Source organism: Silurus aristotelis, assembly GCF_946808225.1.
Source record: "Silurus aristotelis genome assembly, chromosome: 23".
In the NCBI taxonomy this organism is placed as follows: Eukaryota; Metazoa; Chordata; class Actinopteri; order Siluriformes; family Siluridae; genus Silurus; species Silurus aristotelis.
This window is the reverse complement of record NC_139596.1, coordinates 9,595,796-9,652,153: the sequence shown is the minus strand read 5'-3', so window position 1 is coordinate 9,652,153 and position 56,358 is coordinate 9,595,796. Positions and strand designations below refer to the sequence as shown.

The 56,358-nt window shown below is 36.7% G+C and overlaps 1 protein-coding gene and 1 long non-coding RNA gene across 2 annotated transcripts; both read right to left on the bottom strand.

Moving 5' to 3' along the window:
• Positions 1 to 10,105: 10,105 nt before the first annotated feature.
• On the bottom strand, positions 10,106 to 47,721 carry LOC310718324. The gene is made up of 3 exons (XR_014531101.1): positions 47,668 to 47,721; positions 40,161 to 40,400; positions 10,106 to 12,172 (listed from the first exon to the last, which is right to left on the bottom strand). It is a non-coding gene; the product is annotated as an uncharacterized lncRNA (long non-coding RNA).
• Positions 47,722 to 52,117: 4,396 nt separating this feature from the next.
• Positions 52,118 to 54,599, bottom strand: gas1a (growth arrest-specific 1a). Its single transcript, XM_083527053.1, has one exon. It carries the CDS (start codon positions 53,996 to 53,998, stop codon positions 53,201 to 53,203), a length of 798 nt encoding a protein of 265 aa, XP_083383179.1. The 5' UTR covers positions 53,999 to 54,599; the 3' UTR covers positions 52,118 to 53,200.
• Positions 54,600 to 56,358: the final 1,759 nt, after the last annotated feature.

The following is a 56,358-nucleotide window of genomic DNA, read 5'->3' as shown; positions in this document are numbered from 1 at the left end:
CAATTACACTGACATGAACAGTTTGTGAAAAATTCACAGAATTTACTAGCTGAATGGTCTCAAGCTCCATATTGTTAAAACTACGGAAACGAGTCCAGTGTTTCTGCGCCTGAGGCCCTGGCATTGCCGAAGCTTTGTCCCCAGTTTGTGCCTTATAAGAGCAAGTGTTCTGCTAAAGACATGACACAAATAAATCATCTGTCAGGGCCTGTTTAATCAGAAAGCACCCCAGGATTTTGCTAAAGACCTCTGATCCCTCTACAAAAAAATGCCACATAATGACCATCTGGTGACCAATTACCATTCCAATGCTAACACCTTCACTATAATGAGTTGAGAAAAAGAGCCTTATGGTACTCATAATGTTGCTAATGGTTTACACTATTGGTTTACCACAATGGTTAGAGTTTTGTGTTTGCTTCAACAGTTTGCTATAAAATATTACAAGTTATTAGTTAATTGCAGCATTAGTTAGTTAGCAACGAAGTCCTATCTATCTATCTATCTATCTATCTATCTATCTATCTATCTATCTATCTATCTATCTATCTATCTATCTATCTATCTATCTATCTATCTATCTATCTATCTATCTATCTATGAATCAGAACGATTTTCTCAGAAGTTATATTGCAGTCTTTTTAAATAAACCATACGGTATGAGTGTATGAAAGACTAATATACTTATTACAGAACAGTTCCCAAAAAAAAGCCACTGTGTGACATATATCCTAGCGAGCTAACATTCAAATCAGTTTTATACATTTGTGTCAAAGAAAAAGAAACAATGCGCATGCATTACTATTTGCCATTTAATTATAATTATATATAAAATAATCTCTTGGCAAGTACTTTTGACTATTTTTATAGAGTGAGTGAGTGAGTGAGTGAGTGAGTGAGTGAGTGAGAGAGAGAGAGAGAGAGAGAGAGAGAGAGAGAGAGAAAGAAAGAAAGAAAGAAAGAAAGAAAGAAGAAAGACACAACCAGGTCCGTATAAACCTGTGCAAGCTACACTATATGGATAAAAGGCTGCATTTTCCAGCCTTATGCAATTCTTCCACAAACTCATACCACAAAGTTGGAGAGACACAATTGGACAGGATGTCTATGGATGCTAAGAATGAAATTTTTCACCTTCACTTTAACTAGGAGACCCAAACTGCAACCAGGGCCTCCTCACCTCACCTACATAGTACTTGGTATTACTAACACCCTTGTGTCTGAATGAGCACAGCTGTTAAGCAAAACTCTCCACATTTTCCAAGCTGAACATTTACTCCCCTCTCCTACTTTTACATTTGTGTGCCTTAGACTTTTTCAAGGAGGACATATTTCACCAGAAGAGAAGACAAGAGGTATGCATGGGGTGTTCTTTTCTCTTTTTGTGTTGTTTTTTTTTTTTTGCTTTCTCTCTTCCAGTGTCACCCCTTTCTCTCCCTCCCTCAGTCAGTGGTTTACTTTAGCTCCTGAAGTAATAGGCTTGGAGGTCCGGGCCCCTGCCTATATGCCCACAACTCACCAGGACCGAAGGGACTGATGAAGTCCAAGCTGACAGCTGCATTAATCATGGCCCAATGGCGCTAATAGATGGTGGTATTAAAATCTAACAATCCTACGCAAACCCAAATCGGACCACCCAGGCAGCCCTTTACAGGAATAGGAACATCCAGTCCTCCAGTAACATTGCTAAAACTGTACAGCCATGTGAGGCACCTACACCCCTCCTTTCTTCCTATCGCGTTTGTAGCTGCTCATTTTGGAGGCTCCCTTAGCAACACAGGAAAGGCTTATTTGGCATCTACACAAAAGTGATTCATATTTGGCATTCTCATAAAAGGGTGTTTTTGGGACCCTGTCTCTGTTCTTTGAGGGGAGTGGAAAGTTTAATTGTGAGGATTAACATCTCACACCTTTTCTCTTCTGATTTGAAAAAAAAAAATTCTATAAACATTTCAAGGCTAAGTTGCTTGCTCACCTTGTGACTGTAAGCTCCTGTTAGCTAGACTAAAGCGAAGTCTGATTTGTGGTAGGATAGTTAAATATTTAAAAAGTTCTTTACTGCCGTGTTAAGTTAGGCTTCATTTTCTTTCTCTTCATTTTAGGGGAAAGTGAGGCAGGCATTTCGGCATCCTGCACCAATCAATATTTCATTCCAATTCTGCTTTTATAATGGAAATTTGACTTGTTTCTAGATGTGAAAGTACATATCAACTATACATCACATGCCTGTTATGTGTTGGTTTCGTTAAAGATTAAGCATCATGGGCAACTCTGGAGTAGTGATTGGGTTACTACTGGGAATTGCAGCACATCCTGGAGTGTTGGGCTATTTGTTCAAATTAATAACTAATTACTAACAAAGTTCATATTAATTACTTGATTTGTAATAGTGAATTGTCTACCATTAAAAAACCCTTGATACTAGTGTATTGCAGAGCACCACATACACTCTCGCATCAACACCAAGCTGGCATTAAGTGGGTCTATCTTGGAGAAAACCAATCCCAGAGGAAACCGAGGTGGCTGGGAAGCAATTTATGTCAGGAAACGTTTTCCTGTTTGGTTCATCCATAGTCCATCATCTGTCTAGTTTATTTCACATCCCAGGATCTGACTACATAATCCTGTCTGTGCACACACACACACACACACACACACACACACACACACACACACACACACACACACACACACACACACACACACACACAGAGCCTTCACATTAACTTAACCACACACTGATATCTGCCTTGCAGGCAATTTGGTCTATGTTTTCATTTTCACAGGATGCAACATCATTGTAAAATGGCTTTCATTTAGACTTTTTACAGCATGTGGGATCTGTATGGAGTACAAATGATTAACAAAACCTTAAATTACGAATCCCTCCGACACAACGGAACTTGTTCTGGATAACTCATGGATGCTATCCAGAGCAAAACCGTAAATGAAACGTTAGACTGAAAGAAATGCACTCACCATAGACCATAGACTTGGCAAATGGCGTGACTAATTGGTATGTTACACCTCCTGAGAGATGTTATTTACTTCTTTTGTGCTTTTGATTTCACGTCCAGAATGATGCTAGTTACGTAGTGTTTCTGCCGGCTGGAATGCAAACGCATGTCAAAGCTTGTTGCGTCTCAGAGGTTGTGCTCCTTTCAGACGGTAACCTGCTTGCGTGCGGAGTTTCTTCGAGACGACTCACCGCTTCAGCCTCAATTACGGTGACATGTTTTCACCCCTGGACTTCATCAATGCAGCTCTTGTGTGCACATTTCAGGGGGAAAAAATGACTACCAAATTAGAGGTAATGACCAGACCCCTGTCTTTGCTGTAGCAACCTTGGTCTCTTGAAATACTGAAAGCATAGGCTGTGTGTGTGATTCAGACTTTATAAAGCTCCTGAGGTCATATGCCATTAATTTCTGCATCTGCCATATACTGCATCCTGATACTGTCCAGATGAGTGTTTATGGCGGCCCTTTTTCATTCATCCACGACAAAGACCACTAAGAAGTTTTGTTTGTAGTCTAGTGAACATTTACATTACTATAATGAAAATAAATGCTGTAGTTCAGCATTTAATAAGGGCCTTGAAACAGTACATACAACAGAATCAATGACAAGACAGAATTGTATTGTTTATAGATTTATGTTCTGTATTCCTTTTATTTATTATTAAATCAATAGCATGTAAGTGTTATATTGATTTTCTTCTTCTTCTTCTTCTTCTTCTTCTTCTTCTTATTGTTGTTGTTGCTGTTGGTGTGAGGTGCTGTTGCTCTCTTTATAGAGATTCATGCGTTTTTTCTCTCAGTTCTCCACTTTTGTCCAATTATACACTTGCCAGTAGGTGGATTGGCACCTCAATCACCACCAGGTGTAAATGAGTGTGTGCACTGTGTCCTGCAATGGACTTGTATTTCATCCAGGGTATATTCCTGCCCCATATCTACTGTGACCAGGATATCAGTCTCTCAGTGCTTGAGTGGTTTGCCATTAATCCTGGGGAAGGTTTGTGCTTTGCATGGTATAATACTCATATAAATTCATGGTAATCCTCCATTAACCATTAGACAAAGGTCTGATAACAAACATGAGGTTGAAATACCAATGACTATAACATCTTTATTGTCTTTTTCAAATATTAAATAACTTTGCTATCAAGTAAAATAATTTGTAAATAATTGCTAAGAACTTTGTTACTATACTATGGGTTATAAGGGAATTAAACTCACTAAAACATAACTGTAAATAAATGTATGTACTTCAGGTTGAATGGGGAATGTTTACTCTAGTTTATTATTTCCTCTGCATATTGTAGTCCTTTACCTGTTACATATATATATATATATATATATATATATATATATATATATATATATATATATATATATATATATATATATATATATATATATTCTCAACTTATCATTGTGGGAAGATTTTTAATAAGCCCTCATTATATTTAGCTAACAGTTCTGTAACATTACATATAATATTTATATATTCAGTAAACGTACTGCTTATATTAATTATATAAGCAAAAAAAAATGCACATATGTGGTCTGGTCCACATTCCACTGCATTCATATGAGTGCTGTTTAAGACTGATGTTGTGCTTGCAGGGACTTTGTGCCAGGGTTTCTGTGGTGTTATTCTAGTGTGGTTGTGGAGCAGGCTTTGACAGAAAGTAAAACACGGCTCTGCTGCAAGTGGTCAGAAAAGGCAAGAACCTAAACAGAGCCCAAGTGTGGGCCTGACCAGACTGACCACAGCTAAAATTTTAGGTGGAGTGCAGCACTCAGAATTTTGAAGGTTTTGTGGTTTAATTTGATCTCTCTCTCTCTCTCTCTCTCTCTCTCTCTCTCTCTCTCTCTCTCTCTCTCTCTCTCTCTCTCTCTCTCTCTCTCTTTTTTTTTTGGATGGAGCTCATCCACCTGCTGTCTCTATTTAATACTGTAAGTGTCTGCTTCAGTGTACAGCTTTACTATGGAATGTCTTTTAGGTGCTTCCAAATCTGTCTGCTCCAAAGCTCAGAGATGACTAGAGACCCCATGAGCAATGTGTTTCCAGTCCAATTATGTGTCTGTCTTTAATCTCGGATTAATTAGACTTTGTCATTTTGGGTGAGAGGCCAAATTAATTTAGCGATCTTTTTTTCAAGGTCTATCCAGGCTTGCTGCATTTTCTCAATTCTTGCTTGATCTAAGCCATACAGTTCTTGTGAATCTTTCATACTGAGCCATGTTAAGAATTAGAAGCATAGCAAGTACTGTTCTCTATAGGGGGATTTATCCTGCCCTAAGGTCTCAAAAATATTGCCCTCAATTGTTTTTCTCTCATGCTTTTATATAAACTCTTTTGTTTTCATCAACTGCTTATGACCCTGTGACCAAATGTTAAATTTAATGCCCAATTTAACACAGGCTTTTCGTGGGAGGCTCGCTTTTGTTTGCTTGGCCTCCTTAATCTGCCAGCGGGAGATTTGGGTGTTGTTGAGGGCCGTTGTGCATCAGGTGAAATCCTTTGTGTACTGGTGACAACGTGTTTCTCAGCCTGGCCCCTGAGCTGTCAGGTCTTACTGTCACACCTCTCAGCAGGCATGGCCATGGCCAGCCAGAAGAATGCCAAGAGTGCCAGTGTGAGAGCGCTACAGGTCCTTGGCTTAGGATGCCAGGCATGGTCAAGTAGCAACGGTGCTGTAGGGGGCCGTGCTTCACAATGAAGAGTACAGCCTTCAAGATGACACTTGCCCAGCAGGCAAAGAGTGAAAGAGAGAGGACACATGAAGTGGTGGGACATGAGATTTGTTTACAGCAAAAATATACACATTTAACCCTTTTGTTCTGGTCAGAACCTTTCACCAAAACTGAGGACATTCTTCAGCATGTGCTCAGCTCAGTTTCTCTAATGGGCATGACAGTTCTCTAACAGAGGCATGGACAACTATTTACAAAGCTGTGGTCAGGGCAGACTCAGTGATCTTATCAGGGAGGCAGTCACATATACTTACACACATCCATAAAACATGATAAAATGTGGTTAATTTTATTTGTGTATAATCAGAGTAGAATCCATAACATTAGTTATTTTGTCTATCAGGCTACAAAAAGTTGCATATACCATTAATACATTTAAATTTACTTTAGAGGCTTACTTGCATCTCAAGACAGTACATTCAGTATTACACCTGACCTCACTTCTTGTCTCACAAACGAACAACTCAACTTGTTTCCTGTTCCTTTCATCCCCCAATCTAATCCTTTGTTTGCGCAGCTCTCAGTCTTGTCAGCACAGTTTATTTAGGTCCCATGCCAGTCTTAATCGACCCTTCTCCCGGCATTTACTGCAGCAGCCCTGTGAAAGGAGACCGCTGAGAGATTTGCAGGAACCACAAGCTACAGTTCTTTTGCTTTCTTAAAATGATTAAGGTTAAGTTGGCTTTTTTGACTTGCACATGCTGGTATTAGGATGTGTACACTTACAAGTGTGCTTCCTTTTTAAAGGCTCATAATGAAAGTTTATAACAGACATGGATAAACACACTTATTGAAACTACTCTGTTTTTAAACAAGTCACAACATTTTCCATGTTTAGTGTGAACTTGTCAGCAACTATATTAATGACGATGTTGCAAGTAAAAATCGCTGATACAAAATAATTTTTTACCGAACACTTCCTAATTTGCAGCCACAAGTGGCAAAATCAGAATGATTAAAGCTACAAGCAGAATTTTCACATCCCACTGCTCGATTCAACACACACCTGAACACAGCAAAAGAGACTCACACCTAACCCACCAAGGCCTTTAAATATTTGGCATTTGGGAGTTCTGAAGATGCAAAGCATGCACTTTGTATTTACGCTCAACAAAAAGAATACAAAATGACAAAATTGTCTTTTGTTTCTGAAATCGTGGGGACAAGACTCAAAATGTTATCAACACACACTTCATACACACACACTAACCTATCCAAGTTTAACATATGTACAAAAAATTTGGAAACACACCAGTGTATATAAAATAAAATAAAATAAAAGTCTGAAAGCGATGCATTCAGACCCAATGAGCAGCAGATTTACAGAGAAACATTTGCCTAAGCAGTCACTTGTGCCACAATGTGTGTGTGTGTGTGTGTGTGTGTGTGTGTGTGTGTGTGTGTGTGTGTGTGTGGCAGCTTTGCTGTCATATTCTTTGGTCCACTGTGGTCAAGCCATTTGGAGTGTTGTCAAGAAAGTTTACTTCCATGATCAGATAGGGCAGAAAATAGCTGTGTGTGCCAGTACAATCTTATAAAAATATCAACAGAGGAGTTGTATTACAATATTTTACTTGCTCCTGTTAATGAACCTCTGGTGTAAACATCCTCTGTCTAGTTGTATGCTTAAATTGAACTGTAAATTCATGTGACCAATTAAACCACCCACAAAAGCTCTTTTACCCAGCCACAAACTGGGAACATTTAATGTTGCTGATTAGGTCATTTTGAACACAATAGGCCTGATGGTGTCATGCTTATTAACATGCTATGTTCTCAACCCTCATTTCAAGTTGTCAGGCTTTCTTAGTGACCAAAGTTTCTTAATTTTTGGTGGTGGATATATTGAACTTCCAACTGAAAGCAAACTGCAGCACAAGCAAGGTATGTAAAATAAATGTATTCAAGTGTCCATGCTTCCAGTCAGAGCAAAACCACTTTTCAAGAAAAGCACACTGGACACTAATAGCTCGATGGTTGCATGAACTGAAGTGTATTTCTACATCACAAGTGTGCAATGACGTGATGACAAACTTTGCTCAGAATTGATGACTTCATCCACTTTCCATTAGCCAGAAGTGAGGCGAGGAACATTTTTTTTTCTCCCCAGCTGCAAGCGCAATGACTCACACTGGAGCTTGTCACTGACAGTTGAGTTTTGACAGTCTGATATTTACGCTGTCAATTACGAAGACTAACCCTGTGCAATTACAGCAGTGAGTTTGGACAGATGTGCACACGAAAGAGAAAGGGTGCTATTGTGTTTTTGTCGGGTGGAACTCTGGTGCTTGCTCCAAAAACACCTCACCTCAAGTTTTCCTGCTCATAGCTGGCCAACATTTTCCTACATCACTGTTTATGTTTCAAGGCCCATACTAAAATATATTTGTATTAGTAACATAAAAAAGTTGTTTCTTCCAGAGCCAATTATCTCTTTGTTGGAAAAATAAATAAATATATGATGTTAAAAGATGTGTTGTCCTGACTTTTTTAGTGATTAATACATTTTGGGTGTGCTCATATTTTTGTTGAATGACATTGAAATGTTTCATTTATGATTCTATGGAAAAAAATCCTTTTGGACATGCCTAAGCCAAGCACTATTTTTTTTTGCACAAAAATTCTCATCCTGCATGTCATTTGTCCTGCAAACTTGTTAGGAAGAGAATTAAATTAGTTTTGACCCCAAAGAAATGTGGGTTTAAATTACAAGCGACATAGAATTGATGACAAAACAGATGTCTGCCAGGGACGAAAGCCAATTACATTTGTCAGTATACTTTATGTAGTGGTGCATTTATTCACTCAGAACAGAGTACTTAGTCTTTTCAGGGCCTTTTTTGGATCACGACATCCTAATTAGCATCCAATTAACCACACACTAATGGTGTTTAATTGTATGTTCTTCTCTTGTACAGTGTATGCACCAGCCAAGAGATTGCCTGAGGCATAGACATGCACCGGTGGAGGATTGCATCAGCCCTGTTTTGAACAGAGCCACCAGTGTCTTGGCATCTACTTTAACGACATGATTACATGCACAGAAAAATTAAATATTTTGGTGTCAAGGAGGTGAGGTTTCCAAGGACCAAGACAGAGGCGTTCCTCTTCCAACCTGAAGCCCCAAAATGCTGGAGGTGTGACCGGATAATTACAGGGAGACGATGGTTCTGCCAGAACAGTGTTGGCAAAAAAAGCAGCCCTTCCACCTGAGCTGTGTCATTTCAACTCTGATTTATTCACCAGTGAAAGGATTTCTTGTAAGCCCTAAATAAATTTTAATTGCGTTAAGCTGGTTAACACAGCAGCTTTCTCTTTCTGTCCCACCCCTTTCTCTTGCTCTGTAATTCTTTTTTTTTTTGTCTTCTTTTTTTGCCGGCATTGGACTTTGAGGGGATTAGGAATTGGACATTGAGGAGGAGGGAGGTGCAGGGGTTGTTGGGAAATGTTTGGAACATGGCCTTGGCTCTGACAACTTTGGCCAAAAACTCTGAGTCCATTGTTCCTGTTGAGTGGCTTTTTAGGCGCAGCTGTCCCGAACCTGGCCATTAACGTGAGTTTCCTGTGAGAGCAAGCACAGGGGTCTGTGGTATATGTGTTTATAGTTTAAGTTATTAGTAGAGCTCAGACAAAATTGTTCACAGAGTCAGATTTAAAAAATAAAAAAAAAATACATGCAAGATGATGTAGCACTGGCTTTATTTTTTTATTTCTAAAAAATAAAAAATAACCTGGAACAAAGATGATGGTATAAAGTATAAACGTACATACAGTAATAAAGTTAAGCAAAATGGCAAACTGAACAAATCACCAATAATAATATTTAGCAGGATAAACACCATATTTTCTTAGTTTTGCCCTTTAGCAAAAATACATTCTTTGGGTTCTTGTCAAATCATGTTGTGGCATTTATGTTTCTTCTTCCTTTGCGGTTTCAAGACATCAAAATTTTATGTTGTGGGATTTTGTGGTGTAATAGGGCTCATTGCAACCACAGGAAACCACTTTTGGAATAACCAATACTCTAATACAGTGACCTCGGTTGACTGATTTATTTGTTTAAATCAAGAGAGTATAATCGAAATGACATGACTTGGGGCAAAATGAACTTGTCTATATTTTTAGTATTCCTTATCTAACATTATCAGAATGGAAAACTAAATAAAAATGCTGCTTAAGTCCCTTAGGAAGAGGTTACAGATAGTTCAACAGACATTCTTATCATAACAATTAGCTACAGGATAGTTAAATTTTTTTATTTATTAGACCGATGGATTAGCAGGATTATTTTTTGGATGTCTCTATAGCTGAATTTTAAGAATATCTGGTTGAGAGAGAGAGAGAGAGAGAGAGAGAGAGAGAGAGAGAGAGAGAGAGAGAGAGAGAGAGAGAGAAAATGTGTTTGGCTGGCCTGAAGGGAGGATGCTTTTCAAGTCTAAACCTGCTGCAAGAGAGGAGAGATGGAGGAGGGGAGAAAAGACCCAATTACTGACCTCAGGAGGGAGTCTGCATTCTTTAGATTAGTGTCACTGGGAGTTTGCTTAACGAATGTACTTCACATAATTTAGTATTGTACCAAGGCACATAAATAAAGGTCCGCTGGTTCACCGACTGGTCTGGGCTTCGCTTATTGGAACGCTTATTGGAAACAGCAACATTCCGGGAGTGATGCATTAGCACATGGTAATATACAAGACTTTTGAGTTATAGCAGCTGGCATATGTTCCATGCTCCAACAGTTATGTTATGTTCTCCTGAAGCCTTTTTTTGATGCATTTAAAAGCTCATTACTTTAATACTGTGTTTTAGTTACATTGAATTATTTCCCTTAAAATGCACAAACAAGTTTATTAACATCTGCTTTCTGTTTAAATCAAAGCGCTTCAACTTGCATCCAAACTGTACAGAATGTTCTGCGTTCACGCCCTATAACTGGAACCTTTTAGAGCACTGCATAGTAAGCAAAAAAAACGGTGATGCTTGGCATGAACATGGAATGAACATAAAGGAAAAGCAATACAATTAAACCCACACTAATCAGTGTATGAGTGTACTCAAGTACTCATTACACATGGCATGTAGAAGTATGGGAACTAATATGATGATAAACACACTGAACCCACTCTATATTCAGCCCACAACCTTTTCATCATGTAAGACCACTGTAAACTTATACAAACACCATATGCAATAAATATGTGTAAGCGCCCCCATGATCAATTCATTCAGGATCACATCAGCAATGTGTACAATTCTTACCCTGTGCTAGACTTAACCGAAGGTTAATCTGGTACCCTTGTTGAATCATTGTTGAATCTCTTCTCGATCACTTCATATTTAGGTGGCAGTCTGGAAAAACCTTTTTTTGAGAGTGCTTTGTCCAAAGCAATAATCACAGACTCCATAACCTGCCAGATGAACCATAAAAGTTTTGTGTTTTTTTTCCTTGAAATGCAATGGAAATGTTTTTATTTAGTATTTTAAAGCATCTAGGATTTACTTGTATTTCGCCTCAGTGTTGTTGGCATTAAACATTAAGACATAATTAGTTTGTATAAAGCAGTGTTTACTTTACAGTTACACAATGCAATGAGAAATCCTAACTGAAACAATTAGATTAAACACATGTAATGACAACAGGATTAACAAAGCAGAACATGATGACAGAACTGTTTAAACAAGTGTCATGTTATGTTCGCTGGCTAGTTTATTAAATTGTCTGGTTACCAGAAAATGCAACCTGATTTTTCACAATGTTTGTTTGGGGTTATTACTCAGGCAAATGACTCTGATCTGTTTAAATATTTTTAGAAAATGCAAAAAAAAAAAAAAGTGATCACAGTTCTGGGGAAGCCTATTGCTTAGAACTTTTTCTGTTTTGGTATTTTATTTTTTCTTTAGTAATAGCTAGCAGGATATAATTTAGTATTCTTAAAATTCATATTTGAGAGATGCAATACAAAGCACTGAATTTGCAATTTGGTTTATGTCAATGTATAAGATCATGTAAAACGTTATTCTGTATCACTCAGTATGTAAAACTAGAACCTTTGGTCAGTAATTAACATGACAGCCTGTCTCTTCTTGGCATATGGCCCCACATTAACCTTTGCTCATGCGAAGGTAAAATTTGTCGGTGTCGCACAGGCTTGTACATGTGGCTTTCTGCCATTCAGCGATAAAGCCATCGATCCAGCCTCTTTTTTTCCCTCAAAGACCTCATTCTGAGCCAAGCCCTGAGGCAACAGCTTGCAACAGACAGACTATTCTTTGCATGCATTCCCAGGATGGTCATATAGTCATGAGATTGGTCGTGAAAGCTTTGAGGTGACTGGTTGTACCCTGTAATCACATCGCTTGTTGGCTTGCTTCTCCGATTTACCATGATGAAAGGGGCAACCCGAAAACTGGAGAAAACAATAGAGGAAGGTATTTAGCAATCAAACAATTGCCTGATAGCTATAAGGACATCTGCGTGATGAAAGGAAAACAGGTTTGAATATAAAGTGTTTCTATTCATCCAAAATTCCTATAAAAGGTTAATGAACATTTTCGAGAAGTTGCAATTATTGTTTAGTATGTGTGTGCTTGTGTGGTACAAAAATAGATTGGTAGCAGAAGATATAAAACTGCGACGTTCTTCAACACAGTGCGAGTTTGACTGAGGTAACTCTTATTAAAAGTCCAGAGAGGTTAAGGCCTGGGCAGAGTTTGTTTCTGGCCATGAACTGTTGCTTGCTTAAGGCCCCCAGACCACCAGGGGTCTCTATAATTTTTGAAATGCAGTTATAATAAAAAAAACCAAAAAAAAAACACACTATTATTTGGCAAAAAAAAGATTAACTCCTGCAGTGGTGTGAATATCAGTGAATTGTAATCACTAATGTGATGCTAAAACATTTATAACTATCCAAACACAAAAAGTAAAATTAAAAGCGGCATAAAAAACACTGTTAACGTAATTGAAAAATAGTTTGTACTAGTTATCTCATAACCTAACTACTTAGTTAATTATACAGATGTAATGCAACTAGTATGTATGTATTTATTATTATTATTATTATTATTATTATTATTATTATTATTATTATTATTAACATTTAAAATAATATTTTAAATCATTTATTAGCATGTAAAGCCTAAGCAAGTGTGATGTTTTAAGCTATATCACATTTTTATGATTAGTAATTTATAGACATTTTTACAAATGATTGATTTTGCTATTCTTGCTGCAAAATTCTCCTCATTTATGTGTTACTTTGTTGTTTATTGTTTTTTTTATTAATTTTTTTATTTATTTTGTAAGATAGTTTGCTAATTCAGTAATTATTTTGCAAGGTAAAAAAAGTGAATGTGTTTGATTATAGTTGTATTTACATAAAATCCAGCACAAAGACTCATTATTTCAGTTTTAAATTTATTTTCATCTGTACCACAAAACACTAAGATTCATTGTTTTATATTATTATACGTACTATGCTGAAAATAAGCCAGCGACTCCATGATAACAGTATTAGAGTGTAACATTAGGAGTTAGGAGTCTGATCTACAGTGAGCCAGCTGGCACAGGCTTGAGCACAATACCATGCTGATCTGTGGTGCGTAATTTTATATTCATCCTGCTGCTGGACGCTATTACTGACTCCATTCCTGCCAGATACACACCCGCTTCCCAGAACTGTAACCTCCTCCATTACAGTGCAGTATGGCAGACGCTCAGAACCAACATCCCAGCCCTTAAAATCCCTCAACCTCAACCCCCCCCACCTTCATATGACTCTTCCTCTTTCCTTTCCCAGTCACTGAGTGAACATTGTTTTACAAATCCTGTGGCAGCTTTTGCGTTTGTAGCCACGGTGACACATTAAGGTTGGGTTACTTTGTATGTAGGGTGAGAAGGTGATGAGGCTGTTTGAGAAGGGGAAACCACAGCACATACGATATTAGGCATCCTAACACGAGACGTGATCCCAGCAAACAATACAATGCTTTGACAGGAAAATCCTTTTGCTTGTAATAGATGCCTTCGCTCTTTTCTAAGGATTTTGTTTCTCAGCAGTGAGGTTAGAAAGCATGTTTTTGCAGGGAGTCTGTGTATCTTGTTTTACACCTTGACTAGAGAATTTGTGATTAAGATATTTTAAAAGCAGTTATTAAGGGTTACACATTTGTAATGAAAAAGTTTAGTTAAAAAAAAAGTGGGCCTATCTTTTAGACTCTAAAGTGTGAAAGCATTGGAAAATATGATCAATGTTTGTCAGCTATAAATCCAACGAATGCTGTTTTTTTGTTAACAATATGAACTGGGCTTAATGCTGTATTTATTTTTTTTTAATAAGAAAATCAGAGATTTCATAAATGTAATTGTTTGTTGATCGGTTTGCTTCTGCAAAAATTGTCAGGAATCAACTTACCAATACAATATTGATTATAGTTTACATTTGCAAATCATTTACCAGCATGACCATAAGCCTTAGATTTCAAGACCAATACACTCAGAGTAAGACTTACATAATGATTTTTTGGATTGAAAAAAACAATTATGTTCTTTAGAAAATAAATCGCTGGAAAGTATTTTACTCTACTTTCATTACTTTTAACTTTTTTTGTTTGAAATCATTTAATGATTTAATTAGCTTTTTTTGTTGTGAAAAATTATTGTGCACTTTGTGCAGGATTCCAGATGATTGTCTTTCTATCCCACATGTCATATATATACGATATTAGTGAAGTGGGAGCTCAGTGGTTAATATGTTGGACTTCTGATCAGCAGGTTGTGAGTTCAAATCCCAGCAGCAGGTGCTTGGTGGTAGGATTGTAAGCAAAGCGTATAACATTTAAGTGCTCAGCTGTATAAATGAAATACTTGTAAATTGCACTGGATTATGTTTTCTACCAAATGATAAAAAAACAAACAAACAAACAAACATTAATGCATTTGTTAAGCAATAATATTTATGTAGATATATCTAATACTCCAGCTTGGGCAAAACTGGAAGAACAAATATATTCATACCTCAAAGAGTTATGCTACTAATTACCAAAATATAGTTGCTTAATAATATTTGTAATAACCCAACTATAACCCTAAGCTTTTTTTAGACATTTGGTGTTAAATGTCACATTATCAGCATTTACAATCTGCATATGTTTCATTTCTCAGCAGTACATTGATTAAGTATACATCGATTCTGCCAGCATAGTACAGACTCTTTCCTAATGGATGTGAGTAACATGTTACATCTCCTCCCTTCCCTAAAGTAACCTTCTTCTCCTGACACACATATATACACACACAATGTAATGGAAACGCTGGCGTTTCTCAGACTCAGCATTGCATGACTACTGTCTTTCATTATCCAAAACAGCTGGGAGGCTATTAACCAAGCAGAGACACTACTTTATTACTTCAAGCTGTCACAGGGCCAGTTTAAGTGTAGATCTTAATCAGGAAGCCCTAGCTGAGGTGAGACGTAGGTCAAACATGGGCTCCGTGTTAAAATATCGTTTTTTCTATCTGTCTATTCGTGCATTATTCTTGTGGCTGTATAGTGCTCCTTGCAGCTAGATGAGTATCAAATGCGAGCTAAAAGATTTCTCTCTTTCACTCTTGGTCTCTCTCTTTTCCTCACTTTCTCCCTCAGTGAATTCGATTTTAATAGATTTATTTGCCTGAAAAATAATTAAAATAATTATGTAAAATATATTACGCTATGTAAAGATGTCTATTTATTTATTTATTTATTTATTTTTTTTTATTTGACACCATATGTTTTTGTTTGGAGTTCAGGATTGTGTCTTCACCTGCATCATGACGTGGCTTGATTACCCTAATGTGTTCGCCTTTTCCGTGTCTCGGCTCTATTACTTTGGTTACTTCTCCCATGTTGTTTCGGATCTCTTCCTTGTAAAGTACCTCTTGTCTAGTTAAATTCAAAATGTAGGTTCCAATGTCTTCAGTTCTTTTATTTCATGTTGCATTTCCAGATTTTTGACCTTCACATGTTTGATTATTATGATTTTGTGCTGATTTTGTTTTCTGACTTTGACTACTAAATTTTAAAACGATTTTTTGATTCACGCTGTTAAAGAACAGGCTATGTATATTCACTTGCCTTCTGTCAGCAAAATAACAACTTTAAAGAAGGAAACAGAAAAGCAATAACTGTGTTTTGTGTATTAATAATATGTCATCAAAAAGTGTTACTCTTATAGCCAAATCATGTGAAGATCATGTAAAAATCACATTTAAACTCATATCTAAATGTAGTTCTTTTCTGTATAAAAATATATGTAGGAAAGTAACTATAACTTAATAAAAACTAATTGCATTAATATAGTATATTGAATATTTGCATGTCTTTACCGCCTGATATACATGAAATTTGAGCTCTTTTGTTGCATCAGACCAATTATTACTTACTGGCAGGAAAGCCTTTGCTCTTTCCTTTATAGACACCTTTAAAAGACTCATGCTTCCACGATCCTATGTGTTTCTTACTGTTTTTCTTTCTAATCAGTTGGGATTTTGGCATAGGGACCTGAAAAAGATTACAAACATGATAGAAAAAGAAGCTGACACTCAGCTCACCAAAAAGGGAGACTGTCCTGCCATTTGTCAGAATAAATAACGACACACACGCACTAAATGTGAGCCATGTCAAGCTGAATAGATTAGTTTTAATGAATCAGGTCATAACTTTTACACATGACGTCTTAGCACTTTCGAAAGCCTGGCTGACTTCAAAGGCTGAATATGGAATTTATTGATGGGTCCATAACTCTGGATCTTTTAAAAATGCTCAGGTTTCATTTGACAACTCGAAGCAAAAATAGAAACCAGATGAAGGAAAGGCTGAGCAATGGACCTACTTTCATATTTAGTGGACAGAGACGGGTCTGAGCCAAGACCCAATATGACATTAAACAAAATGAGCTGAAGGTTTAGGTGTTTTCTCAGATTATGCAACTTTGAATATTTAGAAATTAAACTAAGAGTTTTTCTGTGTATATTCATATAGTGTATGTTGCAACATAGTGGGGGAATTGAAATTTTAAATTTTAGCTCCAGAAAACTGTTTTTTGTGCTTTTTTTTTTTAGAAAATAACTTGTAACATCTTTGTGTGGGAAGCTTATTAATTTTCTTTGTAATAGTTTACTTAATAAAACCTAATAAAAGAAGTAAATTTCCCAACAAAAAAATCATATACCAAAAAAAAAGGACTATGATTTAGTAGACACTTTCTAATTTCAAAAAGTTGTAAAAACAAATGCTTAAAGAATATTTAGAAAAAATAAGAAAATATATTTTTTACCCTCAAATAATAATAATGATAATAATAAATATAATAAACAGAAGAAGAAGAATGTATGTATATGTTTATTTTAATGATTTAATGATTACATTTTTTTATTTAAATATGAAAGGCTGTTGAATGAAAGGCAGTGGAATTGAGATAAAGTAAACAGATATTTAAGATAAAACTTTGTTAAAGAATGGCTAGATTGAAAAAAACATTTTGATTTATTTTGTAATTATTTTTATTTGTTGTCTTTGTATGCTTAATAAAATGCTACTTGTCTGAAACTCTAATAGCATCTCTGATTTAAAAGTTCTGCTGCTAACCTATGCATACACTTACACACACTTATACACTCTTACACACACACACACACACACACACACACACACACACACACACACACACACACACACACACACACACACACACACACAAACACACTGCTCACAGGCACGAGGCTGATGGCCTCTTTCTCGGTCTGCACACTCCAAGAGGATTTTCACTAAACAAACATCACTGGGAACTGTGGCTGCTGGCTCAGCACTTGTTATGCACACACACTTTCTGTGTACTTAGTTTACTGTATGTGTGTGTGCTAAGGAAGGCAGACATGCAATGCATCATTTACATTAGTATGCACAAATTTAAGTGGTGAATTAACACATACTGTGTTTATAGATGTCCGGATGGACTAAAAAGGACACTGTTCAAGTTAATTCAACACTGTTTATTGAACACAGGGGATTTCATTGCAAATGTTCTGTATGCATTTACTTTATATCTCCTGCATATGTTTCCTCTTTAACATTATACCTCGGTCAGATTTTCACATTCTGGCAGAAACCCCCAGAAATACCTCGGGGAAGATAATACGATATGCTCCTAATGGCAGCATTGACTTCTCATAGTTTTGACTCTTCTGAAGCAAGCAAAACATTTACACAGTGTTTACTATTCCCTTTTTAGCAAATAAAATGTGGTAATTTAATAGTTATCCACTTTGCCCAAAAATTCTAGGAATTTTAATGTAGAAGAGTGATTTTGTTGCTCCTTGCTTTTAATCACACATGATTTAATGGGTACCCTTCATATATGTCATATATGTAATGTACGGTAAAACCATTCCAAACACAAGATAAAAACACTCCTACGAAATATTTGGAATGTTCCATGGGTTGCATGTTTGACAAGACATTGCATGGTCTGAATTTCTGAAAGTAAAAAAATATATATAAAATTAAGAAAATTTGCTCACAAATTTCTTATAATTTTGTTCACATACGTTTGTCGATTTTCCTTTTTGATAAAAATTAAATAAATAATAAAATAAATAAATAAATAAATAAATAAATATAGTGATTCAAGGCTGTTGGTTTCTCATTCATTAACAAAAACATTCATTAATACAGGGCCATAACAGTAATATTATATCTTTACAATGTGAAGAGCTTAAAGTAAAAAACAAGGCAAGTATTACTATTGACATTTACCTCATTAACTTGATGACTGGAGATTTCCACTGGTCATAAAAAATCCAGGTTTCAGTGATATGTAAAAAAAATGCTCCCTTTAAGTAAAAAATTTAATCCCTTGAGATAAAGAAAAAGGGTGTTGATGAATTAATCATTAATATAATTTGAAACTGTATGTAACCAGGTGGTTGAGATGCCTGTTATTAATGTTGCTGCAAGTATATTTTATATGAATCTTCAAGAATACACATCTCAACCTCATTATTCTTTAAAAAAGTAAGCTGAAATAACACCATGTGTACCAAATGTGTATGATAAAAAGAAAATAAAAGTAAAGAAATGTATATATAACTCAGTAATGTAAAATGAAGGGAAAGAGATTAATGAGCTGTGCTTCAATCAATTAATTAACATCAATTATAATCACAATATCATATTTGCATTGGCGATTTATTTCAGGAATGGATAGATTGGACTGCTTGGAAAGTTTTGGAATCCAGCGAGTTTATGATTTTTAACTCACATCTGTTTTGCCAGATTTATTCTCTAAGTAAATGGAATTTCATAAATGGAAAATACCTGCAAGCAAAAACACCACTTGGGCTTTGTTCAGTCAAACGTCAGTTCTAACTTTCTAGTTAGATGCACATTGGGGCGCATTTCCCCCACCCCCCCTTTGGTTGCCGTGGGTGAGAAATTAAGGGCAGGTGGCATGTGCCAAAACCCTTCAGAAGTTCAGATTCCAGCCATACGGATACAGTTATGAAAACACTGCAGGGCAAAACATGACCGGTGGGTTACAGATGGCTAGACAGGACTGCTTCACAAGCGTAGCTTTAGGCTAAAATATCCACACAATGTGTTTCAAGCATCTATGTGGAATTTAAAATAAAACCCCTCCTGCAGCTTGGGGGCAAATAGTTTCTGGGAGTAGAATTGTAATAGACAACTGAAGCTCAAGTAATACGCTGTCTGATAAAGCATCAATAAAGCAATCTACATTACATTTTTTTTTTACTTATATATTACTGTGTATGTCATTATGACAAAACTGTTAACATAATGACATAATACTTTCCATAATCAGTAACCACTATGATTTATTCAGGACCTATGCTGAAATTAATAAGAAAGGAAAGGTGGCAGAACCATGAGTAAGATATGTGTAAGTCTAGATTTACTGAAGAAAAATTTAAGTTTTTTCTTTTTTTTTGGTACAATAAACATACTAGCAACAGAATTTGCAAGATGTGACTAAATCCATAGCTACCTTTTTTTCAGTATCACCCTCTTTACCCCCCTTTAGACAAATGAGGGCCTGTTAGGTTTTTTTTTTCCACTAATTATCCAATCATAGAATAACAGGAAGTCTAAATGTGCCTTTCCTCTTGCCACATGCCATGTGTGAACACTGACCTTTCACAAATAAGGGATCAATTATATACAACCTGCAAATGGGCCTCATTTGAAGATGCCAGGTTCAAAATTAGCTATTACCTTCCAGCCTTTATGTTTAACTTTTATAGTCGATAACGTGAAATAAATAAGTGGATTATTATAAGTAAATAAATATTAAATCTTTTTGAAGATTCAATAAAATATTGAGTATTGAATATTGAAAAAGATCAAGATGTATAAATGTGTATTTCTCTGTAATGATTTTTCTACAATGTTTTTCATTTCGCTGAAGAGTTGAGGGTTAAGGGCCAAATAGGGACATTGAGTTAAGGCTCTCAGTTGTATAAATGAACAGTTGTTCTAAATAAGGGGTTTGCAAGAGATGGAAAATAATTTACTTGTGTTGAATGAATTACATTTACTTGTGTTACTCATTCATTCATTTTCTCCCGCTTATCCGTAATTCGGGTCGCGGGGGCAGCAGTCTAAGCAGGCCCCCGCCTTCGACTGCTGCCCAATCCTCACAGCACCGTCCCTTACGGTCCCTCCTGCAGGTGGTGAGCCCACGGGAAGGTGGCCCCACATCACTCCAACGTCACGGACCTTGATATTTCCCTCATAAGGGACCCCCGGAGCATAGAGGGTTAAGGGCCTTGCTCAAGGGCCCAAGAGTGGCAGCTTGGCGATACCGGGGCTTGAACCCCAGACCTTCCGATCGGCAACCCAGCGCCTTAACCGCTGGAGCCACCACTCCCCTTGTGTTACTGTAATTGAGTATTTTTTTTTTCGTAATTCTACTTTTTAAAGTAGTTTTTAAAATCTGCAATTTTATTTTTTACAAAATTATGTCTGGTTTGAAGTATTGTACTTAACTACATTTTAAATCATATCTTTTACTGAGTAAAAAAAAATAAAAATAAAATAATGCAGGGAAACTACTGCACTGATTGGTTGACAAGTGAGAGAACAAACATGCTAAAACCACAAGAATGAAAGATGGAGATGGACAGATGTTGATGAAATTTGATGAAAGCTGATGAAAGTTGTTTAATGTGTGCACTGACTGTCTGAATTCTGAATCTGCATCATAAATGACATTATAAAAAGAGATTTTTTTTCCATTGCAAAAGTGCATAACTCACATTAGACTCATGGAATGTAGAGTTTTTTATTAGTATTAGTCATTATTAGTATTAGTGTTAGTAGTTAGTTAGTTTTTGTTACGCTTTAATTTTTAAAGATGATCCTTCAATTAAAAACTAGTTTAAGACTCATATTCCTTTGTCCTTTTTCAACGACACTAGAATCCACTATCCCACCCCATGGTTCAAAAAGTAACTTGGGAAATTTTTACTCTGAGTAAATTTTAAATGAGCTACTTTTTACTTTTACTTGAGTAGATTTTTAGACTGGTATCTTTACTTGTACTTAATGGAAATAACAGTACTTTTAATTGAGTTGAGTTGTTTACTTGAATAATTTATTACTCTTTCCACCTCTGCGGTAGGCCAAATGCTATAGATGTAAATGTAAAAATGTTTTGTGCTTTTACACATGTTCTTCTGACAACCATTATGTGGAGGCAAAAATGCACACAAAAGAACATAATGTAAGGGGAATCAACATGTGATGCAATGCAACCTTATGCAAAGCTGCGTTACTGCTCATTTGACTTCAAATGGTTTTCCACTAGTTATTTTTAAAGAATTGCTAGTGAAAATGGTTAGAAACTACTAAGAACAGTTAATGTAGCTCTGAGAGAGGAATTTGGGATCAGGTTTTTGTAATGCTTTATTCTGTGTGGCTTTAATTTCGTTTGACTAGAAGGCCAGAACTCAAAGTCCCAGCACGCCTAAATAACTGTTTCCTTTCATGTGAATTGCTATGCACTGCAGTTTTTAAAGCATGGCTGGTTTTGGCAACACTGCTGTGTTTGCTAGTGGAACATTTTATGTGCTTCTTTGTTTGTTTACTGTGGTTTTCTGGTCATAAAAGTAAGAGCAACTGAGAGGGCAGTCTCTCTCTCTCTCTCTCTCTCTCTCTCTCTCTCTCTCTCTCTCTCTCTCTCTCTCTCTCTCTCTCTCTCTCTCTCTCTCTCTCTCTCTCTCTCTCTCTCTCTCTTTCTCTCTTTTTCAATTTTAGAATTCTCTATCTTTTTAAGCCTTAATAAGTGCAAAGATTCCTCAACATCTTATCACATATAATACCATCATCTTAAACAGTTAAAATATATATATTGAAAAATAGATGTGGAAAAATATTGAACAAATTACCACAGGAATGTTTATGATGTTCTGTTTTATATTGGCTTGATGAAAACCAGCCATAGTGTGTTTTACTCTCACTTAATATAAAAACCGATAGAAAGCCAGATCAGAATGAAATAATTTAAACAGCCTGTTCAGATGAAACTGGTCCTATTGTACAGCTACAATCTATTTTACATTAAATTATTGATAAATCAAAAAAACAAGCTTTATTAAACACTGAAGCACATCGTTTCAGTTGTTGAAAATATCTCAATAAGCCTTGACTTTATCCTGTGAGCTGATGAATTCTGCATTCAGTCACAGGCTACTTGATCATTTCCAAGACAAATATTTCCACGTAAGCCTCTCCTCCTTTTTCTTCTCTCAGACATTAATAAAAAATCAGCATCTGCAGGAGCAACTGTTTCTGTCTGCTGTTGGTTCACACTGGCCCACAGCCAAGCCTGCATATGAGAAAACTTTAGTCCTTTGGTATGTCTACGGGAAATTGAAAATAGTTACCCATACAGGTAACACTGAGAAAACTGAAAGAATAAAATGTTGTCATATCTTATATACACTATATTGGGGAAAATATATATCTCTTTTCCAGACATATGCAGTTGTTTTCCCAAGGCACACAATACTATAGGATGTGTTTGTTTGCCGTATCATTAAATTTTCCTTTTTCCCTTCACACAAGCGACAGGGGTTGGAGTGGAAAATCTTGAGTGGCCTCCTATAGAGCTTCAACCTCAACCCTTTGAACACCTTTGGGATGAATTGGAACTCTGACTGCACCTCAGGTTTTCTCACCTCATCCTACATCAGTATCTAACAGTATCTATTAAAGAGTGGAGAATATTATAATGGAAAATGGAGACTTAATGTGAAATGGATGTTTAAAAAGCATATATGTGTCTTATGGCCAGGTGCCTATAAACTTTCTCCATATAGTGTAGGTATATTATAGGTTCATAAAAGACTGAATGTGCAGGTTAGAAATCGCAGCTGCAAAAGTGATGTGAATTTCGAAAAGCAGGAAAGAGGTTTTAGGGCAAAGTATAATGTGTTCTCCATTTTTGAGGATTTCGCTCATGAATGGCTTGTTTTTAAAACGCATTCGGCTCTGATGAAATCCAGTATGACACCATTTAGTGTGTTATTATACCTTATTATAGATCTATCCTCAAACCTTGATACCTTCCATGTGGTAACCATTTGACACTCTTTTCAAAATGTCATACACACTAATGGAAGATGCCATTTGTGTCCCAGTGATATTATGCTTGTAAAAACATTAGACAAGCGTCTTTTTTAACAACATATACCTATATTTCACATCATCATTAAACATAATAATATTCTTCCTACAACACTCATTCTAGTCTATTAATATTACATTTGATTATGATGGTTTAAATTAAACTAATTAAATAAATATATACACTATTTTCCATTAATTTGTGAATCCATGAACATCTCATGCTTGAACCGTCTTTTCCTCAAAACATCCATTAAATGTATGTAAAAATGTACATTTTATTTACAAAATATACACTTAACCACATTCCGCCCAAGAAAATCTAAATTTCCTGATGTTCTTGGAAAGAAGAAGCATCTTATTAGACAATACTGTAATTGTCCAAATTATAGATTTGAGATATGATTCAAATATGATGATGATGATGATAATGATGATGATGATGATGATGATGATGATGATGATGATTATTAATAGTAGTAGTAGTAGTAGTAGTAGTAGTAGTAGTAGTAGTGGTACATTTTATGGTATATTAGGATGTGTGTTTGTTGCTTACATTTTGTGTGTTTGCCATTTATATTCTTAAAAACACTGTATTTCAAGAACTAAATATAGCAATTGTCAGTACATAAATGTATAAGAAGTATATTTTATATATGGTTTAACAAGTAAAGTTAAAACGTCTACATTTTGCCAAAAAAATACATTTTACAAATTTAAGATTTGTATATATTCTCTTAGGGTATAAATTCTAAAAGTGTCATTTATTTAAAATAATTTACAAATAAGAAATGTTCCTATTTTTATGGGAATCCTGGTTCAGCTTTATTAATAAAGGATTTTATTTGACCATTTTCCAACCTAATTTCATCTTCTGATCATTATGATCATCAACAAAACACTTAAAAAAAACCTGTGAAAAAATAGATCATAAGCTTGAGATCTAAGATTTGTGTTGTCTCCTGATTATTTCAGGAATTCCTTTTTTTGCCTTGTTTTGCCTCCTTCCTTCCCAGATGAATCAACATGCAAGTTAAGACAGACCTCTTCTTATCTCGACATCTCCTGTTCCCTCCTTCTGAAGCTTGTGGCCATGCAAGTGTTTAGCTCAGTAAAGCTGTGTCACTGAGGGACAAAGGACAACCTGCAGTATAAACCACATCTTTTTTTATGCAGTGGACCCTAAAGGTTTAGCATAGATTGGCGTTCAGTTGAAAAGGAAACACACTGGGCCCATTTGAGGTGAATAGTGAGATAATGCTTTATAGATGGTCATCACCAGAGAAAAGCTAAGAAACATAAATAAGCAGTGAAGAATCAATGGCTCATAAAATCAAGATGTTTTAAGATACAACCCTACAACACAAAAATGTTAGTTCTGTCCAATAATTCTATCCTCATGGTAGTGGTCTTTTTCCTAGGATGACAATGTCTTTACCTATAGGATATGAAGAATAGTTTGATGAAGATTAAAATTGTGTAAATTATTTTCTATGGGCTTTACAGTCAGCAGATTGCAAAGATGATGTGAATTGATGCCAAAGAGCACTGAAGGAGATTTATTGGCTTGCGAAGGCCTACTTTTCCTCTGTTTTATTTTCTTAAGCATGATGTACAATGTGTAATTACATGTCCAAGCACATCATTTTGGAACACTGTTATTTTAATGAGAAAGTCCAGACACCTAGTGTTCATGCCCTTAAAGTAATACTCCAGATTTTATCCTGATTTCTGTTGTACTTTATATGTGATGACACCAAATGTGAATTTTGTGTCAGTTTAAAGCTTTTAAATTCAATTGATTAATGTCAGTAATTTGCATGCATACGTGAGTTCATCTCTGCATATAACTGGTATCTATGGGTAGCCGAGATTACACAGTAAGACTAAATTTAATATTTTTTTAATAGATATGTGTAGAATCATATAAATTACATAGTAATAAAGATATTCTCAATAATATTATTTGTTGTTCTAAAACTACTACTTATATTTACTCCTGTAAAATAGTTGTAATGTTTTCTTTAAAATAATAATTGATATAATGACAACTAATATAAAAATAAATGTGCCATACATTTTAAATATGATTATTTGTGCAGTAGCCGAAATTCAGTACAGTTCAATACAGTGACATTAACAGACATTCTTTTAGCCATGTGTTGTGAAGTGACCGTAACTAAATAACTAGTACAGTGCACACTTTATCATGATGTTGTAGAATACTGATAATATACTAGCAAAGGTTCAAGTGGAGCTCTCTTATTAAAATACCGGACATTTATAAGATTTTTAACTCCAAAGATATGAAGAGCCTTTATTGGAAATGATTTGTGCAGCCTTTGAAGAATATCCAAGCAGAGCTAAAGGAAGAAAGCCTCTGGCAAATGACCCATGGTTTTCCGGAGCATTCTCTACTGTTTAACATCCACCTAACTGGAGACAGACTTAACTAAAGGTCTTACTTTTGTTAGCACATTTTGTCTTAAATGTTCAAAAATCTTTGAAAATCACAACATAGTCATAAAATTTTATAGTATTAATGCATAATGACAAATATTTGTTTAATTTGTGCAGAAAAAGTACTAATCAAACCACACTTCAAATAACAGTCATACACAAGACAATACAATTCCAAAGCTTCAATGCTTTATTGGGCTGTGCTGTTAACGAATAAATAAAAATGTACACTGAATCTGTCACTGTCACTATCTAAAGACATATTGATTCTTTAAAAAGTCTCGAGATGGGCTGATACCGATTCTGTGCATCGGAATTCCAGTCTATATTACACAGCATGATAAAGTGTGTGCCGTGCTAGTGAATTGGTCATAACATTACATGGACTCCTTATAGCATCTGACTGAAAGAATGTATCTTATGCTTGCAGTGCAGCACATAAGCATTAGATTCATGTTGGATGAGGGATGTGATGTCTACCACAGCATGTGAGAGATTTTTCCTGGTTTCACTAGCATCGTAAAATAGGTTTGGATGTTGACACTTTACAATAACAGTACATAAATAAGCATGTACTGATATGTAAACTAATGATGAGTCAAGGCATAAACTAATCAAGAACTTTCACTATTCCATGAGTCACATGAATTCATGTGTGAACATAGGCTACCTTAATTACATGCTAGTACATGTTTTTTAATTAATGTATTAATTAACACTTTAGGTTAAGCTAAGTTCATGTTCAGAGCTGCTGTGCTTACTGGTCATTATGAAATAAAGACAGGAGACTTGATCAGTACTGACACAATAAACCAGTCTACAGAATAGCCACAGTATTTGGAACACAGTAAACCATCATCTGTAGGCTATAGTAATGTCTGCTTCATGAATACATGGTAGTGTGTTACTTGAGGCCACTGTAACCACTCACGGTGGGTAGATTTGATGGGAAAGGTATGTATAATCAGATGAAAGATATTATGAACAGCGGTTACACTAATTCCTCTCCACTGCTTCTCTTCCTCTCCCCTTTCCCGAGGCATCCTGAGGTTGCGCCATCTTCAGTGGTGTCCCACCTCATAAAGATTATAGAGCTTTAAAGGAGTAGATGCTGACCCCGCAAACATCCCGAACCATCTAGAGACTTACCAGCGCCATTTTGATTCCACTTCATGTGGAGTTTGGACATTGGACCTCTTTTAATGTGTTTAAAGGATCTGACATGGAAAAGCTGGTGTTGGATCTATGCTGATCACAAATGTTGAGCTATTTTATGAGTTGCTCAGTAGCTTCTGGTTCCATAACGTCAACTGACTGTATAAGACTGTAGAAAGGACATTACTCATAATCTTACACTCATGGTAGTCATGGTACTCATGGTAGTTCAAATTCTCTGCTGTTTTAAGATTTATAATCACACTCTTGATATCACTCAAATGAGGAGGGGTTCTCCTTTTGAGTCTGGTTCCTCTCAAGGTTTCTTCCTCATGACACTTAAGGGAGTTTTTTTCTTGCCACATTTGCCCCAGGCTGCTCATCAGGGATAAATACACATCATTCACTTTTAATCTTAAATTTTGTAATGCTGCTATAAACAATGCCCATTGTGAAACACGCTATAGAAATAAACTTGACTTGAAAACAGGTGTTTATTATTTTGCCTTTTTTTACCTTTATTGTGCGTGTCATGAGGAGAATAATTCAGCACCATTTAAGAGCAAGTTACATTTAGCTTATCCTAAATTGTTAATTAACAAACTACCTTACATTTCATTAAGGTAGACGTTGTTCACACATGGATTCATGTGATTCATGCTGTAGTTAAGGTTAGTTCTTGATTAGTATATGCCTTAAATCATCATTAGATAACAATGAAGTAACATTTAGTTTATATATTAGTACATGCTTATTGATGTACTGTTATTGTAAAGTGTCACGATTTGGCTCAGCCTTTGTGAGCTAGCATGGATAGTACAATGCAACTTACAGCTCTTTCTCACAGCGTTGGTTGACTAGCTTCATGAAGTCTGAAATAGTATTAAACTAACAAAGTAGATTTTTTTCTTTGTCACACAACTTACTCAAAATGAATAACAGAAACCTTCATGGAATTTGTAACCATTTTAATGGTTACAATGTGAATTTTATTGTTTTTAATGGAAACCAGCGTTTCTGCTGGTAATTTGTTGCTTTCTACTCATGGCATTGAATAACTAATTCATACTATTAAGGACCAATTAGACACATTCAACTTGCAGATCACATTTACATTTTTGCTGATAATGTTTTAACAATGTACACAAACACACTATCTAATGAAAAACTTTGGTAATGGTTTTAAAGTTTAACTGTTGATTGTTTGTATAAGTATTTGAAGTAGAAACAATTTCTGTAATGGTTTCTATTGTTTGATTTTTTTCTTCTGTGATCATCTCACAGCTAACATAATGGAAACATAATCTGCTTTTTAACATAAAACAGCAGGTCAAGCTGTTGTTTTTCTTTTATAAGTACATGGGTGTGCATTTAGTTCAGGGACTTTGAAATAAGTGGGCTAAGAGTTGACCTTTTAAAAGTCAAGTTTTCTCAAATTGAGTTCTTTGTGAATAATACTTGTCTGCCCTGAAGACATATGCCTGGGACCTTAGTGCATCATAAGATGCTGACCCAGATGTCTTTCCTGTTTGTTTAGCCTCCTGTTTGATGCTGATTTTTTGGTTTAAGATTGTCTAGCGGCTGGATAATTATGGTATCTGCATACAGTCAACATACTCTCTGTGGATGCAATTTGTTGGGTTTAATCACTCTAAAGAGCTGTAGACAGCTGTTTCCTGTCTCTTTCTCTCTCTCCCTTTCGTCTCCTCCATTCAGATGTTTCCTGTGGATGATCTTATGGGTCAGCTTTGGTAAAAATATTAAAGGGGATCAGCATGCCACAAGCCATAAGCTAACAAGCCTGTGGTTCTTTCCTAGTCTAAAAAATCACCCTTTTCATTCTTTGTGGTATCCAAGACAAACTTTTGGAAAACCACCTAGTATAATAATAATTTATAAACCATTCCCAGTCTTGATCATTGAAAATATAAATGCAGACTATCCTCTGTCTCATGCAAAGCATATGAACACAAAAATACATTGCATCTTGGTTTTACTGGGCAATCTAACAAGTGTTTTGTGAGGCACAGCAATTATGGAAGATTCAGGGAAGACAAGGTTTATGTTATGCAATATTAGCAAAATACATTTCAGTAAAAGTTCCAGCATGTACAAATACTGCCAACATTATGTTATTGAACTCTCTGCCAACAGTGGCATTTTCAATTTTCAGTGGATTTTCTACAGTGGAATTAGTTGTAGATGTTCAGCTTGTGGAGAGCATGTGGCAAACTACTAGTGATCTAGTTATTTATATAATAGTCAGGAGTCCAATACATATATATCTATATACAACTTTCTTTCGGCTTCTCCCGTTAGGGGTCACCACAGCGGATCCTCCGCATGTTTGATTTGGCACATGTTTTTACGCTGGATGCCTTTCCTAACGCAACCCTCCCCGTTTATCCGGGCTTGGGACCGGCACTAAGAGTGGCTGGGGTTGGTTCCCTGACCGGGGACATATATATCTATATATCTATATATCTATCTCTATATATATATATATATATATATATATATATATATATATATATATATATATATATATATATATATATATATATATACATATATATATATATATATATATATATATATATATATATATATATATATATATATATGTGTATATATATATATATATATATATATATATATATATATATATATATATATATATATATATATATATATATATATATATATATATATGTGTATGTATGTATGTATATAGACTCCTGACACAATTAGGTGCACAATTATATATATATATATATATATATATATATATATATATATATATATATATATATATATATATATATATATATATATATATATATATATATCTTTAGATGCTACAACATTACATTTTCCCTTCACCTCAACTAGGAGACCCAAACCATGAAGATGGTTTACATGGGTCAAATTTGATGATGGCCTGCTATAAAGCTCTTTAGGGTCTTTAGGATCTTTACTGATTACACTTCAAAATCTAGTGAACCAGTTTCCCAGAAGAGTAGAGGTTATTAGAACAGCAAATATGGACTAAATGTGAAATGGGATTTTTAAATAAACAATTTCTTTTCCACAAACATTTGTGCATGTAGAGCATTTAGTTGTGCAATGTAGCATATGTCTTTAATGCTGTTGCAGAATACATTTCTTGTACATAAGAAATAACTTTCCTGTACATAATTTCAAGCTGTGTTCAAAAGGCATATGCATGAACTAAGTTTAAAGGACATTATAATTCCTTCATTGGCATATACATTTTAATTATCATATACATCTAGATAAGTTTAAGCAATGATGCTTTATAAATCTTAATTTTTCATATTGAACATGCATGTTGCATGTTACTTGTTATTTAAATGGAGCCACACCCACAATTAACTATACATGGTATGTAAGGATCACTTCAAAAGGCCCCCGAAGAAAGGAGTCTGACATTCTTTTTGCTATTGACACAAAGAAATGGGTGAACAAAAGAAAGCAAAACAGAGATTTTGAGTTTGATGAAGTGAAGTGGAGATTTCTCAAGCTGTGCTTTTTTATCACTGTGTGTCTATGTAATGTTTTGATGTACATATGTACAATGTTAGTGCACTAACAAATTCACTTGACAAGTCATCTACTCATTTACAGAATGAAAATCCTTACAATAACCATAACTAATAGCCCTGGTGAATGATGTAGGGGAAACCAGCAATTGTGTCTTGTTTCACGTTGACACAGGTGACTTGAATCTTCAAGTGGGCCAAGATTTAAATGTGGAGCGTATGATCTGGAGGACAATGTAGTTCATCTTATTCAATCATTGTTGAAAAAAATATCACATTATCTAATATGCCAAAAATATAATGACTTGGAGTTACAGAGGGATTATGCATTTGTGCCTTGTTTCCCTCTTTTCAGTTTGGATTCTTATTGATGACGCAAATTCATCCATATTGTTTTCAAGAATGTAGAAAGATTAACCAATCAGACTTACAGCAAATAAATCAGTTCAGGTCCTTATACTCCCCTTTCTCCAAATGTGATTACAACAGCTGTAATGGATTTCACAATTAATTCAAAATTCTTAGCACCTACACCCAGCACTTGTAAGCCAACGAATTCCATTTGTGGTTTTATTTGCCATCACTATGTTTCTTGTTAATACATGTTACACAGTTACACAGATGTAAGCAAACTTTGTTTTCCTGAATTGAAAAGTTTGTACACAGATTTTACACACATAGTTTTGTGTTTACACTATTGCTCGACAATATACACAATATAAACCAAATGTAATTAGTTGATGCCAGTTAGCCATGGTCAAAGCAAAAAAAAAAAAAAAAAAGGCTTTGCTCACAGACATCCATCTATATTATCTTGAGACAAGCCAGTGTTTTAGTTTGGACAACATTCAAGTCTGGGGGGAAAAAGTGGGTGTCTCTCTTGTGTGGACTTTGAAAGCTGTAGGCTCTGGGTCAAATACAAACCTCTTCTTGGCAGACATAGTAAAGAAAACCCCCAGCCAAGTGACAGTGTTATACAAAAGTCTACTCCATCACCTAACATGGATATTCTATATTCCTACACACCAGTTATGGACATGCACATACACTGTTAATAATAATAATAATAATAATAATAATAATAATAATAATAATAATAATAATAATAATAATAATAATAATAGTTATGTGTAGAGGGCATGAGTCTCTGTATGAAATCCAAAACTAGTTTGCTGAATCTCAAAGTTCCTTTAGCTTTTTTTCGTGTTCAATGAAAACATTCTGGAGACAAAATAAAGTATGGTTTAAGGAATATACATAGACTATACTTAGTAGCTGAGAATATATACAGTGACAATCATTATCTAAACGACTTGCCTTAATATTTAAGCATGAGCACTGTTTTTAAGGATGGATATGAACATCTCACAAAATCCTTTTTGGATTTTAAAAATGAGTTTGACAATCATATGATTAAACTGATGACACAGCAAGACAACCTCATTAAAATCTGATAAACATGAAGAATTTAATTAAATCCTTACCAAACCAGAAACTATGTATGAATGCTGATGTCTGGGCCAAACTTAAAGCACGCACTTCAGCTTACAACTCTGGTGACACAGAGGCACACAGAAAGACCAGGTATGACCTTCAGAGGGCCATCAGGTATGCAACAAAGAAAAGATAGTGGCAAACTATCAGGGATCTGACCTCAAAAGCATGTGAAATGGTCTGCACAGGATTACTGACTACAGGAGAGGAAAGGTTGGAGAAATCTGTGATGTAGGGATTTCTGCTTATCTACCATCTATGCTCGGTTTGAAAATATCAGCACCTTCCCTGCAGTGAAACTCCCAACAGCGAAAACTGGTGCTTTATACATCTCCTTGCATAATGTGCTTACATCATTCAGGGCAGTTAACCCAAGAAAAGCATCAGGTCCTGAGGTTTTTACAGACATCTTCAATCTCTCCCTCAAGCTGTCTGTGATCCCCACATTCTTCAAAAAGACCATCATCGTCCCTGTCTCTAAGATCTGCCTGAATGACTACCGCCCCATGGCTCTAACCTCGACCAGCATTAAATGCTTTGAGAGTCAAAAACTACATCTGCTAGCCACAATGGACCCTTTCCTATTTCATACAGGAAAAACAAATCGACAGAGGACGCCATCACTTTAGCGATAAACAGGGCTCTCACACACCTGGACAAAAAAAATACTTAGGTCAGAATGCTGTTCATCGATTACAGCTGTGCCTTCAACACCATTGTCCCCCCCCCCCAAACTCATTTTAAAGCTGAAATAATTAGGACTGAACTTTCACTTGTTTAACTGGATTTTAGACTTTCTGACTAACAGCCCTCAAGTGGTCAGAATTGGAAAGAATTACTACTCCACTCTGACTCTGAGCACTGGCGCTCCACAGGGTTATGTCCTAAGTCTCCTTCTGTACTCCCTGTTCACACACAACTGTGTTGCCCAGCACAAATACAACATCATCTTCAAGTTTGCAGACAACACATCCATCTTAGGCCCCATAACTAATAGAGACAAGACAGCCTACAGAGATGAGGTGAGAGCGCTATCACAATGGTACAGTGATGCAATCTTTGCCTTAACATCAGCAAAACCAAAGTGATGATAGTGGACTTTAAAAGGGTACAGAAGGTTTACTATACTCCTTTACACATCAAAGAAACCATCTTAGAAAGATTCAGGAAAATCACGTTTTTTGGTCTCCACCTCTCTGATGACTTGCCCTGGTCCTTGCATGCCACGTCAGTTGTAACGGACATATATATTTCTTATAAAAAGAACTCATGCTAATATGTCATATATATATATATATATATATATATATATATATATATATATATATATATATATATATATATATATATATATATATATATATATATATCATATAATTAAAACAGCAGACATTTGTGCTCCCCTGCTCACTCTCCAGGACTTTCCCCAGGCAATCACCCTCAATAACAACTGACTTAAATGATATGCCCTGCTTCATATCTATTAGTACTGCATTATCAGGACTGTCAGTCATCACATCATCACTATATGTTACATACACTGTTAGTGCAGTATATTGTACAAAAGTGCCAAAGTAACCTTTTTATCTTACGTGACAGCACAACACTGCTATTTGCACTACTGTGTGCTTTTTATGTACATTACCGATCTGTCATATACTCTGGATATTGTTCTATTTAATACTCGTATTGCTTATATTGTATTGTATTGTCTGTATTGTCGCATACAGTCTGTTTTGTCTTGCATGGTCTGTTTTGTCTTGTACAGTCCAAGCTACATGTATAATGTTATTTATGACTGTACTTTTGGGAGTCACCAACAGCTAGACCCCAATTTTTTGTGTGTGTCAACACACATAGCCAATAAATCTGATTCTGATATATATACAGTACAGACCAAAAGTTTGGACACACCTTCTCATTTAAAGAATTTTCTTTATTTTCATGACTATGAAAATTGTACATTCACACTGAAGGCATCAAAACTATGAATTAACACGTGGAATTATATACATAACAAAAAAGTGTGAAACAACTGAAAAATGTCATATTCTAGGCTCTTCAAAGTAGCCACCTTTTGCTTTGATTACTGCTTTGCACACTCTTGGCATTCTCTTGATGAGCTTCAAGAGGTAGTCACCTGAAATGGTCTTCCAACAGTCTTGAAGGAGTTCCCCGAGAGATGCTTGGCACTTGTTGGCCCTTTTGCCTTCACTCTGCGGTCCAGCTCACCCCTAAACCATCTCGATTGGGTTCAGGTCCGGTGACTGTGGAGGCCAGGTCATCAGGCGCAGCACCCCATCAACCTCCTTCTTGGTCAAATAGCCCTTGATGCCTTCAGTGTGACTCTACAATTTTCATAGTCATGAAAATAAAGAAAACTCTTTGAATGAGAAGGTGTGTCCAAACTTTTGGTCTGTACTGTATATACAGACACATTACACATACATTATAACTTTCCTATGCCTCATTATTACTTTTTCTCTCTTTTTTCTTCTTTTTGTTTAATATTGTTTAATGCCTGTAGCCTTACTTAAGAAATTCATTGTACTAACTGTACAGTCTATCTATCTGTACATATGACAAATAAAACTTGAAACTAGTGATACTAGTGAAACTGGACATTGTCCCAATGCAGCTTTACAAAGATAAGGAGGTTATAAAGTTGTACAAAAGAGTGTATAAGTATATGCCTATAAGTTTATTCCTTATAAGTTATCATTTCTATTAATCCGTTAAAATTGTTTTTTCACTTCTACTAGCATTATCATAATTCATTGTGGATCATAATTCATTACAGCCCACTAATTAAAAGAATAAAATGGTCATATTTATACAATATTATAGATTTTAAATCAAGTAGAATGTCACCCTTTATACAATGTTACACTGACAATAATATATACATAATTGTTTCTGCAGATTAAATTAATAGGAAAGGATTTCACTTGGGAAAACAGTCATGTTTGCAGTGTCTCAGCAAGGATTACTGAAGTCAATAAATAGATTTATGTTGGGATTGAGAGGGATTTAGGCGATGATACTAATACAAGAGTATAAAATGCTATCAGACAGCACACACAAACACAAGGTTTAGCGGCAGCTGTAGGGGCTTTGCATCCTTGTGACTATGTTTGAGATTCTTTAATCTCAGGCTGTTTTTGCTTGCTTTAACATGATTACTTGACATTGCTGCTCTGTGAATTATCCTGCATGGTTGCATAATTTGAGTGTGTGGGTGTGATAGAGAAAGAGAGAAAGAGAAAGTTGGTGTTGGATCTGAAATTGATGTACAATCCAGAATTACTCCTTTATCTCCTTGGTGTTATATACATGACTCAAGAAACTGTTTTCAAATGTCTGCTTGAGGTTACTAAGAGACACCCATGGCACCATCTCATGGTTCTCCACATTGTTGGAAAGAGTGTTGACTTTCTACCCAGCTGGACAGCTGAATTTGACTAACACTGACTCCATGTGAGGTTGAGGGTACGTTTGGTCTCCACTGGAGAAGAGATGAAAAGAGGAACTGAGCAACGGCCCACTGTGAAGGTGTGAGAACAAAAGGGAAACACTCAGCAAGTCAGCTTTGATCCTGACCAAACCTTGGGAAGCTGCTTACAATTTTTAACAATCAACTTTTCAGCTTTTCTCAAAACGCACCTCTCTTGGTTCCATTTTTTTTTTTAAAACACACTGGTCAGAGTGTTTATTATTTGATCTCAAGCTCATTGGTCATCTAAGCAGGTCAGAACTAAAGTTGTAAAATGCTTCAGGCAAAAGGACACATGCCAAAGTAAACAAGAATTAAGAAAACCAAGTTGAGGGGGAGGGAAGGAAAAAACAGGTGTTTAAGGCAATGGTTGATATCAAAGGGCTAAAGAGGCAAATGTGCCCTGTTTCCCCTTTGACCTCCCCATTGCCTCTGTGTTTGGTTTAGAAAAGTGGGGCAGAAAGAGGTTAGGACAGGGCTGAAAAGGGTCCCTCAAGCCTTTAAAGCATAAGAAAGGATATTGACAATTGAGTCAAGAGTGTATTGTTGTGTTCCTGGAATGACTTTGTTTAAAGTGAAACATTTGAGCATATAATGTTGTTATTCAGTTTGAAGCAAGCCAGCATGCCATGTTATGTGTAAAATATAAAAAAGAGCTGCTAATGCAAAACAATTTCAGCTAGGTGTACTTCTAAAACATAGTAAATGGTCCAAATGTAGGTTCAGACTGGGGCATCACCCTGGAACTGAGTCATAAAAAGGATTAACTACAGCAGTAAGCGTGATTTGCTCTACATGTCAATTTGACAAGCTGGCAGAAGCATGAGATTCTGCCTAAACTTACTGCAGGGGGAAAGACTTCTCAAGTGTCAGTAAAAACCAAAAGCTGTGAAATGCCTCAAGCCATCTTGGGCTGAACCGACTTCCATTGTCCTACCACAAACTACAGTGAATGCTGCTAATGCATAAATCCACAGACTGGAAAAAATACAAGGGTCATAACAAAGTGCTATAAGCAAGGAATAAAACACGATAAGAACTACCAAAAAAGTCTTTCAAAAGCAGCACGTACATACGTGTTTCATTCCTCTTATTTGACAGCAGTTTGTCACTACAATTTGCAGCTAAACTATAATTAAAAAATGTCAACTTAATTTTTTTTATCTGTATTTTTTTTGTCATGTATCTATCCACTCACTCATGTTTTATAACATCTATCTATCTATCTATCTATCTATCTATCTATCTATCTATCTATCTATCTATCTATCTATCTATCTATCTATCTATCTATCTATCTATCTATCTATCTATCTATCTATCGATTCTATATAATCCTCTCTTTACAGAAAACCTCACCTCATCAACAATTACAAGAGGAATGTTCACCTTCTTATGGAAATGATAATGAGAGCATATATCAAGCATTTAACAAAGCTGTGGTATGAAAAAACAACTCCTTGGTAAATTAATAATGTGTTTTATAAACAGGTTCTTACTACACTTTGACAGTTGGTTGATGAGCATATGATAATATGGCGAGTTAAGGATTTCCATGGGCATGCCATTCCCTGCCGAGAGCGCTGTACAACACGCAACTGAAGACAGCTGAATGTTGTTGTTTTTCCCATGGAGAGACTGGCGAACACACCATAACAAAACGATTCACAGACTTTGTGATCGCTAAATTGGCTGGATATTACAGTGTAATAAGGCTGGTGTTGCTTTCTATTGCTGCTGGAGGCCTGGAAATGGCTCTGAATTCACTTAAGAGAACTTAACCTTAAAATCAATGCTGAGATCTGTGTATTACTCTTCAAATGGACCTGTCAAAGCTTAGAGGTCTGGTTTGCTGTAAAGGTTTATTAAAAATTCTATCCGATTTGTAAAATAGTTTGCACTGAAAGTGGACATAAAATCATGCTTTATATCATATAATGATAAAAGGTGAAGGTGTGTTGACGGTGGGACTCATAAAGTGCAGTACAATGTTGAAGTTGTTCTTACAACAGATAATGTCCCATCGGCTGTTAGTCAGAGATGGAGAATGCTTTGCCAAATGGGCTTAATCAAAACCTTGCTGTGTCTGCACACTTGGCCTTTTCAGTCAGTAACCTCAGGTTTTTCTGAATGACATCATGCCTCCTCTGAGGAAGTTGACTTTGCTAGTGCATACCTAATAAAATGGGTCTGGCATAAGTCTGGATAAGTGTACTGTCTATTAAAGTATTGAACGCATAACAGTATGTATTTTTAAATCACGTACAATGAAAGTGCTTATTAAATAAACATAGGCCAGACTGTTAGCCATGTGCCAGAATTATTTAAAAGAATTTCAAGATAGTCAGACTACATACCATATATATAATTAAAAATAATTACAGGGAGTAACTATTTAAAAAAATGGTAATCATTGGTCATACCAAAGGGCAAGTAGCTTATGCATTTAAACTACAATGTGGTGCAACTGTGCTATAATTCTTCTGAATCTTATAGAGAAGCATTCCTTAACCTCAGCTATATTTCTCAAGTCACTAATTTGTCACAAGGTGTCTCAATGACTTCCTTTTACTCTCACATGAGTGGTACATATGTTTGTTTGTATGTTATTGTAATATTTTCTAACAAATTCTGCAAATTCCATTTCCCAAAATATAAACAAGCTACTAGCATTATTTAAACCAAGCAGTCGCTAAGGATGTCTTCTTCTTTCAGCTTCTCTCATTGGGGTTGCCACAGTGGATCATTCGTCCCCATACCCCCCCTGTCCTCTACATCTGCCTCTTTAAAACTAACTACCTGCATGTCTTTCCTCACCACGTCCATAAACCACCTTCTTGGCCTTCCTCTTTTCCTCCTTCCTGGTGGCTCCACCCTCAGCATTCTCCTACCGATATACCCCATGTCCCTCCTCTGCACATGCTCAAACCATCTCAATCTCGCCTCCCTCACCTTGGGCCCTCTAAATGTATGAAATGAGTTCTGCGTGTTCATCTCTTCATGAATTGTTACAACTCAGGCTTGGTCTGTATAATTTGTTTGCAGCATCTCTTGGGATCCCAGTCCCAAAACATTCCTTTCATCTCAACCAGATGTCTTTTAAATACAATTATTATAATACTATTTTCCTTTTCAGAGCACATAATCTGTTCAGAATAACTGATTTATATTCTGAAACCTTACTGCATGTAAAATGTGAAGCATATTTTGCATGCCTAAAACTTTATTTATTATTAACTAAATGTTAATAATGATAGAAGCATGACTGCACATTACCTACTTATTATCTTGATTTAGAAATGCATGTAGGGTGATAACAGAATTAGTTTAGTTTAATGTATTAACTTAACACAAAGTGCTTCAGAAAACCATCTAAAAGTGAATTTCAGTCATATGGAATTAGAATAAATGATGCGTTTAAGCCCCAAAGTCACTAAAAATTCTCCATTGCTCACCTATTACAGCCAGACGGCAGCTGCAGTGAAGCGATGGAGCTAATTGGTTGTCTCAGCAGGCCTCGGTTTAATTAATGCTGGCCTGCTTTAAAAGAAAGTCTAAAAGACAACGAATTGATTGCAGTTTAATTGGGAGCCTCTTAACTAGGGGCATCTTGCCAGTTTGCATAGCTAACAAGCTTTAATGACTTGTGTCTCCAGTTTTTTTTTTTTTTCAGAAGATTCATAGCTTTACAAGAATTCCTGACCCGTGCTCTTGTGTGAGAATGTTTTATAAATGTGGCTAAAATTATAGCAATTGTTGGTGATTTCACTGCAAAAACATTAGTGTCAATTTTACAGCAATGTTCTGGCATTCTGGGAAACTGACAAGTAATGTACTGTAATATCATAAGTAATATAAAATAACACATAACCCAGCACATTTGCTCTTCTGGTTGATGCAGTATGCACAAGGACCCAGTCAAGACAGTTTGCCTTGTTGGGATTTGATTAGAAGCCTTTTTTAAAACTGTTACTTAAAACCTTAATTTAGTAGTTAAATCGATGCAAGATTGCTGTGGTGCGCTTGTGCTGTAATTTTGGTGGATTATTGGTTGAGGCTTTTGAGTCACAGATCAGATGTTCAAATCCCTACATCACAGTGATTAGCAAAGACCTTCCACTCAGCTGTAATCTTGCATCAACCAGCTTTATTGGGATATGCGTTACTTCATACAGTCATAAGATATTAAGGTTGTTTAGTGAATATTTTAAAATGCTATATTGGAAACTCAGTTTGCCAGTAAATAACTAAGAATTTACAACATTTATTGTTTAAAGTATGGGGGCCATGTTTATATTGATATCATCAGTTTTATAATGACTAAAACCATCCACTGTAGATTGGCCATATTTCTCTTCACACTATGTGTAACTTGATTCAGTGTAATAAAACAGTATTGGCACAGATCGCTGATATCCAAGGATGTAAAAACCACACACACACACTCACACACACACACACACACACACACACACACACACACACACACACACACACACACACACACACACACACACACACACACACACTCACTCACACACACCTGGCTCAGAGTCTGTGGCTTGTAACAGAAGCCCAGACGGGATGTCAGGAATCTATGATTAAAATTCTTTGCCTTCCGTCCACTCGTCCATCAGGTGTGTTGAAAGAGGTCAGCAGCAGAGTGATTGCACCGGATTCCAGCGCTGTCCTTCATCAGCGTGCTATAATGAAGGACTGGAAGCTTTTACACAGAGATCTGCTGCTCAAGAGACCAGTGTGAACCTGTAAACCAATACCCATCCTGTAGGAGTGAGAGAGAGAGAGAGAGAGAGAGAGAGAGAGAGAGAGAGAGAGAGAGAGAGAGAGAGAGAGAGAGAGAGAGAAACAGCAAAACAGAGAATGAGTGGGCGAGTGGGGGAAGGAATAAGATCAAGGGTCATCTCTAAGGCGACGGGGACCTTTTAACTTTTGGCCACAGCTTGGCAAAATGATGGAGGTTAAAAAAGTTTCTGTGAAAGCAACAGCTGTTGCTCCCTCCCTTCCTAAACCTCCCCCATGCTTTTTTTTACTTTAGCCAGCGCAATATAAGGGCACCCACTTAGCTCACCTGATAGGGCCATGCAGGGCTAGAAAGATAAACAAGGGGGAAAAAAAACAACAAACGAGTTCAGGGAGCACATCTCTAGTTCATTGATCTTGATCTACCTTTGACCAGACTGTTTGAAAAAGAAAAAGAAATTCATGTTCAACTCCAGGTTTAATGAAAGGGACTCCCAACTCCCAAAAACAAAGTCACGTCATCAAGGCTTTGAATAAATAATTTAATGATATATAGCATTAATATTTCTTGAAATTAGATCGATTTATTTCACAAACAGCAACATTTATATGCTAATACTACAATATTATGGGATTAACACTGTTTTATAAAGAATGGTCGTTATCTATAACAAGATTTTTGCTTCGTCTTTATGAAAGATTTGACAAATTAAACAAATCCACGGAAACTGTAATGGAGCAGAATTGTGTACAGGGGAAAAACACAATAGGGGCCAGAGTCAAAACATTGTCTTACTTAATCAGGCCTGCCTTAGAGGAATGTGAAATTGGAGCGCAAATAGGGTGTTATTTTGGGTCCTGTGGGCCAGGAGGGAGGGATAGGAAAGAGAGGAAGAAAGGATCGACATGGTGGAGAGGAAGCATGAAAGAGGGATGTCCACAGGGACCAGGAGTGATTCAAGACAGCTGGTTCCCTCTAAAAGTGAATGCTGGTGTTTCTGTCTGTGTTTAGAGGTATAAATGAGACATATATACTTGTGGCTCTTTGCATAGCCATGCATGATGCTACCTTAGCAGTTTTATGATGATGTCCATATCGTAAAGTGCACATATATTTCCTGGAAAGTCTGTTTTCTTGGTCTTAAAACATCTGGTATTCTATGAGCAGGCTAAGAAAAAGAAGGGACTGTAAAGGTGCTGTGTTTTCTTTTTTTTGCTTGTCTCATTCTCAGTATCTATTACTATTTTCTATAGTGCTGTTAAATGCATTTGAATGGACTTCAATTCAATAGACATTGTCAGAATGAAGCTTTACTAGAATTCAGATTAGATTTAGATCACTAATGAGTATGCCAGAGGTAAATGTAAAAAAAAAAAAAACCTCCTAAGGATGACATGAGAAAGTAACCTTGACTCAAAGAGATCCTGTCCTCCACTGGGTGACACCGGATAGTAGGATTATAAGTCATTACACTATACAGGTTAAGAAGAGTAAAGGCAAACAGTACTAAGTATGTTAAATAAAAGTCCTGAGAAAAGCACATAACAAGAGCAAAGTTTTCCAAAAAAAAATTTAGTCCTAAATTTTGATATTACCTTCAAATATATTAAATCAAGTCAAATATATCGAAGGCCTTTAAGAAAATGTCACAACAGGACACTTGTATGTACATAAATATACACAGTAGATACATAAAATGTAGGGGCCCATATACTACTAATATAATGTATATTTTATGATTATGGTTTTATTAAGGCTCTGAAGAGGAGAACTGACATGAGCAAGTGTTTTTGAGAAATATCAACTTGTACTATTTTGTAATTTTTTTTTATTGTAAGCTTGGTTTTGAATATGATATCTTGACATATATTTAAATGTACACTCGCTGAGTATAATTGGTGTTAATTAGGTTTGGGACACTAGTACAAAACAAAGCATAAAGCTTACAGTAAGGATATAAATTCCAACAATACTGAATGTGATGCTTAATATTTTTGTGAACATTGGATGACTGTGGATCATCAGGAACATTGTCAATGTTGATCTCTTGCAGACTTCTGACGTGATCTAAAACAATACACTACATACCTTTTTTTCTGCTAAATAAATGTTGGTGATTTGTGCAGCGCTGTTGAACATTTACAGCAAAACTGTATAACTATCCAGAGCTTATGACTCGGTGTTCATAAAACACACACACACAAGTGCTCATACACACCCTTCACCAAATATACTTGTCACAAAAATGAAAAAAGAGAACTCTCCATGGGAAACATATCACTTCTTCTTGTCTTTGGAAGCTGCATCAGTGCATAATAGCTTAGCTGAATTAATTAATTACTCTGAAGGATCATTTGTGTTTGCTACACAAAGCCAGTTAAACTCGCGCACCAATTCAACATATTTATGACCATTCATTCTCCTGCTCTCTCTCACTCTCACCCTGTACTGATTCCTTTAGACCTTGGATACTCCTGCATGTCCTTAGCCATGAAAAGAGACAACATAATGGGGCAAACTGAATGTCTGAAGGATGAATTCTTTCAAGACAACAACTGGGTGCAATTTGGCCGATGGCCCTGGGGGTCGGCTTAATAGAGTGTGAGCCCCAGCCCCCATTCAGTTTCTCTGAGACTATTAACTCTTAACAACTCCTCAGCTTGGGTCTCATTATTTATTCTGTTCAAGCTTTTCTACCCCCCCACCCACCCTCCCCCCAACACTCACTCTTTTTTTGTTGTTGTTGTTATTCCACTCCACTTTATTGTACTGAATTGATTTTGTACTTAGTTAATCATTCAGTGTTATACCAGATTGTAAGTCGAGTGCCTTCTTGACTGGAGGACTGAAGGAGTGACGGTATAAAACCTTTTTAAACGTGTTAGTTCTTGAAATGTGAGCAGCTCAGCTACTGTTCTGCATCATTATCAAGGAAATGAGTAATGAAGGACTGATAAATGACACTTCTAGAGCACACAGTGCCACGTGGCATTAAACTCGAACTCAGATATAAACCCAAACTCTATTGAATTAAAAAAAAAATAAAAAAATTTGCATTAAAAATGTGCCATGAGATTTCAAACATATTTTACATTTCCTCAATTTTTGCCATAGGATTGTTGTAAGATTTAAAAAAAAAGTAGTTGGAACAATAGAACAGTTTAAGTAAAACAGCTTATTTTTGGTTGTTTGGATTTGAATCTCATAAACCAACACATACATCAATTTTTCATGCACAGGTATTGTAAGTAATTATGGATTTATAAATGCTAGGTTTAATTAATTTTTGAGTATGTTGACACAACATGTGACCAAAATTTTGGGTCAGGCCTAGAAAGTGAACTAGTCTTGTCCAGAATGCAGACTGGGTCGCTCTTCAGGGTCAGAGGAGCCATAGAAGTCCGAATAGCCTCCAGAGCAGACTGCACCTCCCAGCTGCCCTGCCACCGTGGAAATGAAGTTATGCCTTGTGTCAGCAGCTTTTTGTCTTACCCCTCCTTCTCTTGGCCTCTGGCTTTCTCTCTCCCTCCATATTTTCCCATTCTCGTTCTTCTTTTCTCTGCACAGTCCACTGGAGGCCTTTGGAGTTCACTGTTGGCTGAAGTATTCAGTGTTGGTAAATGGACTTAATGGCAAAGTGAAGGGTCAGAGTGAGGTATTGTGCAGCTGTAATTGAGAGGGGTCTTGCACTTGGGCAATGTTAAGTAACTCACACACATACACACATGCGCACACAGCACTCCTTTACCAGCACTCCTCTGATCATTTTGCCTCTTAATTACACTTGCTCTCACTCCTTCTTTCCTCTTTAGGGTGTGCACTTGTTTGGCTTGAATGTGGGAGAGTTTATTTGTCCTGCAGCTGGATGGATTATGATTTTGCTCTTGAAGCTTTTAGTTGAGCTCTTAGTCTTTCCTATATTTTACCTTATGGATTGTTGCACACATGAACGAAATAAGACTTTATATAATGAAAATATTTTTATAATGAACAGCATATATTCTAGATGATGATGATAAAGATGATGATGATTCTTAGCAGAAGTAGTAGAAGTAGTGTCTGAGAAATTTATTAGAATATTTTTGTTATTTTGTTCAATAAAATCCAGTTTAAACATTGTAATATGTTTTTCATGTGTAATATTAATCACATCAATATTTTCAATAAATAATACTGTACTTAAAGCAAGTACACAGGTAGACAAAGAACTGATCTGAACCCCACTCAACACCTATGGGATGAACTGAAATGCCAACTATGTGCCAAGCCTCCTGCTCTGCATTAATATCCAACCTTGCTACTGGTCTTGTGGCTAAATGATCCTAAATCCCAACAGCTATATTCCAACATCTGGTGGATCCTTCTCAGAAGAGAACAGCTAAAGGAGAACTATATCTGCACACATGGGTGTACAAACCAAATTACAAAAAAGTTATGACACTGTGTACAATGCACACTGATTAGGCATAGCATCATGACCACCTGCCTAATTTTGTTGCCAAAATTGTCCTGACCCATCAAGCGTTAACAGCATTAACTTCTTCAGCAATGTGAGCTATAGTAGCTCGTCTGTTGAATTGGACCACATGCCTTCAAATGTTTACACTGAGGAAATGTAGCAAATGTGGAAATGTTTATTAACACCTCCGGAAATCATTGTTTGTGAACACTGTTTGCCATGTCATCCACAAATGCAGATTAGATCTCTAACATGAAAAGGCATGAATGAACATAATCCACAATCCTCTCTGGGCCAAAGCTCATTTAAAATGTACTGAGGTAAAATAGAAAACTGTTTTTTGGTCAGATTAATAGAAGTTTTATTTTTTGGGGGGAAACCATGGACATGGACCTCTGGACTAAAGAGGAGAGGGACCATCCAGCTTGTTATCAGCGCATAGTTCAAAAAGCCAAAGCTCTAATTGTATGGGAGTGCATTAGTGCTTATGGAATGGACAGTTTGCACATTTGGAAAGGCTCAATGAATGCTAAAAGGTATATACAGGTTTTAGAGCAACAAATGCGTCCATCCAGAAAATGTCTTTTTCAGGAAAGGCCTTGGATATTTAAGCAAGACAATGCTAACTGCATACTGCATCTATTACAGTAGCATGACTTCATAGTGGAAGAGTCTTATCACAATTTTCAAAACATTTATAAACACAAAGAAAAGGACACCCAGAACTGTTTAGCAGCTAGAATCCTGTATCAGACACATATGGGACATCATTCCTCTCCCAAAACTTATGCAACTGTCTCCTCAGTTCCCAGATGTATTTGGACAGAAGACCTGATGCTACACAGTAGTAAACTTGGACCTGTCCCAAACATTTTGAGACCTGTTGCAGACATCAAATACAGATTGACCTTATTTTTTTCCTTAAAATATTATATATTCTCAGTTTACACATTTAAGATATTTTTTTGTTTGTTTTATTGTGAAAAGAACGAGTATTTGTAGAGTCTGCTACACTGAGCTATAGGTTTTTCTTACACCCCACTCAAAAAAGTACAGAGTTCTTTCGTGTAACAAAAAGCTTGACTTGACTTGACTATTTATAGGATGTGCAAATTATTGCATTTTGTTTTATTTACATCTTACACAGTGTCCCAACTTGTAGATTTGGGCTTGTATTGTAGATAGGCAGGTATAGAGAGAGAACGAGAGAGAGGGAGAGAGAGAGAGAGAGAGAGAGAGAGAGAGAGAGAGAGAGAGAGAGAGAGAGAGAGAGAGAGAGAGAGAGAGAGATTTGTACAGAATAAACATAAATCAATTTTAAACAACCAATTCTAAAAAAAAAAGGTCTTGTCAGTCCCAATGATCTATTTAGTTGGTATTTAGTATTTGACTGCTGGTATCACCTGTTATCATGCATTCATATCACATCCCAAACCCGCAAACTCATAAAATATATCTCTCTTTACCTCAGCTTGGCAGAACCTGACAACCTAGAAAAGCTCAGACCTTCCAAATTAGAGTCTGCTTTTTCCATTTTTGTATACTACCTCCATCGCATTTATCCAGCTGAACTTATTATTTAGGTGCACCCCAATGTTCTTGTACATCTTTCCCAACTGCATATTCTTTCCCAAGATTGAAATTGGACATTTGAATATCCATCAGTTTCTCCTTTGGCTACACTGAGCTATAGGTTTTCCTTACACCTCACTCAAAAAAGTACAGGGTGCTTTCGTGTAACAAAAAGCTTGTTGTTAATGAGTTGTTGTATCTAATAGTTGATATTACAAGCCCAAGTATCAGCTATACTGTTTTATCTTCTTTCAATTTTTTTTTAACCTAATTTATCAACTTATTTCAATTATTTGAAAAGATAATACTAGTTATTATATCCACTCATGGCAAAAAAAATTATTATAATATCAATTTGTTTCTGTGAAAATTGTATTCCATTTTGCCCATTCTCTTGAACGATGTTGATAGTTTTGGTTTTGACTGTTCAAAACGCTTTCACTTGATTCAAGTTTATGCTTTACATCAAAGACAGCTTATTTGTTAAAGCTCAAGAAGAGTGATATCCTATCCACATAAAAAAAGGTACAACAAAAACCAACTGACCACCCACTAACGCCTATTTGCTTCAGCAGCGTTGCAAGATCAGGGCTCTCTCTCAAACTCAATGGTTGATATTCATTGCGGCCTCTTTGCTGCTTTCTCCTTCATTCATCAGGGCCATTGCTTTGGCCAAAACCACCCTTCTCCCTTGCTGGCTCTCCTCCCCTGCCTGACAGGGGAATTATATGGCTGTTGCGGTAGAGAAAAAGGGGCCATGCTCGGTGCTAGTAAAAAACACCTCTCCCCTCCATCACCTCTTTATCCTCTTGAACGAAAACAAGCGGACAAACTTTGCCAGGCATTATTCCCTGCTGGAGAGAATCTCGCTCTCTCCTTGCACCTCCTGTTATAGTGATTTTAGATTAGTTGTGCTAAGGGGGAGGCACCCGTACTCTTTTTTAAATGATTCATTAAAAATCAGGGTCAGCAAGAGTAGCAAGACTCATCATGTCTTGAATGAGGTATACGTGACTTCCAACTGTACAGTGATTTACCTGTATTTGTGTGGTGCAACACCACACAAAACGATGTTGCCAGATACGTTTAAATGCGCATCACAGCTTTCTATTATAACTTGTAAAATATCCATATATAAAAAGAACATATTAGCATAAGAATAACAGCCATTTATTTCAGATTGAAGGTTAATTCCCCAATACATAATTACAGTAATCAAGCATATTATACAATCGACTGAAGAAACTGTATACTCACCAATAAGGGATGACATTTAAATCTATTTCTTTGGTATTATCATGGTATTCTCTATCTACCTCTAGAATAAACAAAACTCGCACCACTTCAGCAGAGTGCATGCATGTTTACATCCACTCTAACAAACGCACAAGCCACAATATTTATAACCATATATGGCACAAATATTGTGAAAGCTTCTCTTTCCTAACACTCAGGTAAGTGAACTCTTTGTGACTGTTTTAATCCTGTTTTTTTTCCTGGGCAAAGGATCTGGACCCCTTCCTGAGAGGCTGTACTGATGTGCTTTTCCTCATTTCAAAGAGCCGTGAACTTGACAGAGGTCTACCGTGATGGAATCAAAGTGGCAGCTCAGATAGGGAAAAAAAATCCGATTTTGGCTGTCAAGCGCAAAAGGTTGCTGAAAAGAACAGCCAGTCGAAAAAAAGCCTTTTTTATTCTTTTTTCTTTTTGTGTTTTTTTTTTTTTTTTTTTTTTACTATTTAGTGAGTTCCAAACATTTAAAGCTTACTTTGCTTCCTTCCTTCACAGAGGGGTATGCTTCAAAATCCTTGAATGTGAATATATATTAACATAGAAGACCTTATGAAAGCGTTAAAATAAATCTAATAAAACATGACATCAATCTCAGCTCCCAAGACTTTGCAAACAATCCAGTCTTCACTAATAATTTAAAGAAAAAAAATTTAAGGAGAGAGTTGGCAGGGAGCCCTTCCAGCACTCTTTCCATTAAATACCTATGTTAACATTCAAGGATTACCCTAAATCCTATCCAAATAACTTTCCATTTCACTGCATATTTGTTTTGATCATATAAGCAGACTTGTTTTTTCACTAACGCCTCATAAAACCTACATAAAAGACCAATGCTAGAAATCTCAAACTAATCTGTAAAAGTATGATCCTCAAAGAAAAAAAATGTAGTCAAAAATAATTACTTCAAAAAATACCGTGACATTTCCCCCATGATTTATAATCACCCGCTGTGATCTTCCCTATAGTTTTTCCATATTTTTCAGTAGAGGCAAATGGTTTTGGGACTTCAGTGTCTCCAGTGCTGCCAAGAATTAATTGAAAACACAGTGAGGGAAAGGCAGGTTTGGTTCATTATTCAAAACAATAATAAAGGTCTCTTATAACTATGATGCAATGGCTACATTGTATCTTAAATTGCCAGAACCTATTTTAACAGATTTTCATGTTGTACTTTTGTGCTACATTTATGGCTATCAACAAGGTTCTAATGTTTGCTTGAGAACTTTGTAGTTCCTTTAATCACTAGGGCTCTATTGGGAATAGTCATCTTACAAGGCACCATTTTTTTTTCGAATGCATAATCACTATCAGACTAATCACAGTATCAGGAGGGTGACTGCAAAAGCAAACAAGCAAATGTTTTGAACTCAATAAAATATGTTCTCACAGCCAAAAGTATTGTTTTTGGTGTGGTTAAATGACCAGCCAATTTCTGCTCTGAGAGCACATTTTAATAACTAATGCTCTCAGCAATGAGGAGCAGGATAACTTTATATACTTATTTCTCATTACCACTTGAGGCTTGCACACCAGTGTCATGTATGCCTCATAAATGCATCTATACTTGTTTGTGAACTGAACCAGAGCTTATAGAGTGAGACCTGTTTTAAACAATAATCAGACTAGATCTGAAAACTGCTGTTTTTTTCTCATCCACAATGAAATGAATTTTAATGCAGCAAGTTGAGGAAAAGTTTTCTAAATAGAAAGATTGCAACTATAAAGCATATATGTGTGCACCTATAAAGCTGCAAAGACACGTGAAAGTGTAGACTGGCAATCGTCCACCATTTTGTGGGTCACTTAACTGTTCTCTTAGTCCATACTGTGGCATTTTCAAAATGGTGCACTTAAAAACTGATTTGCTGGACAAAAACTTGGTGCAGACAAAAGATGCTTTTAAATGCAGCCAGTGAGTTGAGCACTGTAGTATATGAACTGCTAATATACACTAGTAAGGAAAACTACCATAAACACCATGATAAAACATTTAACATTTAACATTTTTTTGTTGCTATTAGGTGTAAATGTGTGAGTCCTGTATTTCTTTCATTGACTATCAAAAATGTTATTGATCAAACATAATAGTTTGTTTATATGCATAGAAGATATACCTTTATTCGTCCCAAAGTGGGGAAATTTCTAAATGCAGAAGGGTTGTTGACACATTCTTCATACTAAATTATTCAATTTCGGGTATTATACACTCTGGACTTTTCTTAATGTTATAAGATGTTATAAGTTGATTATTTCTTCTTATAGCAAAGCATTTTGATGTTTCAGTGAATGACACATTGTGGTTAATGTTGTGGAACTTTCATGAAACAAGTTTCAGTTATCATTTATGTTATACTGGTTTTTTTAACAGTCCCTCCCTAACCAGCATTTCTTATTTTCTTTTGACGTCAATAAAACATTAGTTCATTATCATAATACTGGGTAACTGCAAAGTATAATGTACTCTGTCCTAAAGGCCTTCCCATGGCATTAAACAAAATGCAGACAAAGTGAAGGCAGACCTTCCAAAAATGCTAAGTAAGCATCTACCCACAGAAAACTTCACCATCTTAAAAACTTTACAGAAACCCACAGAAAACTTCACTCATCTTCATATATGTTAATTTCGATATACGCTTATTATAAATACTGTGAGAGGTGCTGTTATAGAAAATGAATAAACACTTTATAACCAATCTGAATCTTGAATTTAACAGTGCTGTGGTATGATGTGTTAATCATTTCCCTCAATTTTTACTGATGTACAGTATATTTACATTATTACATTACTGTTTTAAAAACATTTCATATCCTCATGTTTTTGTACGAGGATTTGTTATATTATATCATCTAAAACAGCAGTCTACTCAGATTATTGGCTCTTCTTCTAAGTGCTACATTTAACAAACTTCACAATGTGCTGATTTAGGAACTGGTTTTACTTTTCACATCCAAGTAAATGCATTTATAAAGACAAGGTGGATTTGATCACAGTCCAGCTCTCGTGCCAGAGTGTATTATGGAATGGTAAGATTATCCAGCGCCTCACAGGCTAGAATTATATCTCAGAGATGAAGCACCGAGTGTTGCCTCATACCCCCTTTCCATCCATCGTTCTTATCCACTCTGGAGCTATAATGAAAACTATAGCACAAAAATCCATCTTGGTATTCATCACCCCACTCTCGCTTAGCTGCTCGCTTCCAGTTGTTCCGGCCCATCGCCCATCCGAGGCCTGATCTCATTATTTCATATGTAGCATGCTGGGCCCCCTTTTTTCACATGGGGTCGTAACTGAGCGCGAGAGCCCACATGGAGTGTGTGGATGGAGTGAGGGGTGAGCGGATCTTTCCCACATGCTACCCCGCAGCTCAACTCTGAAGAGGTGTCAGCAAGCCTCGGAGGAATGAAGCGCCTGCGTATTGTGCAAATGCGGCTATTATGTGCTTAAGATTACCATGACAAAAGTGCCACTCGACTTCTTCCACATTGAGCATGCTGAAGGTCTCTTGTCTCTTCTCTAATAAACCATTTTGCAGCAATCGCCCTGTTTTGAAGCCCGCAGCAATGAGAGGGACAGAATGAAGAGGCCAGTGTTTTTAACAAGGTGAAGCGTCCTGAGGGTGGAAACGCTCTTCCTGGTTTGCGAATGTGCAAAAACAAATGGAGACTATTTAAAAATATATGTATCTTAAAGTCTGTTAAAGACATGTTTTTGATGCTAAATCTAATCAAACCATTTGAAATCAGACACACATGCAACCTTTTTTTCGGTTATGCGACTTGGGAAACTTCTAGTGCATTCATGCTCCTTATGGCTAGAAGAGTTTGAAAATAACCATCATTAACCTACACCACATGATGAGCTCAGCTTGGCAAACCACATCAACAGCTTTTCCCAGTGAGGACTCTTGGCCTTCAAAAGTCAAGCTAACTCCCCCCCACCCACCCACCCTTACAATTAGCCATGGAGCAGAAGAGCTGTAGCACTGCAACATGTGCAGAATAAATATACTAAGTGTATACACAATTTGTAGTGTGTATCATGTTGCAATGCTACTGTCTGGCTTTCGGATGGGCAGAGGTTAACTTTGTTCACGGCCACAGCGTGCAGACGGAGGCTGTTAAGCAAACAGAGTGATTGGAAAGTAAACAAATACTGGTCTGGTCACCGCATGCGTGCCTCTGGGGAAGCCATTCACTTTTTAGGCTTACGTTCTAACTTCATCCAAATGGCAGATTTTAGGCTGTAAGCAAACACTTTTGTTTGCAAAGTCAAGACTATCAGTGCGGCTTGTATGTGTGTGTGTGTGTGTGTTTGTCTCTGTCTGTGTGTAACATCCTTAATCTTTTCCTCAAACACACTTCTGAGTTTGTAGCTTTAGTGGAGTTTGTCAAAGACAGAAACAATCCTGTAACAACAACGAATAGCATTTAATTAGACCATAAAGCCGGGAAAACAGATTACACACACTCGTTTTTTGGTTTTTGTACTTTTGTTTTTATGCCTTCTATAAAAAGTACATCACTGAGGCAGTCATACAGTGGATTTAGACATTTTTCTAGTTCATAATTCATCTTAGATATCACAATTAAAATTTCTCTGAAAATCTATTTACACTGTACATTCTTTTTTTATTATTATTTTAAATGGAAATCCGGTACAACAAAAATAACCGGCTTTCCTTTAAAGCTGGAATCGCGCTTCGTTTTTTTATAGACATCTTATGATACAAAATATTGCTTCCTATCCTATGATGCACATGTAGTCTGCCAAAATGCTTATGTTCAGTCCTTTTGAGCAAACACTCTAGCACTGGATCACCTTGTGATTTAGTCCAGCATGGCAAACACTTTCCAAACCCATTCCTAATAGAAATGTTATTCATCCTCGCAGTCAATCACAACTTTATATAAAATAGTTCACATATCTACGCAGCAAAATCCCTGATGTTTAACTAACAACCACTGTGCAGAATCAACACCAGCAGTGTCAATAAAAGTCCAGCTGGTATGAATTAATTTCCTTTAAGAGATTTTGCTGTGCAGTTTTATAATGGCAGTGCTAAGCTATCGGCTTTAATCTTTGCATTGTTAAAAAAGTCTATTTCACAAAATATTTTTTTTTTCGTGGTGTATATACAATATTGCTCTTTTCTGTCAACAAGTGTTGCTTGACCATGTCAGAGTTGCATTTCTCTGTGGGCAGTCTTGTTTAAGGCAGTAGTGTCAGACTGAGCTTATTTATTTGGGGAAGGCTGTCGTTTCACATCCAGGTAGAGTATCTTGCGCAGAAATAAATAGTGTAACTGTCATAGCTCCTGATGTCCATTTTAGTTCATGAACAGTGCATTTGCATAGATAATCAAAGGTGAATGCAATGCCGTATAAGGACTTGGAAATGAAGAAAGGCTCTTCCTCTTATTATTCAGAAAGGAGGAAACTTGTGTTGTGAGGAAACGTCTAATGCATTGATCGAGCAACAGGTGGGGCATTTCAATCAAAACCGTAACAATGCCAAGACGGATGCAAGCACGACAAGAGCGCGTAAGTACCGCAAGCGCGTCCCCGAGCTCATCGGGCTGTCTTCCGGCCCGTCCTCTCCATCATCCTCATCATCGTCGTACTCGTCGATATAGCCGCCGGATCCTTCATCGTCGACCACAGGCGGCCTGCCGAAGCACAGCGTGTGCATGCTCACTTTAACGTATTCGCAAATGGTGCGCTCGGCGCCGTCGCACACGCACGTGTCGAGCAGCTGCGCCTTGGGCAGACGGCGCATATGCGCGATGACGCCGCGGCACGCGCTCGTGCACGTGGCGCCGCTAAACAGCTTACCGCAGTGCTGCAGGTAGTCACTCATGGCGGTGCGGCACGGTCCGTCGCGTTCACACTGCCGCCGCGCCTCCGTGCAGCCCATGCTGCTGGTCCGTGGCAGGCACGGCTCGATGGCGCGCTTGGTATCGCGGCACACATGGTCGTCCGCGCAGCTGCAGTCCTCCAGTGCGGGGCCGCTTTTAGTCTGGTTAAGTTGCACAAGCGACGCGATGCAGTGGCTCGGGCACGAGCGGCGCCGGCCGTTCAGCACCGGCTCGCACGCGCGCACGTACTGGCCGTACGCGTAGTGGCACTCGGGCTCTGTCTGACAGTTCATGATCGCCTGCCAGCACACGAGACGGCCTCGCGCGCGACCGGACGACGGGCCCGCGCACACGCAAGTGCCGAGAAACAGGAGCGCGCAGGCGAGCGGCCACGGGGACGAGCCGGGCACCCGGGCTGACCGCGCGATCCTCGCCATTGGCGTCAAGGCGAGAGCTGTCCAATCATGCGTCCATGTCGGGAGGGGGGGTTCAGAGTCGCTGCTCCGTTTTGGCTTTTAAACCATGTCGCGCTTCCCGAGAAGTACTTTAACTCCGCCTGGAGTTTTGAGAAGTGAATCTTTGTTCAGCAAAATGTGCGTTTTTGGACTCTATAAAACACGTCCGTGGTCCATGGTCACACACTTTAGAAAGTCCGCAGTCCAGAACGCCGTCCGTCCCAGTGGAAGCAGCACCGACTCGCTGGCTCAGTCCTCTCCTCTCCTCCTCCTCCTCCTCCTCTCCGCCGAACTGACCTCGTCCGAGTTTAGCGCCTTCTTTAGTACTCACAACTCGTGCACCGGAGAAGGAAGAGGGGGAAAAAATCCTTCAGGGAAGTGGGTTTCTCATCCTTCATTAAGTACGCGTGGGGAAAATAAACACTACAACGGCACAAAAACAAACAAGAGAAGTGCAGCGCGCTGAAGTCGCGGATCAGATCCTCCACCACGGCCTCTCGGATTTATCCACCTCCAAGCTTACTGAAGTTTCCGTGGTTCCTATTGGCCAAGGCATGATCTGAAGTCACCGCCGACGTCACCGTGGGCGTGCAAGAGGGCGAACTCAAAGGCAGATAAAGAGGAGACCAAGAGGCGTGGCTAAGAGAGAGAAAGAGAGATAGATAGATAGAGAGAGAGAGAGAGAGAGAGAGAGAGAGAGAGAGAGAGAGAGAGAGAGAGAGAGAGAGTTTATAAATTATCCTGACCGCCGATTTTTTTTTATTCTAACCCACATTGTAGTGATTAGTAGAATCAGCAGGACTTTGCTTCCACACGTCTCATTTCATGAATGGATATCTCAAAGTAAAGCATGGAAATAGGCATTGAGGAATTTAGTTTAGTTTTGTGTATTAGTAGTTATTTTTTATAAAAAATTTTTTGGTCATAAAGTCCTCAGTGTCAGAACTCATACTTTTTGGCTTCCTGAAATCTCCTAATTATATCAGAGGGGAAAATGTAGATGTCATATTCGCAAAAGACATTTAGAATTTCTTTGTGGAAAAATGCTGTAACATTTTCCTGTCTGCATCTGATAATATGGCGCCTTCATGTATAAGATTTAAAAGTTTGCACTTGTCTACAAATTTGTTATTCCATCATCCAAGTACATACGATCCCTAAAAATGTATTTAAAGGATGTTGAAGGATGTCACAGAAAACCTAAACAGTACTTTCACAGTGGTCATTAGAGTAGGGCACAGTTTTATTGCCCCTTCTTCATTCTTCTTCTTCATCTTCTTCATTCCCTTTCTCTCGTCTTTTTCACTTATTTTCTGATTATTTGTATTCTAATTATTAATATGGTTATTTCCTACTTTTTAACTCTCTACTATTTAAAATTGTATATATTTATAATAGTTTGAAACACTACACAACAATTCAATTACTCCATATTAAGAATGATAATATCTAATACATACAAGTTTATTTTACTAGGTATGCATTTATCCCATTTGTTGGCCAGTTGTTATTCCAAAACAACTGGTTTGGTATCAGTCTCAGGCACAATATTTTTTTGTTAAAGATGTTAAAAAAGATGTACTGCATTTAATTTAAATCAATGAGTTGTTCAATGAGAAAAGTTAAAAAAAAAAAAAAAAAATATATATATATATATATATATATATATATATATATATATATATATATATATATATATATATATATATATATATATATATATATATATACAGTATATATATCGCGCTCTCCAGGTCATTTTAACTATAAAAGATTCAACTGAAAAAAAAAAGAAATGTGTTCATGCAGGAAAGATGAATAAATGTTTGAAAGTGATCCTTTCTGGCACAGTTTTCCACTTGGTATATCTATAAAATAGATAAAAGGACAATTGGAAGCAGCTTTTAGGCAAGTCATTTCTATACCATGATATGAACTGTAGCCATGCATGCAAATGGAAAATTATGGTATGCCTGCACTTGTGTAAAAATAATATTGTGCAAGTTCTCACACGAGCACAATGAAAAAAATGAACCTGCCGATGCTAACGTTTGCAGATTCAGTAAGTCCACTAGGTACAAAGGGGGTTTGTGTTTCAAACAGTGCTCTCGAGTCAGGAATGTACCTTTAGGCCAGTGTGCACTGAGCTCTCCACCCAGAAACACAATGCACTCAATGTCAGATACGGATGGTCAGATCTGAGAGAGTTGGAGCCTTCTCCAGGTCACAGTGAGGTATGAAGGGAACATTATACTCCTATGTCAGTCAAACAGTGAACCCTGAAGCTAAACTTATCAAAAGAGGAAGACAGCTGGTGTCATTTCTTTCACCCTAGCCTGACA

What these genes read in the sequence shown, in the direction of transcription:
- gas1a (XM_083527053.1), bottom strand. Translation starts at nt 53,998, where the DNA reads ATGGCGAGGATCGCGCGGTCAGCCCGGGTGCCCGGCTCGTCCCCGTGG.